A 72,089-nucleotide genomic window follows, 5' to 3' on the forward strand; every position below is an offset into this window, starting at 1 on the left:
AATATCACCTATGCATGCAAGTTATATATACAGTGTAACACTGTAAATTTTCAAACAAAATTTTCATTTTTAAATTATAAAAATTCTCATAATTCATTTCACAAAAATCCCAATTATCAAATTAACAAAACACAATTCCATAGTTGCTTGATTAATAATCCAGGATCCTGAAAAGTACCTAAAGCACATAACACATAACAAGGTAAGCACGAAGCTTAGTGAGTTCCCCAGAATGTGACATCCCCTACTTTCTCAGCCAGAAAAGACCGATTTAATTTATGATTTTTAAAATAAAATCAGAGAAATTTTTTTAAAAGATGTTGAGGAATTTGTTCCCAAAACAAAAGATGATAAAACTTTAACAAAACCTTCTTTAAGAAATGTATAGTTTCATTTCATATCAAAACCTCGGGATATCATGTTCCGATACATATCAAAAGCATAAACAATACATTATAAGCCTTTCAACAGTTATTTACAACTACTAGCCTATAATCCAAAAATCTCTCATCGTCCTCCAACTATGCTCAGGGTCCACTACCCGTATTCATAAAACTGAGTGGGTCAGGCTTGGGAGCCTGGTGAGCATCTAAGGTTTTCAACCCACATTAATAATATACTTATTAAGTTCACAAATCAACAATAACCCTGATTACCCATTCCCGTTGTCCTCACTTTACGTCCCTAAACACCTATCGCAAGGGCCCTAGCCTAAGGAATATCATCGGGATGGACACTACTGCTAAGGGGGTTCCTCAGCCATACATGTCCTAAAGGCAACCATGAGGGGGATGGAGTACGCCAATGAACATTTAATTCATCAACACCTACAAGTTGCGAACCTGCTAGTGTTCCACTCGACTGTCTAGAAAGGTTCGTTTTCGTCATCTATACTCTGCTAGACAACTTCACCGATAACAACAACAACGACACCGAAACTGAGGCCTCTCATAATTTTTAACACCCACCAACTATTTTGTCAACCCTTGTTCTACCTAACATATTTGTAGATAAAATACATATAAAGTTTAAAACTTGTAAAAAACATCAATTCAATAGTCACCTCAAATAAAAAATTAACATATTTACACATAACACGTATGTCAAGGTAAATACTTCATATCTATGTGTAAATTGAAAGTAAGTACACACTCACATGTTTTGATGAAAATCGAGCAGCAATTCGTTTCCTAAAACGATCGTTTCTAAAAAAACCGGGAGTTTTATTGAGAAACCGGGCTCTACAAAAGTCAGGCTTCGAAACCAAAAAGATAAATTTTCCGAGCTTCACGGGCTCTTCGTGGCGTATTTCAGGGGTTAGAATCGATACCAGGGCTTCGGGGAAGGTTAAGGTGAAGAAAAGATGAAGAAAGGGGTGAAAAATGGCAAAAATCCAAATCTACCCGAGAAGGCCCGTAGGTCTCCTTCTATTTATAGGGTCCGAAGTCGGCTTGGTAGTGGGGTCCGCAGGCGAGGGTCCGCAGGTGGCTGCACGTGCGAAGGCCTCGATGGCAGTTGCTGATTGGACCGAGGTCTACTTGTCCATGTGCGAGGCTCGGAAGCTAGGGGTGAGAGGCTCGGAACACGCAACAACAGGGCGAAGCTTTGGTCGGAGAGCTGGCTGCTTCGGATTGGGCCTCCCTTCGGTCAAATCAACATCCGACGCGTGGCTTCGCATGACTCAACAGCTCGAATGACTCAGCAGGAGACGTGGCGCGTTGTGAGCGAGGGTGACATGGCAACTCGTGACTATGTGAATTTTCTCGATTTTCGCGCCAAAACTTCTAAAATCCATTACTTTCGCATACGAGCTCCATTTTTGACGTTCTTTATATCCACGCGTAGCTAAAATTACGCTCTACAACTTCCTTTTAGACTTCATCGGCTAATTTTGAATTTAATTTTTTTATTATTATTTTTAACAGACTGGGACAACAAATCCGTCAAAAATTCATAACTTTTTCATCCGACGTCCGTTTTCGTCAGAATTTTTACCGTTGTGCTACTAATGACGAGACCTTCAATTCTCATTTAGGTTGTGTCAGCTAAAAATCACTCAATCTAAAATTGGAGTTTTTAGTTGTCTACCGCTAAGCTGAAACTTCGAAAAATCATAACTTCTTCATACGAAGTCAGATTTGGGCGTTCTTTTTATCGAACTTCTCGGTTTAACGAATACTATGACTTTCATTTAGATTACTAAGGCTAAAAAGTAGTTTATCAAAAACTCACTTTTTACAACATTCAGTGTCGTGCCGGTTTTGTCGCGAAACATCGATAGGTCATAACCTCTTCGTTATAACTCGGATTTTGGTATTCTTTATATCCCCGAAATCCTTGTTTCAACCACTACAACTTTATGTAAAGATATCGGGCTTATCTCACACTTTAATTTTGACGCTTATTTTTATTCTTAATTAATTAAGCCCTAATAGTTAAGCATAAGACACATAGTTCACATAATATTCACATAATTACTTTTCATTTCTTCAAAATGAGTTACAAAGGTTAACCTACACTATCAACTCGATATAAATGCTTAGGCTAGAAACACGAGTGTTACACAGAATACCAGGCACAAGTCATTAGCCACTCTAGGCTATAACTCTGTAAGACCTCCTTCTGGTCAATATGTCTCAATGGGACCCTCCGGTCCCACAGCTTGTTGGACCCACTGGTCCGGTCTAGGTGAAACCCTCCGGTCTCACTGCTCGTTGGACCCTCCGTTTCGGTCTAAGTGAGGACCCTCCGGTCTCATAATTCGTTGGACCCATTGGTCCGGTCTAAATATCACATAATATAGCACATAGCACATATCACATAGAAAATGTACAACTCAAGCAAGCACATAAGACCCTCTGGTCACAGATAACTACCATTCTAGGTAAAGTATAGTGAGAAGACTCACCTCAGATGGCGAACAGATCCTATAAATGTTGTTGCTACACTCCGGCTCCTATCACTAAGCCAAACCCACAAATAATCTCATTCGGATCTAAGACCAACCTTCACATTATTAAGTCTAAATAGGGTCCACCAAGGCCCAATGCCAAATGAGCTCACAAAAGTCCTCTAATTACCCAACTATGTCCCAATTTTCGAAATTGGGCCCAAACCGTCACACGGCTATACCCTAAAGCCCATCTAAATATTCTAGTCCACATGACTACTCTTGGATGGCTCATCAATGGCCCAATCATCAAAGCCCAATAAAAGGCCCAACACACGACCTAAGTAAAAATTAGGGTTTCCACAAAGAAGGATGATTAGGGTTAAGTGTTTCTTACTTAACCCATTAAAATCGTCATGGGTTATAACTTCAGTCCATTGGTCTAAATGCGGGTCCCAATAGGCCCAAACCAACAAACCCAAAAATTAGGGTTTTCCAAACCCTAATTAGGGTTTCTAGCCCAATAGCCATCCAACAAGTCCAGATCAAACGTTTGGGCTAATTAGGGTTCACTATGTGAAGCACCACCCACTACCACCTCAGGTAGTGGTGGTCAATGGCGACTCACGGTGGTGATGGTGGTGGTTTTCCCCAATCCCTCCACTAAAGGTGCTAAAACAAGTCTCGTACCACAACACATACCCATAACATCACAACAAGTACACCCAGGAACCACCATATGGCGGTTGGTGGCGGTAACGCCACGGCAGCCACCACGAGAGGTGGTGGTAGTGGGTTTTCGGCCATAAAACATACATCCCACACCCCAAACGACAAAAGCAGCAAGTACACTATATCATACGCCTAACCAGCTACCCCATAGGCGGCGGTCATTGCTGGAAAACACAATAGCAGCCCCACATATGGTCACCGGCAACCATAGCCGCTGCTCACGACATAGTATACACAATGAGAACAAAAAAGATAAAGTAAGTAGGCTCACGATTGGACTTTCTGCGAAGTTTTGGTGACTCCTGACTCACGCACAACGTACTCACAGCCCTCGGCGGTTCTTTGCGGATTCACATATTGTTTCCGGCAGTATCATGATGCGGCACTTAACACGGGAACATGGTCTAGTCGGATTCGCGAGGGAATGGGACGCCTAGGGTTAGGGTCACTTAATAAAATAGTTAATCGGAATGGAGGCACGATGTAACATCTCGAATTGCAGGTGTCTCTCCTAAACCCTTCACTTTTCCATGATTGTCAAGTTAAGCCCTTAAATGATGTATTAAGGCAAATGAGTACGTTGCGCGTACTCATGCGCTTAAGTTGGATGCGGACTCACCTAGGTACGCTGGGTGTACCCAAGGTTACACTAGGCGTAACGAGCCCAGATGCAAACCTTAATTTGTGGCTTGTGCACTATAAAAGGAATTCTAAGGCCTTATCCTCAGCTACCATTTCAGAGAGTGAAATCCTAAGAGAGAGTTTCCTTCGTCCTAAAGCTTGTGTGTGAGTGTTTTGAGCTAAAAATGCCTTTGTGTGTTAGTGAAGAAGAAGGAGGGGTGCTTGTGGAGGCTAAGGTTTAGAGTTCAAGCTTGGATCTGAGTTCTTCTGAGGGAGGAGCTTCACTTAGAGGTAACAAGCTTAGAAATTTCCTCTTTATTTTGGTTTGGTGTTTTATGGTCCATTTCTAGGGTTTAAGTCCCCAAAGGTGGAGACTTTATGAGCAAAAGGGGCTCCATGGACCTAGATCTATCCCATTTTAGTGTTATATGTGTTGTTGATCCATAAAAATCCCAGCTTGGACGTCATTATGAAGCCATGTTTGATTTATGGGCTTTAAAGTGTTAGGAGTGGAATGATTTGGGTGTTGGTGACTCTCACAGCCATGCAAAGGCTTAAAGTCACCAACTTTATGGATTTAGAGGCTTAGGGGTAGTCAGATCTGAGAGTTGGACGTGCGTCTTAACCGTTTAAGACCCCAAAAGCAAACGAGCATGAAATTGGAATTTATGCGGGGCGTAATCCCAATACGCGCAATGTAAGGGGTCGCGTTCCCCGATTCTGTGAGGTTGTCGAGTATGCCCAACGTACAGGTTTGGTACGTGCAGCGTATCCCGGAGAATTGACTTTTATTGACTTTTAGGGTTTGGTCAATGTTAGGGTCTTTGAGCCATGAGAGGGGTAAAATGGTATTTTACCCTTCCGAGAGTGCTAAGAGAGGGATTAGTCTAGCCTTGAGAGTTGTATTGATTAGATTACTTATTCCATTTTATTAGGCGGAGGCTACACCAGATTTTTACCAAGTTCGAGATCTACCAAGTTACCCGAGGTGAGTCTTCTCACTATACTTTACCTAGAGTGGTAATTAGAGTTATATGACAGAGTATCTTGTATGTTGTTTATGTGATTGTGATACACCACATTATTTTTATGTGATTCATGCCGTGTATGTTCCAAAGTTTACAGAGTTAGAACCTGAAGGTTCACAGAGTTAAGACCAGAGGGTCCACAGAGTTAGGACCTAAGGGTCCACAGTGTTATAGCCTAGAGTGGCTAATATGTGGTATATGTGGTATTTTGGGGAACTCACTAAGCCTTGTGCTTACAGTGTTTGTGTTATGCATTTCAGGTACCAGTGAGGATTGCGGGAAGGCACCAGCATGATCAGTACACACTATTGGAGTTTCATACATTTTGATCTTGGGATGTGATTTCATGGATCTGTTATGTGATACATTGAGAAATGAGAATCTTTATGAATGAAATTACATTTTTAAAAAGTGAAAAATTTATTTGAAATTTACGTTGTTACAAGTTGGTATCAGAGCCTTGGTTTGAGGGATTAGGGTGCACTTTCGGGCATATCTGAACTCAAACTGAGGATTTGAGATATTTTTAAAAAATAAAACCACAATTTTTTTTAAAGAGTAAAAGGTTTTGAAAAGAGCAGAGCATAGCAGTGTGTACTGTCACACCTCCAAACCAAGGATGGCAGAAACGTCCGGGGGTGGAGGACTTCATGTATAGTATCATAACAACAATTGCAGTAGCGATTTAAGCAAACACAACCAACATATATATAATTGAAGGAGTTACATCATTGTAGAAATTACATGTTTCAAAATGAATTACAATATGTTGACAAAATATGAAATGTTTGACGCCTTAACGTCCCATCCTCAAAATGCACTTGATTTCCTGTTTAGTGATTTCCTGAGAATACAAGTTGTTTGAAAAAGTGTCAACACAAAGGTTGGTGAGTTCATAAGTTTTTGAGATAAAGAGTTTGGAAACCGTTATTTGTAATGTGTTGTGTGTCACCAAGAAAAATCCAATATTTTCCATACTTCATCATATAACCGTGGTTTTAAATCGGCATAAAACCCTTTTTGATATGAAAGCGTACAAGTATTTTTCCATACTTAAAGTAATTTATGTGAGCTAAATCGACATAACTCACTAATTTGAAGTTAGAACCCCGTAAATCTTATGATTTGTTAATACCGCATGTGAGCTATCATAACCACACTTGACATAGACGGCCTCGTAATACGACGTTCTTTAGGCGTCGTTGTTAAATGACACTTGTCACCACAGACCTGCCGGTCTAGCTGTTGCAAGCAGCTCAGGTGTGGGTTTGTCAAACCCAATATAGATCTATACACAACTATCACGTTCTCCCTAAAAGAGACTCTGGTTACAATTTACAGGACTTTTTGACTTTGTTACTTTGGAAGTAACCCGAAGTGAATGACTCACAAATTTATTCATTAACAGATTTACGTGAACTAAACAGAAGACCTTTGAATAATAAGTTTGAGAAGTAAGTGATACATAAACTATACCTATTATAGTTTATCCGAAATGTTTGTAATGTATAAGTACTCTTTTATGAAAACACATTAGTGTTATAAACCCATAAATTATGCTTTATTATAACTTAATATATGTGTTCTAAATGAATGAATAATCTTATCAAGAATGACTAAGTTTCAGTTTATGATGATAAACTAACAAGGAAACACATTCAATATTTAGAACTCATGGTTATACACTTTGCTCAGTATAATACAAAGTGTCATGAAGGTTATAAGTTGTTAATAAGTTTTTAACCTTTCTGCATCGTTTTAGAAAAGTCATAGAAAAATCATACGAAGTCGAAAACTAAATCCGTAAATTCTGAGAGTTCCTAAAATGTGTCTAGTTTACTCATAATTTTAATCATGATTTTTAATGACTTCCAATTTGAGTGAAAAAGTCCATAATCACAGACTGGTCAGGATGGGTGTTTGAATTGATAGGCAGTTTTGTAAAAATCACCATAAATTGTAGAAAAATCGTATGGAGATGTGCATGTAGTCATTTTAAATCTAAGAGCTAGAACTACTTGCGCCTAAAACAGTTATGAAAACTAAAATTTTAAAGTTGTCCAAAACAGTCCGTGAATGGAGTCCAACTTTTCTGATGAAAGCTGTAAAAATTTCAGTAGATGAGTGTTGAAGAATGGAAGTGATCAACTCAAGAACACTTGAAGATGCCCTGAAGATTTTCGAGAATCTAACATCAAAGTGATGGAGTTTGTGTAAGCAATCAATGATTTGAGTAGAATGAAGTGCAATTATTACTAGGAGGATGAATTATACTTACCAAGAGAGGAATAAAGCTTGAAGATCAGCCTTGGAGTCTTGAAATAGAGAGAAAAAGTTTGAGAGAAAAGTTGTGTTTGATTTTTGGTGAAATGAAAGCAAGTGAAAGAAAATGAGGAGAGAGGTTGAGTGACCAGCTCTAAAAACGTGGGGATGACTTGTGAGGGAGGTAAAAAGTACAAGGAAGTGACAAGGTATGGTGGGGAGGAGTGTGGGTTAGGCATGGAGTGGGTATGGGGGTTGTTTGTGTCATAATACAAAGATAAGTCAACACTCCACCTCTTGTACTTCACCCACTCTTCTTGGATATGGTTTATCCCCAAAAACGTGGATAATTAGTAAATATGGGGCCTTATATGTTAAAATAATGTTTTGGGTGAAAACCCCGTGTTAAAATAATTAAAAACGGGCCTAAAACGCAAAACTAGTCGAAAACCGGGTGAAAATGAGCTCCCTACAAAGCCTCTCGGTCCTAGGCCGAAGTTCGGTCCCTTCTGATCAAGGGCCGAAGGCGAAATGGGGCGAAAGGAGTAAGACGCGAAATGGAGCGAAATAGACCAAAATGGACCGAAGGTTCGATCCGAAGGGAAGGGTTATGCGAGGTTCGGTCCGAAGGGGGGGGGGGTTCGCTTCTGATGCCTTCGCTTCTGACAGGTTCGCTGCTAAAAAGTTCGGTTCCTCAGAGGGTTTTCGGGTCCTTAAGAGGGTTCGGCTACTTAAGAGGGGTGTCGGGTCCTTAAGCTCTTTTTGTCCGTTTTTGCCCCGTTTTAAGCGGTTTTTGACCTGGTTAAGGGTCAGGATGGCCCGAAAGACTACAAAAAGTTTAAGGAACTTTTGAGAGAGATTTGGGAGAGATTTGATACTCTTGGAGAGATTTCACATACAAAGAGAGATTTGGGAGAGATTTGACATTCTTGGAGAGATTTCACATACAAAGAGAGATTTGGGAGAGATTTGACATTCTTGGAGAGATTTCACATACAAAGAGAGATTTGGGAGAGATTTGACATTCTTGGAGAGATTTCACATACAAAGAGAGATTTGGGAGAGATTTGACATTCTTGGAGAGATTTCACATACAAAGAGAGATTTGGGAGAGATTTGACATTCTTGGAGAGATTTCTCATACAAAGAGAGATTTGGGAGAGATTTGACATTCTTGGAGAGATTTCTCATATAAAGAGAGATTTGGAAGAGATTTCAGATAAAAAGAGATAGAGTGAAAACGATTGAGGGAGGTTTCGCGTGCGACATATGTGAGTGTTTGGATCTGCAACGTAAGGTTTGTGAACCCCGTTAAGCCAGGTTTAGGATTTTACACACTCCTGATGAGTGTGCAACATTTTTTTATTGTTTTTGTTCATTGTTTAGCACTAAGGCTAAGGAAAATTAAACACACGAATTTTTTTCCAAGTGATGTTTTCTAATTAAAATAGTGAGTTATACAGTAATTACATAACACAAACCCTAATATACAAGGTTTAATTGAGTTGACCGGCTTGACTCGATGACTTCGTTCGTCTTTGACTTGACCCGAAATTGACTATCGTCACATGTACGATCAGCCAGCGCCCGAACAGTGATTTTCTAAAATACCCTTATATTATGTATTATGAGATATGATATGATATGTTGTGCATGTTAGAGTAGGCTAGGTATTCTTATTAGGACTAAAGTGGCCTGATTTGTGATGCCTTAGCCTGGGGATTTTGCTGCTAGGAGATGCTTGAGAGTGAGTAGGTAGCAGCGAGGAGCTTATAGGAGGTCTGTTAGAGAGTAACTTATGCATAGTGAGAGTAGATTACTCGGGATTTGGGATCCTAGGAGGAGGAATTGGGGTGAATATTGATGCGGTGTGGACGGTAGTATTGGGCCCGTACTACTGAAGACACCGGATCAGTGCGCAACCCAAGTAAGAATCCTTAGGGTACCAGGGATCTGGGATTTCGAGTGTGTGCATACTCAAGCGAGTCTGATGGGATTAAAAAAACAACTTTTAATCTATGAAGATCGATTAGATCTAGAACAAGTATATGAATATGAAACAGCAAGAACACAATATTAAAAACAAAGAAGAACGCAATATTAAGAACAAAACAGCTTGAATCAATCGTGTTGAATGATTAAATAAAATCCTTAGAAGAGCTCGATTAAGAACATCAACTGTAAAGGATTGGAAGATTACAAGAACGATTACTGGAAAATATTGTACTCTTGATTAATCGCTATATCGATAATCTCTAGAATCTTAACCTAATATGCATGCAAGCATTAACTTAAATACTATACATAAAAGGCTCTCGGTTGGACAGGCCCAAACCGGAGAATAAAAGGCTAATCTAACGAGCCCAAAAGACGCAACATCTAATAGAACTTCAGCCCAACAATCTCCCCCTTTGCGTCAATTTGGAGCGAGACCTTCACTTCTTACTTGGGCCGGCGGCTGAAGCTGGTACCTTCTTCTTCACGGTACTAAACAGACACTTGGTTATCGAAAGGATGGTCTGTCTAAACCGGATGTACCAATTGATCATATCATTGAAGTACTTGATGTCATCAGCCGAATTGTCCTTACACCGCTTGACGATTGATAGGACGTGCTCCAAGCAAGTTGTGGTGTAGAGGTGCTTGTCAGCTAACGCAAACAGACATTTCTGTCCTTCGGCTCTGGTGAACATCACAGAGTTTCGCCTCGAATCTATCTTGCCCATTTGCATTTGATTCAGATCACTGGCCGATCCCACAGGCTTGACTTTCGGTTTCTTCTTAAAAACTGTGGCAACCTCCTGATCCATTAGGGCCACCTCCATGATATAGCATGCCAGCATCCTTTTGACATGGTCTAAGATGGGACCATAATCGGCTTCGTTTGTCAGCAGGATATTGTACAAGACTATCCAATCATGAGGGTTCAGATTGGGCAGATCCGCCAGAGAGATCATGTGAGCAGTTCTTGTAGATCTTCGGATAAGCTTGAACTTGACGTTTGTGAATCTCCCCACGGCAAAAGGCTTCATCACCCGAACATTGACAATCTTCTGGGCGCTCCATATAAGGTATTGAGGGCGAGTGGCCTCCAGGTAGAAGTCAATGAGCTCCCTGTCAAGCTCATCGTTCGGATGCGGGACTTCAAAGATGTTGGAGAAGGCGTGGAAGATGAACGCCTTTCGAGTCAGTGGCATATCGAACTGCGAATCGATGGTGTTGTTCAGTCGAACGATATCACCGGCTTGAGCCATAGTATGCTTGGAGTCTCTATGGCCTCTTTTATCAAACGATCCCTGGTCCAGGCAGGGAAGAGCAGCTTTCGGCTCTCAAGGAGATCGTGGGCTTCTTTTTGCTTTCGTTCGGCTTCTTCAGCCTCACGCGCCACACGACTGGCATCACCTTCAGCATTGCGACTGTTTTTCCGTTTCAACAAGTCGGCAATGGTGTCCTTGTCTTCATCTTCATCTTCATCTTCATCTCCTCCCTCTGCTATGTTTTTGCCTTTGTTCTTCACACCCGAACCCGAGGCATGACCAGTTGGGGGTGGTTCGGTTGTGTGAGTAGGTTTGGAGGAAGGAGGTGGTTTCGATCCTTTCTTCTCATCTCCCCCTTGTTTCGGAATGGACACGAAACTCGGCAGACCTTCAATTTTGCTTAAGAGGTCCATGGCCGGGGAGAGCTTTTCAGCGAGGGTGCGCCTCACCGAATGATTAAGGATGGGGTCGTGTGCTTCCAGGATGTTGGATAGAGTGGCGTGGACATCCGAAACACACGTCTTTATGACTTCCCTCTCGGATCGAAGAGCTTCCAATTGTTGTTCGGAGTTGGAAAGCTGCGTGCTCTTGACCTTTAGGGCAGTTGTTTTACTCGCCAGAACGTCCATCAGAGAGTTCTTTGCCGCAAGATCCACTTGAAGTTTTGCCAGACGGGCATCGATGGAGGCACGGAGTGCCGAGTTGTCGTCGCTGAGAGTTTGTCGGAGGGTAGCGAACGAAGTCAACTCCGTCGAGACTAACTTGGCCAATTGCTGAACAATCGGTTCCAGAGTTGTCTTTATGACATTGGCGCTTTCCTGCAGAGACTTCAGCAGGTCAGAAGCGTCGGAGAATAGTTTATCGACTTTTTCGGTCGCAGCCACACAGGCTTGGGTGGAGGCGTCTATCGCAGCAGTTGCTGAGGCCACTGAGTCATGTTGAGCCCTGAAGAAGGCATCAACTATCTTCTGAAGGGCAACTTCAGATAAGGATGACTGCTAGTTGGAAGAGGAGGCGAGAAGTTGATCAACCTTCTCGTTAAGCTCGCGGAGATGCTTCTTTGTCACTGGAGCATCATCCTCCTCATCACTCTGAACTTGAAACGGACTATAGTAGACCGAATCAAAGTTCATATGTTCACCACCAAGGTATTGATCATCGCCATCGGAGGCGTCTTCTGGAGATTGAGGTGGTGGTGAAGGTGGGGGTGTTGTGGGTTTGGTTGGTTCAGGTTGAGTGGGTGGGGGTTAGTTTCGGGTGGTGGTGGTGTATGGGTTTCGGTTTGTGGAGGTTCGGTTACGGGAGGGGTTTCAGTTACAGGTGGTGTTTCGGTTGATGTGGTGAATATGGGTGGGGGTATAGGGAATGAGGTTGGTGGTATAGTAGGGTTTATGGTGGGAATGGAAATAGGTATTGTGGGTGGAGGGGAAGGAACTGGGGATTGGTGAAGTTCCATCTCCGGGGTTGGTGAGCGAGGGGGTGTGTTACCTCGCTGAGGAGATTCGTCTCCTTGGGATCCCTCAGAGTCCGAACTCCCACCTTCGGATTCACTTGAAGAGGAGGGTATTAGGAGCTTTCGCTTCGGTTGAGTCTTCCTCCTTTTCGGTTGTGGGGATGAAGCAGGTTTCTGTTGTTTACGCTTCTTTGGAGAAGGTCCCATTGGAGCTTTGGACACTTGCTTTCCCTTGTCACCCTTTTTGCCCCTGGCCACCGGTTTGTCGGCATCATGAATTGATCGCAGCATGTCCGGTGTCAGTTCCCTCGGACCAGTTTGGCGAAACTCCTTGATCGTTCTGATCAATCTGCTATCTGCTGGCACATCGGCATACATCGACTCCGGGATAGAGCCAATGAAGGAGAATTTCGATGCATCGGATACGATGATCTTCTTGGTATGAAAGGTACCAATAGAAGACATCGGTGCACCGTCGACTGTGGGAACGTTAAACTTGTCCATAGCCCATCTGGTGATCAAGATCCAGAACCGGGCCAGTGACACCTCGGAGTGTCGGGAAGAGGAAGAGAGGCACTGAATCAGTTGTTGCCAAAGGACAAATCCATAGTCCAGATTGATCCCGTTGTACACCCCATACATAATTGACAGGAAAAGACGACTGGCCCCGTCCGATCCTGAGCTCCTTTCTGACAGTCCCTTGAAGAGAACTGTAAATAACCCATTCCACTGGGGCGGTAGGCAGGACTTCTTGAACCTTGCGACGGAGGTAAGAACTTCGGTGTAGCCCATGTTGTAGAACATGTTGTAGAGCATACCAACCGGAATTGTCTCCGGGTGAACACGCGATGGGTCAGCAGCAAACCCAAGCATGGTGCAGAAGCGGGGACGAGAAATCGACGTCTTGTGTTCCGCCACTTCGAAAAAGACCCTGTCGAGGGCCTTGTCATAGTAAGCCGTTGCGTAGACCTGAGATAAGGCTACCATTGGCACCGTTTCAATCCGTGACAGTGCAGGAGCAAGCTGGGAGTATTTGAGACACTCGATGACCGGCGACATATAGGAATCATAGGCCAGTGGGTTGAGATCAATCACCAGGCATTGCTGAGGTCGGATGGGAAGAATCTGAGAAGTAGCATGGACGGAAGAGGATTCAGCTATTGTTGCAGGTTTGGAGAAGGAGATAACCGGGAGAGAGTTTGGAAGTATTTTTGCTTTGGAAATTATGGGGCAGTAAAGAGGTAAAAGGTGGTGTTGATGGGTTTTTATAGTAGGTGATAGGAGAGAGAAAAATCGTTTCAAATCTCTTATGGAAATACGAAACGGGTTTTTTGGAGTGACTGATTGGTGACAGTTGGGACGTGCGATGATCACGTAGGAGAGAGAGTGTCAGATTCCTAGGATCACGCCGCCCAATAAGCGCCGGTTCAGAGAAAGAAATCGTTTCCATTTCCACACGCGCCTGTAACTTCAGAGATATGACGCTTCGATATTGCACACGCGTCCTCAAGTGTCAGAAAAAGCGCGGCCGTTTCAAATTCACGCGCCCTCCTTTGTACCGTCGTTTGAATTTCTATCCTTTTAACTCCCGCCGAGTCAGCAACTTTTTGTCTTATCCCCTTTTAAACGGTTGTTTCCAATTAATGATCCACGTGGCTAATTTTTTACCACAACTTCATTTGTAACCATCCAGTAAATATCCAGCCTGTAAAATAATTAGTAACGGAATTTTTGAAAATCTTGGATTTTCGTGCAAAGAGTGTAGAAAATAAATAAAGAAGTAAAGCAACTCTTTTTAGGATAATCTGTGATGTCAATAATGACACGAAACTGATGATCCCGGGCACGAATCTCTTCCTTCAAGGTCAAGAAAGACCTCAAAGTGTTAGTGTGGAATCCCGTTGAATTACGATCAAACATTCATTAATAAATGTTGAAAGGCTGCTTTTAATAAGGCAAATTAAGGGTGGTTTCGTTGTGACTCAACAGTTCAATTCTTGATATAAGAACGAATGTGAACAAAGTACTTGTGAGACCATTGTAGTCTGTTGAACAAGTAGGTTTGAGTTGATTTTGTAGTGGCTTGGATTAATATGAAATCTCAGATAAAAATTTAAAACTGGATCCCTTGGGAAGAAATGTCATGGTGTGTAACAATTTCATTGGAACCACGCAAAAAGAAAAGAGATTGAGATTTCATGAAGGTACATTCGTCAATTCATTGGTGAAAACTTGATCAAGTTAATTGATCATCGTCAATTCGTTGGTGTTGAATTTTGGGTTTCACTCAGCTCGTAGTGGCACGAAGCTAAGATCATAAACACAGGTGTTGTGTAACCATAAACCTCAGTGGTAGTTTCTGAGAGTCTCAAGGATTACAGTGATGAAACGAATGTTATGGAGAAGTGTAATGGGGATGGTGAAAGAAGACATAGTACCTCTGTTGCGAACAAAAGGACCAAGCAGGAGACTCTGAACTCGTGTGAGAAAAGAGTGAGGTAGCTCACGATTAGAACAAATGAGTTAGCCTTATTGGGAAGACAAGGTTTGTCTATACCAGGTCATGAAGGCTACTATTCAAAATCTTATGAGGCTTGGGACACATACAGCAGCATGCTTCTAGGGACACTTAAGTAATTTATCAAATATATCCTCATGAACAAACGAGCACAAAAAGAAAAATGAAAGAAAATATTTTTGGAGTTTTTGAAATTTATATAAAAAAAAATAATAAAAATAAATAATAATAAAAAAAATTAAAAATAAGACCTAAAAAAAATTATAAAAGAGTAAAAAAAAAAAAAAAAAAAACTTGGAAAAAGATTGAAAAACCGAACCCAAGCGTTCGGTTGGTTTCGGTTGGAAAAAGTTGAAAAACCGAACCCGAACCTTCGGTTGGTTTCGGTTCAGGAAAATTTTGAAAAACCGAACCCGAACCTTCGGTTGGTTTCGGTTCTTGAAAAATTTGAAAAACCGAACCCGAACCTTCTGGAGGTTTCGGTTCTTGAAAATTTTGAAAAACCGAACCCGAACCTTCTGGAGGTTTCGGTTTTGGAAAATTTTAAGAAACCAAGGAGTTTAGATATGCAATAAAAAAAAACTTTTTACATAAAGAAAAACAAATTTTGCACAAGAAATATACAACACAGAAAAACTACCTTTGAAGTAATGAGCGAGTGAAATGGTTGAACCGAACCCGAACGTTCGGTTGGTTTCGCTTCTTACGTTTGAGATTGAGAGGTAGTGTGAGGTGCTGACTCTGATTCCATCATTCCTAGCCCTTGCAATATTTTATTGAACGATGCTTCTGGAAGAGCTTTGGTAAAGACGTCAGCCAGTTGATCAGTGGTTCTTACGAAGTGAACTTCGACATTTCCATCTTCCACATGATCTTTGATGAAGTGATACCTCAGTGCTATGTGTTTGGTTTTAGAGTGTTGCACCGGGTTATGACAGATCCTAATTGCACTTTCAGAGTCACAATATAGAGGGATCTTCTTCATATTGAGTCCATAGTCTCGAAGTTGACTCTGGATCCAAATCACTTGTGATGTGCAGGATGCAGCGGCAATGTATTCCGCTTCAGCAGTAGACAACGACACACATGTTTGTTTCTTGGATTGCCAGCTGACCAATTTCCCATCAAGAAATTGACAGCCACCTGTTGTGCTTTTGCGGTCGAGTCCACATCCTCCAAGGTCAGCATCAGAATACGCTTGAACGAAGAAGCCTGAATTGGATGGATACCATAGACCTAAGGAGGCGGTTCGCTTGAGATAGCGTAGGATGTTCTTCACTGCCAGCATGTGAGGTTCGCGTGGGTTAGCCTGAAATCGAGCATAATAACATACATAAAACATGATATCAGGCCTGCTAGCAGTTAGATACATTAGTGAGCCAATCATTTGACGATAGAGCGTGATGTCGACAGCCGGTTTATCGAGTGAAGGGGTAAGTTTGGTGCCGAATGCCATTGGGACTTTGACTTTTGAGTCTCCCATCATGCCAAACTTTGCTAGGAGAGTCTTCGTGTAAGCTTCCTGATTGATAAAGATGCCTTCGGGTCCCTGTCTTATATTTAAACCAAGGAAAAAGTTAATAGGACCCATTGAGCTCATTTCAAACTTAGTCTCCATCAACTTTCTGAATTCAGCTGTTAAGCTGGGATTTGTAGAGCCAAAGATGATGTCATCGACATAAATTTGAACTATCATAAGGTGGTTACCTTCCTTTTTGCGAAAGAAGGTTGGGTCAACCGAACCTTGTTTGAATTTGGACATCTTTAAAAATTTTGTAAGCGTTTCATACCAGGCCCTCGGAGCTTGTTTGAGGCCGTACACAGCTTTATCCAGAATATAGCAATGATTTGGATACTTTTCGTTCACGAACCTAGGAGGTTGCTCCACATACACAGTTTCTTCAAGTTCTCCATTGAGAAATGCACACTTGACGTCCATTTGGAAGACCTCAAAGTTTTTGTGAGCAGCATAGGCCAAAAATATTCTAACCGATTCTAGCCTAGCTACTGGAGCGAACGTCTCTTCGTAATCTATCCCTTCCTCCTGACAGTATCCCTTGACAACCAGACGAGCCTTGTTCCTTATGACATTACCTTCCTTGTCCATTTTGTTTCTAAAAACCCATTTGAGACCAACAACTGAAGCATCCGGAGGAGTTGGAATGAGCCGCCAGACTTTGTTCCTTTCGAACTCGTTCAGTTCGTCTTGCATTGCTTGAACCCAATCAGAGTGATCGAGGGCAGTGTTCACTGTCTTCGGTTCAACTTTTGATACAAATGAGTTAAACATACAAAACTCAACCTTTGAGAATAAGGATGTCTGTTTTGCCTTCAGTTGAGATCGGGTCAGAACCTTTTCAGATACATTACCAACTACTTGAGAGATAGGATGATCTCTGGTCCATTTTGTAAGAGGAGGGTAATTCGGATCGAAGGTTGGATCTAGTTCAGCGTTGATCATCTCTTCTGGCTCAGATTGACTATCAAAATCAAGCATCATATCATCATGCTCCCCCTCAATTGATGAGTCTTGAGAAACATGAGGTTCAGGGGTTTCTTGCGGTGCTGGACTTTCAGGCATTGAAGCACCTTCGTTTGGAGGAGCACCTTCGGTTGGAGAGGTACCTTCGGTTGGTGAAGGACCTTCGGGTGAAGTGGTAGAGCTTTGCTCCCCCTCGACATGAGAACTTGGCTCCCCCTCGACTGAAGCATTGTTGGTTGGAGAGTCATCAGTGGGCGATTCTCCTTCATGCATTCTTCTTGCAGCATCTTCGACAATCTGCTTCATATGATCTATTTTGTTGTCAGCTGCACCTACTTCGGAGAGAGAAGCTTTTTCCGGTTCATCAAAGAGTTCCAGAAATTTCTCGTACAAATTGGCGATTGAGACTGTGACTTGGCCAGTTTGAGGAAATATTTCCCCGGCAGTGTCATCTATTGCCTGTAGCTTCTTGACGTAGTTATCGTCGAAGGTCACATAGTATGTCTCTTCAATCCTTCTTGATCGTTCGTTTAGGACCCTGTACGCCTTGGATGTGAGTGAGTACCCCAGAAAAATTCCCTCGTCGGCTTTGACATCAAACTTTTTGTGGTGTTCTTTAGAGTTAAAGATGAAACACCTTGAGCCAAAAACGTGGAAAACTTTCACATTGGGCTTTCTGTTGTTTAATATCTCATATGGTGTGAGCGTGAATCGCTTGTTGAGATAGGACCTGTTTTGTGTATAACAAGCAGCAGAAATAGCGTCAGCCCAAAAATAAAGAGGTAAGGAAGCAAAACTTAACATAGTTCGGGCAGCTTCACACAGTGATCGGTTTCGTCTTTCGACTATCCCGTTCTGCTGTGGTGTGTAGGGAGCCGAGAAATTATGGCTAATTCCCTTTTCTGCAAGAAACTCTTCAAACTCCCTGTTCTTGAATTTGAGACCATTGTCGCTCCTGATGTTGCGAACGACCTTCTTGAGCTGGACTTCAATTTGCTTGATAAACACTTTCAGCTTTTGAGTCGCTTCAGATTTGAGTTTTAGACAGAACACCCATCTAAATCGAGAGAAGTCATCAACAATAACAAGAATGTACTTGCTACCACCGATGCTTTCAATAGATGAAGGACCACACAAATCGATATGAAGCAATTCGAGTGGTTCAACAACTTTTGTGTTAATTACGGATGGGTGACTTTGACGACTTTGCTTTCCCATTTCGCATGCAGCACATAAATGTTCTCTGTCAAACTTGAGCAATGGAAGACCCCTAACGTGACCTCCAGTGACAAGTCGGTTGATATCTTTGAAATTGAGATGAGAGAGTCTTCTGTGCCACAACCAGCTTTCGTCGGATTGAGCTTTTGATAGCAAACATATGGTTGGGTTTCCTTTGATGGGTTTCATGTTCAGAGGAAACATTTCACCCTTTCGCTCTGACTTCAGAATCACTTTCTTTGTCTTTTTCTCTATGATTTCAGAACCTTCATCATCGAATGAAACTTTGAGACCTGTACCTCCGACAAGTTGAGATACACTGATGAGGTTGTGTTGAAGTCCTTCCACATAGGCCACCTTCCTTATGGTAAAATCACCATTCGTTATCATCCCATATCCCTTTATAGTGCCGAAAGAGTTATTTCCAAACTTAACGTTACCACCATTTGCAAGAGATCTGTATTCCCTGAGCTCCTCTTTCCTCCCTGTCATGTGATGCGAGCAGCCACTGTCGATGTACCATTCTTCGTCAAACTACTCGTCACTTATAACCTGCAAAAATTAAGCAGATTTAGGAACCCAAAGTTTCTTGGGTCCATGTGAGATTTTCATGGGAACGGGAATAGTAAGAGAGATGTCAACTAGATATGTTCTTTTAATTAGAGTTGTTTCATCTTTCTTTTTAATGGTGTAGACTTTTATTTTGTTAGGATTGGGTTTGTTCGCTTTGAACTCAGGTTTGGATTCATTGACCTTTTGCTTTCCCTTCTGTTCAGCTGAAGAATGAGGTTTTTGAGGGCAAGCGGGATTAGTTTTGGAACTAGATGGAGATGAATGAGTGGAAGTCGAAGAACGAGAAGAATTAGAATGAGAGGAGTTGGATGGGGAGGACTTCCTGGCTGATGACTTTAGGTGACCCTTTTGCTTTTGATCATTAGAGGGGCGGACCTTCGAGTCTTGTTCTCTTTTGACTTCAGAGCCGAACCTCTGCATTCGGTTGGAGTTGTTCTTGGAACCGAACCTTCGGTTTCGGTTGAAATCCTTTTCAGAATCGAACCTTGGCTTTCGGTTAGTGGAACTTTCAGGCTTTCGTACAGGATTGTTTTCATACTTCAGATTCTTGTCCTTGTGTGTATAGTATGCGTTCTGGGAGTGCCAGAATTGTTTCCTTTCAGAAAGATTTTTCCTGTATCTTTGGTTCCTCTCTATCTTCTTATCCCTCATCTGCTTAGGTTGATGATGAACGTTCGCTCTTGTTTTTGCTGTCACTTTGACTGATTCCTTTTGAACATCAGGAGTTTTTCTTTGAGCAGAGGGAACAGATGAAATATCTGAAGAAGATTCAGTTTGCCCTGAGGAAGTGGAAGGAGTATCTGATGAAGTTTCGCTTCGAGCTGTAGGTGTTGAAGGAATGTCTTCATTTGCTAAACGATCCTCCTCTTGAGGAATTTCTTTCGTACCACTTGTACTTGGTTGACTGAAATTATCAGGCTTGTTCAAGGGTTCAGGTATGTATCTCCCTTTTCTCATCCAAGAGTTTCTTTCAGATAGGCCGACGGTTTCGTTTCCATTATCAATAGGAGCTTCCCAGAAATACTCATCACAGCCATCAGCATTGTCTTCGTCAACAATAGCTGTGAGTTCAGCTGTTTGATGTTCGGTTACTCCAGTCACCTTGTATACTTGATTTGGAGTGGTCCTGACCTTTTGATACACAACAGCCTTTTCTACTAATTTCGGGGACTTTTGTTGGGACAATCTAGCGAATTCCATAGAGTTTTCAGAAATAAGATTTTTGTGGTTTTCAGTTTCGCTTTTAACAAATTCTGAGCAGTCAACCGTATCCTCCACAGAAATTTCACTCATGTTTTCGTCCTCGTTAAGCTCAGATGCATTTTCAACATCGATTTTGTTTTCTAAGCTAACGTTGGCGTTTAGAGAGTCAAATTTTTGCATGGTTTCGGTTCTCAGTTTAAGTCTGTCATTTTCGTCCAAAAGATTTTTGAGCATGTCCTTGTGGTCTTTGGACTTAATGAAGGACTCAATTTTGTCCAGTCCATACATATAGGTCGGATTGACATCATCAGACGATATTACACTCTCACAATTGTAGGCTTCGGCATCGATTTCATCCTCCTTAAATTCTAGAAAGGGCAAAATCATGCGATGGATCTTTTGGCCTATCTCACAATCCAAGTGAAGTTGAGTAATATTGGAATATAAACGTTTAGCTATTAAACAAAAAACATTTGGTTGTTTTAACAATTTCAAATTGTCTCTCTGCAAATAAATGTTTTCGTCTTTAACTTTAATTAATTCCGACTCTTTTAACTCAATCCACATTCGCCGCTCCTCACTCTTCGACGCCGCCCTGCTTAATTGATCAGTCAGGTTAGAATTGGTGACTCGAGTTTGAGTTAGGCTACTATCTAAATGAGAAATTCTTGTATTAATATTTTTTAGTTCTTTCTCGTAAGAGGATGGTGGTACTTTGGATGAAATAAAGGCAGATTGTACCTTCTTTATCAGTTCATCGAGTTCATTGAACTGCTGGCTGAGTGGTTTGGCCGTAAAGCACATATCCTCCTGCACCTTCGGTCCATTGCTTCCTCCATCGGTGTTGTATCCCCTCATTTGAGACACTTCAGTTACCATGAAGCATTTTCCCCCACTGCTTTCCTCCTTAGCCACATATGCCTTTCCATGAGTAGGCTTCCTCACTTCTTCGTCTTCTGAGTCTGTAGACCAAACTTCAGTGCTACCGAACTCATCATCATTGACCGAACCCTGCACAATAATAGCATTAATAGAAGGGTTAGCGGTAGACTTCTTCTTTCTCAACTCATCCAATCTCTTCTGCAGCACAACTTCCTCATCATTTCCATTGTCCTTTTCAGCCATCTTCTTAAGAACACAGTCCTTAGCGTAGTGGTTCTTGCCACCACAATAGAAACAGCTTACTCCGGAATCGCCATCTGCTTTCGGTTCCTTTTTGGGCTCCTCAGCTTTCGGTTCATTGTTTGCTTTTTTTGAGCTGTAACTCCCCTGCCAGTTTCGGTTTTTGTTGATGGGGAATCTCTTCTTTATGAACCTCTTAGGATTGGATACCATCATGGCATAATCCTCAGTTGAGAGGTCATATTCTTCCAAGTTGAGCTCTTCATCCTCCACCACAGCTTTACTTTTAGATACGAGGGCCAACGAACCAAGACTGGAGACAACATTCTTCTCTTGAACCACAATCTTCTCTTGGGACTTTAGAATACCCACCAGTTTCGCCAAAGAATATGATTTAAACTGTTCATGGGCTTTGACTGTGGAAACAACTGTTCTCCATTCAAATCGCAGTCCATTCAAGAAAGTAACCTTTTGTTCGATGAGCTTCCTTTCAATGTCGTATTTGATCATCTTGCTGAGAAGATGATTGAAGCGATCAAACGTCTGGGTCACAGTTTCTTCGGCCCCTTGCCTGAATTCACCAAATTCTGATAGAAGCAAGGTTTGGATGGAATGTTCAAGATCTTCGTCTGTGGAATACAGTTCGCGAAGTCTATCCCACACTTCCTTCGCCGTAGTGCATGAACTGACCAGCCTGAATGTGTCGGACTGAAGGGCGAATCTGATCAACCTAAGTGCCTTAATATTGCACTGGAGTTTGTCTTTTTCATCTTGAGCGATATTCGTCACGTCCTTGAGCAGATCATTGTACTCTTTTTGCGTCTTAATGATTCTAGATGTCGTAGAATGAGAAAACGGTCCACTGATGATGGCTTCCCATATGAGATAACCATTGTCCTCCGATCCAATCACATAATCTTCGAAATGATGCGCCCATACTTCATAGTCATGGGTGTACAAGATTGGAATCTTTGTCGTCGAACCGATGCTGTTGGAAATATTAATAGGGTTTGATTGTGTTGCGTCCATAATGATCGTAAAAACCTGTTCAAAGATCAGACTCGTAATAAAGCTGATTAGGGCAAAATAATAAATACTAAGATACGTCAATTAAGATGACGGCTCAATAAATATCAAAGATTGCGGAAAAACCCTAATGGAAATCTTTTTCACAGAAAAGATGTGTATCGATTACACAGTCTCCCGCTCTGATACCAATTGATGGGATTAAAAAAACAACTTTTAATCTATGAAGATCGATTAGATCTTGAACAAGTATATGAATATGAAACAGCAAGAACACAATATTAAAAACAAAGCAGAACGCAATATTAAGAACAAAACAGCTTGAATCAATCGTGTTGAATGATTAAATAAAATCCTTAGAAGAGCTCGATTAAGAACATCAACTGTAAAGGATTGGAAGATTACAAGAACGATTACTGGAAAATATTGTACTCTTGATTAATCGCTATATCGATAATCTCTAGAATCTTAACCTAATATGCATGCAAGCATTAACTTAAATACTATACATAAAAGGCTCTCGGTTGGACAGGCCCAAACTGGAGAATAAAAGGCTAATCTAACGAGCCCAAAAGACGCAACATCTAATAGAACTTCAGCCCAACAGAGTCTCTGATATTTTGTGTTGTATTTCAGAGACATTATGGTTGGGACATGCCATAGACCTGAGACCAGTGGAGTGAGTGATGAGGAGCTCCGCCAGATGATCCACGAGGACGTGGATGCGGCGATCTACGTAGAGATACCAAAGATGTTTGGTTCTATTAAGACCACCCTGATGTTGGATTAATGTCTAAGTCCATAACTATAATTGGTGAGACTTGACCCGACCCGGCATGGTCCATTTGGGTTGCATACCATCATGCACTTGGATAGACTATAATGAGAGAAATAAGACACTTATGGTTATTAATATATTATAAGTTCTAGTATATTAATAATAAGAATAATAAGATTATTTAATTAGTATTGATCAAGAATTAATCTGGGATTAATTAAGTGATCAAAAGAAGACTAATTAAATATATGGGTTGATTGTGTAAATCATCCATACTTGTATAGTGGGCTAATGCTCCATGGATTATCTAGTTGGGCCAAAACCCATATGATGCTCCATGGATGCTCCATGGTGTATTTGAACCCATGGATCCAAGGAAATGGAAAGTCATGACAATTAGGGTTTGCCCTAATTGTAACACTATATAAAGATCTTATTCTTGACAAAATTGGCAACTAGTATTATTCTAGAGAGGGTTAGCCGATTTCATGAGTTGTAAAATTCTCTCAAGTTATTCTAAGTGTTTTGATGATTGTGATTCCATTTGAGGTGTCACACTTGGGGCACTAGGCACTCAAGCTTCATGAAGACTTTCTACATGAAAAAGGTATGTATTCTATCTTGTTATATTCCTTGTTTTATATGCTAGATTAGGATAATACCTTGGAAGTTCTTATTTGCATGTATAATAGAGAAAACATAGATCCAAGGTATTTAGGGTTGCATGTACACTTAGGAGTGTTAGAATGCTCAAAAGCCAACAGTGGTATCAGAGCCTAGGCTTGCTTTCTCTTATACTTGTAATTAAAAGTTGAAAAAAGTCGAAAACTTGCTGTCTGACGAATGGACTCGGCGAGTCCATGGGGGGGACTCGGCGAGTTCATGTGTATCTTCAACCTACTCGGCGAGTAGGTTCATGCAACTCGGCGAGTAGGGTCGACAGAGTGCAGATTTTCAACTTTAGTTGCTGGAAATGGATTGGAAACATTACCCTAAACTGTTTTGGTACTTGAAAACTTGTTTTAGCTGGTGTAATGTTTTTGCTAATTCATTTACAACAACTAGTTATCAAAATTACAAAGTTTAATGTGATTTTGATTCTTGAAAGTGTTCATATTCATGTTCTTGTTCTTATGAAGTTTAGATGATCATAGGAATTATTTGTAAGCTATATGGTAGTTTAATTCTTTATCATAATGTGTTTTAATGGAGTCCATAACTTGTCCTCAAGTTATGGAAAACCAAAAGTCTCTTGGATTAAAAAAACCATTAAAAGAACACAAGAGTTAGAAAAAATGAAAAGTCCTCATTTTATTACTCTATTAAACTCATAAGTTACAAGAAATGAAAACTTTTGAATAGTTTCAAAACTTGCCCTCAAGTTTTGGAATTTGTAAAGTTTTCACTTATGAATACTTTAATTCCAAGTTAGCCCTTAGAATTTTAAAAGTTAAAATTCAACCCTTATACTTTATAATATTATAAGTTAATAATATATATATATGTATAAGAGTAAAGTCAGTCTTACCGCTAGTACGCCTCATTCACGAAGCCGGTCTATAAGGTGGGTATAAGGTTGTTGCCTATAAAATGGCAACTTAATGGGTGTCCACTCTCACCCACCGCTTGCTTGACTGGTGGAGGGTCGTTAGCCGAACGGGTTTGACAGGACTAGAATTCTCCCTTCATTAAAAGTATTAATGATAATACTAAGTAACTAAACTCTTAATAATACCCAATCTTAGTTACTTAGGAAAAATGTGAATAAGGTGCTAATCCATGAAATTACACTTTACACTTTGTGTAAGTCGTTAGTGGAGTGTGTGTGGTTAACCGGCACACTAACTTGGACTTAACAAGGTAGGTAAAGGGTGACTTAATATTTATCATAGTATCGATGGAGCGTGTGTGGTTAACCGGCACATCGATTGAGGGGTAATTTATTAAGGGTACCAAGTGATTTGCATGGTTACTTCACACCTTGTTTTGTGATCCTCGGCATCCCAGTCACAAAACCTAAAGGGCACACTCGAGATTGAAACATGCCTTTGAAAAGTTCAATGAATCTCAAAGATCTAGGAGTTTCAAAACCAATTAAAACCTAATAATACATTTCGTTTATCTTGGTGGAAATTGGTGAATCGTCATTCACCTACCTTCAAATATTTTATAGCTTGGATTACGGCATACCTCTTCTAAGTTATAAAATAGTTTGTTGGGTCCTAGCCTTAATATTTCATATTGGGTGTCATATTAAGGACTTAAGATCAACTATCTTGAATATCTCCCAAAAGATGTCTGGTTTAGACACTTATGATCTTCCCAAATCTCTTGAAACAAGGTTTCCTAATGAAGATGATGTCCCATGGATATCATACTTCTTTCTCCTCCTCTAATTATTCTCCCTAACCCACAAGTTCTTGAAAAGTTTAAGGTCACTCAAGCCCTATTGGCAAGGCAAGGTCTAGGTGTGAGCACATCTTGGAGATGTAGTCACATATTGACAAGCCGGGAGAGTTGGGTGTCAAAGTCTTGAGAATGTTGCTGGTTCAATCACTTTCTAAGTCACATAGTGAGTTCCTTTGGGACACCTATGAAACAGACTATGACAAGACCCTTAATGATCTTATCTATTTGTTAAGATCAACTTCCTTAATACTTGATGGACATTGACAATAGTGACACAGGAAATCCAGTAAAGCATTCTCTTCCCAATGGAAAGGGATCGGCCATAGTCAATTCGGTTGACCAAATGGTAAAGAGAAAAGCTAAGTCTGTGATAGTCCTGTGTGTCTTTATCAAAGGGTCCATATGTTTATATTGCCAAAGAAAGGGGCATTGGTTGCGAAGCTGCCAAATTTACCTAAGGAGGTTAAAGTCAATAAGTTTGACTCTACTTCAGGTAAAGTCCACTATCTAACTCTGCTAAGTTTCTATTCTGAGATTCCTGATACATGATGTGACTGGGTCACATGGTGATGTTTTAAGAATCAAAGAAAAGTGAAGAAACTTAAAGAAAGAATATGCTGAATCTGATGGCGTAGATGGATTTCTATCGCATAGTTTGAAGATCGGATTCTTGAGCAACTTCTTAGGAGTTATGAGATATTGCTTAGGAATAGATAACAACAAGTTTTCATATGGATTGTAAGGATAAGTTTTTCCGCAAAGTTTTAAAATAAAAGAAATTTTTTTTGATTTTATTTATTTTAAAATATCCTTACAATGGCTTTTGAGGAAAAATTGTTGCTTATATGATTCCATTAAGAGCAAGAGTGGAAATATGAAATTGATTCTTTCATTTGTGGTAATGTCTAGATTTACCAAGTAAGGAAAGATTCTCATCACCCAAGTTTCAATTGGACCGGAACTTGGAATCATGCAAGTTGTATAGCATGATGAATGAGAACTTTCAAGTTTTGGAAAATTAAGACTAATTACTCGGCCACATGGATGTGTGAGTCAAGTAAAGGACTAAGGGATCGAGTACACATTCTTGTGCACTGATTAAGTCCACCACAAAAGATTGATAAGACTATTCGTCATAGTTTACTAAAGCTCAGTAAATATGATTATACTTACAAGCTTAAGTGTAACTCTGAGACATTGGAAAAGGTTCCAATGTATGGCAGGGCGAATAAGAAGAATCAAATTAGGCAGAAGGATAAAAGTTTCTCATATCTGAAAAGATGGGAGAGTACTTTAGTATCAGTTTTGTGATCATCTTAATGATTAAGAAACCATATCAAAATTAGTTATCTAAGGAAATCTTAGTGCATTCTTATGACTAAGAAGAGGAACTTGAATTGTTGAAATGGTTAAATCAAGAAGATGAGTCATACTTCGTTCCAATACAAGTCTTAGAGTCATACTCCAAGATTGTCATTTGAGTGACATGTCTTAAAGAAGGTTTAAAACACTTGTCAAATGTAAGAGTAAAAGTTTTCTACTCTTGTACATTTGAAATTGGTAAGTTGTGATGTTTTGGATAAAACAAAGACCAACTTAGGCCAATTGGGTAAAGTGTTTTTCTTGATTAGAATCCGCACTATCTCTTGGATGTTTGACAAGGGAGTCTTATATGTCAAGAGGACAGTGGGAGTCTTAAAGGTCTTGAAAGTCTCAAGAAATAATCAAGAATAAAACCTGAAGTTCTTCACTAGCACACGACTTGAGGTTTATAACCTATCGTGTTGACATATTCTGTGCCCATTCCAATTAAAGTTGGCTTTGCATATGAGTTCTTAGAGTTCTCAATTGGTTGCATAACAACTTGGAAGCAATGGCAGGCCCTTGAGCTGCCAGGTGGCAAGAAATTAAGATTGAGTTCAGTCCATATGAGTTTGGATTTGTCATTATCTTTGTCTTGTGATTATGGTTTTGACAAATTCATATGGGTAGGAGCTCATACACCATATAAATCTAAGTGTCATAAGGTTTCTCTCCGATTCATGAAAATGATGGTGAGGGAACACTTTCACTAAGTAGATTTTATCTAGATAGCAATTGTAATATTTGCATTCTCAAAGTCGTTAGTGGAGCGTGTGTGGTTTACCGGCACACTAACCTGGACTTGTGAGAAGTAGCAAAAAGGTCTAACCATTATGATTACGGCATACCTCTTCATAATTGTCTAGACACCCAAGTGTGCTATCTACGGAAAGGGTGTATGAATCTAAATTTCAGACAGTCCAGCTGATTTCTGAGTACATGTCAAAGCTAGTGGGAGCATAAGTGTTATGCTAATAATCATCATGTTAGTGGGAGCATGATAATTATGATAAGTATTGCAAGTTAGCAATGTTAATTATAGAAAACAAAAGTTTCAATTGGGAAAAAGTTGTTTTGCTATAATTAAGGGAGAGGAAATTATGCTTCATCTCAAATCTATAAGCTTAGATCGTGAGGTTTTAATCATTTAGTCAAGGATATATATGAATTTCATGTTGGAATGGCTCAACATAAGGAAATTCTGTATATGGGTCCATTATTTGCGTTCTAAAATTCGATTATGATTACGGCATCCCTTTTCATAATCTGAATTATGAGAACTTGGCAAACAGAAATGGAAATGTTATAGCAAAAGACTGGTTTAGTCTTTATGTGAGACATCATGAATCGTGTCCCATATGCTTCGGATATAGGATCGATTACATGTGCTATATTCATCCATTCTAAAATTTTCCAGATGCCTGGGGCATTAAGAAGGGAAAAGGTTTAGAACTGGATATGACTAAAAGGATTAAACAATTGTCGAGGACAATCTAAGGTTTACCAAAGATTGGTTGCTCAAGGACAGTTGAAAGTATAGTGATAATTCTGGAAGGACCATATTGACATAATCTGTAAGGAGGCAACTCTTGTTCAGAAGTGATAGTCAAAATGGAATCTGGAAATGTTTCAAAGTTAGAATTTTCAATCTGTGTAAGATTAAGGAAACTTAATGCAAGAAGGATATTTCCAAGGAGTTGATCTCCTTTGGAATACTCTGTAATGATTGTTGCCAAGTCTTTGTGACTTTGTGCATAATCGTTACAAGAGGATCAATGCATATAAGTTTAGAATCTAACAGATTTCTGTAAATGGCATGAATTTGGAATTCTTGCATTTGCAGTAAGGATTTGGGAGTGTGAAAAGAGAATCATTGAAGTTATGTTCAATTGATCTAGTTCACAAAGTAAAGATCATAGACAAACATAGTATGCATACTTGGTGTGTGGCATGACTAGTGTTTAAGAAAACATAGTGTACATGCTTGGAGCATGGGACAACTATTGTTTTAAAATCAAGATTAAAGTTGATAGCTGAAACAGTATACAATGAATAATGTGTAATCATATGGTGATAAATAAAAGGTGTTTTATTTATATTCATAAGTTCTGAGACCATATTGGATTCAATTATTATTGTGTTTCACTTTGCATGTTTTGACTTCCCGAATAAACTGGGTTATTCTTCCGGAATGACTAAGTTATTCAAACCATCCACAGTCGGTCATATGTTGGAAGTAGATATGAATTAAGACTGTCATGATGGGTTGTAGAGGTCTAAGGTGTTGGACAAGGCTACAACAATCATGAGTGCTCATAAGTTCTGAGTATTGGATTCAACCCGCGCTCATTGGAATCACTTCATGGATTTTATCACGAGTGATCATGAGACGATAATATCTTATATTCTTCAAACCTAGAGATATGAGTTGTTACTATGAGTTGGTAGTACATTGATTGCACGAAACCGCATTTGGTAACTCGGTGCTATAAAACGTGCTTTTGTGTATGATTCAACAAGTAGTAGAACAAGCCATATGAGTCTAAGTTTATCCATTCCTTTTACCTTCGGGATAAAAGCGATATCTGTGGGCCCCTCGATGATTTGATGATGACAAATGGAAGTGCTCGGCCGGGCCAGGACTGATTTGATTTGTTCAATTAGTCAGTCGTCATAAATCGCAAATCGGGAAACAACAAATGGACAGAGAGAATGATTATAATCCATGTCTCAGTCCATATGATATCTAGAATGGAGGAATATATGATCCCTTATCTAATGGACAAGTCACTGACAAAGGTCAGAGTTTATCTACAAGGTCAGAGTTCGACAGAAGCTTTTGAGAGCTACGATTGCCGGTTGGTTCCTGAAGTCATACGCAATAATAGTTTTAGACTTATCCAAGTGGGAGACTGTTGGATTAATGTCTAAGTCCATAACTATAATTAGTGAGACTTGACCCGACCCGGCATGGTCCATTTGGGTTGCATACCATCATGCACTTGGATAGACTATAATGAGAGAAATAAGACACTTATGGTTATTAATATATTATAAGTTCTAGTATATTAATAATAAGAATAATAAGATTATTTAATTAGTATTGATCAAGAATTAATCTGGGATTAATTAAGTGATCAAAAGAAGACTAATTAAATATATGGGTTGATTGTGTAAATCATCCATACTTGTATAGTGGGCTAATGCTCCATGGATTATCTAGTTGGGCCAAAACCCATATGATGCTCCATGGATGCTCCATGGTGTATTTGAACCCATGGATCCAAGGAAATGGAAAGTCATGACAATTAGGGTTTGCCCTAATTGTAACACTATATAAAGATCTTATTCTTGACAAAATTGGCAACTAGTATTATTCTAGAGAGGGCTAGCCGATTTCATGAGTTGTAGAATTCTCTCAAGTTATTCTAAGTGTTTTGATGATTGTGATTCCATTTGAGGTGTCACACTTGGGGCACTAGGCACTCAAGCTTCATGAAGACTTTCTACATGAAAAAGGTATGTATTCTATCTTGTTATATTCCTTGTTTTATATGCTAGATTAGGATAATACCTTGGAAGTTCTTATTTGCATGTATAATAGAGAAAACATAGATCCAAGGTATTTAGGGTTGCATGTACACTTAGGAGTGTTAGAATGCTCAAAAGCCAACACCTGATTGAGACTTTCGACGAGAGATACGCAGTGGTTACTGAGGCTGCGGCTGTTGCAGCCACTGCGGCTGTTGCTGTTGATAGACCTCAGGGTGGCGATTCGTTGCTGTTCTGGGAGGTCAGCAACACGAAGCCACCATAGTTTGATAGGACGCAGGATCTGATTGCTGCAATGAGATGCGTTTCTGACATCGAGGGATGCTTTTATACGTGTTCTTGCCTGGAGCATCTGAGAGTTCGGTTTGCGATGAACCAGCTTCGCTTGGGAGCGAAGGACTGGTGGAAGTTTGTGACAGCAGACTTGTCACACCCCCGAACCAGACGGCGGAAACGTCCGAGGGCTGTCGTGACTTAATTGAATACCATAACATTGAATATATATGAAACATAACATCATTCATCACCATGCATTAATATAGTACAACTGATAAAGTTTACACTAAGTACATTGTTTTAGCATTACATTCCCAAAAATAAATTGTTCGGTTCATAGATAAACAAACTGCAAGCCATCACTGAGTACATTTTCCTTCGGTTTACTTGTTACCTGAGAATACAAGTATTTTGAAAAACGTCAACATATGAAATGTCGGTGATTTCATAAGCGGTATTTGAAAAGCAACGTTTTGTATTGTTTTTTTTAAAAAAAGAAAAACTACCAGAAAATCCGATATTTTCTGAAAAGAGTTTATGAAAAAGTTTATGAAGATCCATAAGTATGCTTGTTTGTTTCTATAGTTGTAAAAATTGTTCATTAAACTTGTGTACATTTCGAAACCGTATGTATTGAAAAACCCTAGGAAAAACCCGATGTTTTCCTAACACTTTTAATTCCATGTAGTTGTTGTACCATCGCGGCGTGTGAAGTCATTGATTCCAGGCGACGTCGGATTATTGCGCATGGTGAATTGCTATAAACACGTGTTACACAAACGACCAGTTTACAACTATACTAACGATCCCGTAGGCGTCGTCCGTACTATTCACGCAATCCAAACCGCCCTGACTTCTTGTAGTCCCACATCCGAAGAGAAAGAGGGCACGAAGACCTCGATAAGTCCGTTAGTCGATTGGGGATAAAAAGAGTGCGAAGGGCCCTTGACCCGACTCGCATTTGAATAACCGACTTTACTAGCAGTACCAAAGCACCCTTGGGGACCAATAGTATAAATGCCATTGAAAGTCCTTTTACGTTGTGTTGGATCATGTAAGACTCAACAACTCGTAAGGTTGAAGTCTTCGGGCCTAAAGATCAAGCCATTGGGCTAGCTAGGCCCAACAAACAAGATTTTACACTTTTGGGCCCAAAGGTGGTGCGTCAACGTCTGTGCACTCTCACGTGTGTAATGATTTCCCAAATTTTCCGTGTATGAGTCGAGTTATCGTCGTGTTAGTAGTTTCGACTTTGTTATTGATTCGAGACCGAATCAATTCGTTTGATAACGATTTTTGGTGTTGTTGTGTAATATAATTCGTCGGTAGTCGTAGTGCCAGTGTTGGATCACAACGGATGTATTGAATTAACAATTCAACCTTTCTGTTACAGCCCCTCTTTTTGTTGTAAATTTACTTTTTCAACCCATTAAATAAACAAATTTCCTGTTTAGTCCCTAAACCATTTTTCTTGACATTTTAACACCAAAACATACTGAAATTGATATTTTTCAGCCTATTTTTAGTTGAAAACAGTTTTAGTCCCTGAAAATACAGTTTTCTCGGTTATAACCCCTCTTTTCGCAAGTTTTACACTTTTGGCCCAAATTGGAAAATTTTTGCAACTTTGGTCCTTTTTAATAATGAAAAGCATTTTTAACCTTTGAAAAGGATTTATAACATTAATAGTCCACTGTTTTACTGAAAAACACAGTTTCAGCCCTCCAAAGTAGAAAATTTCGCATATTGGGCCCTATTGGGCCGAAAATGTCAATTTTAGCCCATTAAGCTTGAAATTTATATTTTTAATCCTCCAAATGAGTATATTTCCAGAAAATATTTTATTAAAACTGTTTTGACTCCACTCATCCATCAGAATTCGTAATATGACAATTTGGGCCCTTTAACTTTGTATTTTTAACATTTTGTGTCCAAAAATTGAGTTTTTAGCCCAAAGAAGATGTTATCAAGTCACTTAGCCATTTTTCTTGGAATACTTTGTATGTAATAATATAAGTTTTGCTAGTATCATTTAACATAAAATATATCTCGATTTTTAGGAGTTTATGGCTAGATCCATCATCATAATCACACAAAAACACACATTTAAGCATAGAAATTATACAAGACATACAAAACACATATAGATCTACACTTTCACTTGTATTCCCCCCCCCCCCCCCCCCACAAAACTTATAAAATAGAAAATAGGGAGTATGAAGCTCACCTTAGGGTGTGGTTTCGGTTTTTGAAGAAAAGATGGAAGAAAGTTTGGTGATTTTTGGCCTTAGCACCCTTTGATGAAGATTTCGACCTTGAGGTGATTCTAGGATGCAAGATCATGATTTTTGCATGGATTTGGAAGAGATTTTTGATTAAACAAAGAATCTAAGTCATAGATCCAAGCATAACCTTACCTTAGATGAAGAGTTTGTGGAAACATCCTCTTGAAAACCTCCTAATTTTCGAGATCTTGATGAAAGATAGAGGGAGTTTTCTTGAGAGAGAGTTGTGAGAGAATTGTGTGTGTGTGTGTGATTCGGCTGAGAGTGAGGGACGGAGAGAAGAAATGGACCTTGAGTTGATGTATTCATAGAAGTATGAGATGTTGCATGGAGATATGTGGGATATTAGTGAGGTGGCATGCATTAAGTCAACCCCTTCTCTTTTCTTCTTGGATTTGGGCCTTGGGCCGAGAATGTGAAAGGAAAAAGGGTTTTTGGGCTTTGTTGCCCTCAAGCCCATATTCATAATGTCCGTAGCGGGTTCGAAAAGCATTAACCGCCACTGTCTGCTGCTTTTTAGAGGTCTCGGGGCCCTGGCGCCCCTTCCTCTTATTATTCTTTCCCTTCTTGCCATCACCTTCCTTCTTTTTCTCAGCCTCCACTGGCTTCTCGCCCTTCTTGTTGTTATGGTCATACAGCTTCTTTGCCAATCTTTTTGCACTGTCAAATGTTTCAGGGTTCGCAGCTATCACATTCCCTTGAATTGGTGATGTTAGTCCCCAGATGAATCGCTCAATCTTCTTTCCATCCGAGGTGATCATACCCGGGCACAACAGAGATAGTTCACTAAATCTCGATATGTAGGCATCGATATTCGCATTCTGCAGAGTGAGATTCCATAACTCTTGCTCCATCTTCTGTATCTCACCTCGTGGGCAGTACTCAGCCATTAACATTTCTTTCATCTCTGCCCACGGCATAGAGTTGGCTACAGGGAGCGTCATGGCTTCCACGTGTCCGTTCCACCAAGTGAGTGCTTGGTCCACAAAAGTGCAGGCCGCGAACTTCACTTTCATCTGCTCAGGACAGTCGCATATCTCGAATACCGACTCCACCTTCTCGATCCATCGCTTCAGGGTGATCACCCCTCCAGTGCCGTTAAAAGTTCGTGGTTTGGCCTTTGTGAACTCCTTGTAGGTACATGTTTTGGTGGGTCCATGATTCATTCCGTTGTTCGAACTTCCGGCTCCTTCCCATTGACTCCTCCATTGTTCCCTTGATGAATTTGCGCAATCGCTGCAGTGACCGCAGCAGATATCGCTGCCTGGAACGCGGCTGAGTCAACTTCGGGTGGAGTGGGTCCTGGGTTTCCGCGAGTGGGTCGGAGAGGCATCTTTCTGTCATGAAACGGAAAGATGTTGAGTGTATGTGGTTTCTGTGAGGTTGTGATCCTACTGACTAGGTGCATGGTACGAACTTAAACACTACTACCATTGAACATACAATCATAACTTCTCAACACATAGCAATTTGTAATATCATAACAAAGCACATAAAAGTTTATTAATATTATCCGCATTTGATACAAGAAAATTTTGCTCGTAAGAGCATACATGAGTGACACTAATTCGACAGCATAACGGCTCTAGGAGTAGTGTAGTCACTTAAACATAGAGTCGGGGTACATAGCATAGTTCCTAACGACCTACTAAGATAAGTCTATCCCTAACCGCGATGAGCTGCGTCCTACGTAGTGACGAGGTCATATGCCGAAATGTTGCGCCAGTAACTGAGCCATCTCCACCATGTCTCCAATAACCTCATCCTTCTCATGCTCAGCTCGCACTGCCCGAGCTTCCATAGCATACGGCTGTTGTCGCAGTGTGGCGATCTCAGCTTCGGGGGAACGGTTCTCCCTTGGGGGGTTCACTAGTGGAGCGGGGTGGTCTGGTTGCGCCTCGTTCTCACATGGAGGGATATGGTCCTTGTCCCCGTCTTGGCCTTCCTCGACGTCGTCGTCGGTCTCACCAAATTCGTAGTCGGTGTCTATGTATTCGTCAGGTCCGACGTCGTGTGCTTCCTCTGGATTCCCTTCTGGTTCATCTTCAAGCATCCCGAGAGCCACTAGGACTTGATGGAACTGAATACCCAGCTGATCTCCCTCCATGACGACTGGGGGAAAGTATAAACTATCGTCACTCCCACGACTATGATATATACTAAATAGATGTCCTCTTTTTGGTGCTAAAAGGGTATAGTTTTAGGTTCCCTAGCTATTCCGATCTCATCAAAACGTGTGTTAGTTGTAGTTTGGAGAGAATGTAGTTGATCAGGCTACATCCACTCCTTGGTACCACTAAGAACAGTCCTGAATTAACCGAGATACTAGCATTATTTTGTTTGGTTCGGCGTTATCTTCTTATTCCTAACGCAAGCAAGGGTGTTTTATTTACTCGTTTTGTTCAGAGTTATGTTAGTCTCTCTTTTTGGTTTATAGTTGCATATCAATGTGTGGCTAGATATGCTAGTTCATTATAAACAAAGACCCGATACCAACCTGTCACACCCCCGAACCAGACGGCGGAAACGTCCGAGGGCTGTCGTGACTTAATTGAATACCATAACATTGAATATATATGAAACATAACATCATTCATCACCATGCATTAATATAGTACAACTGATAAAGTTTACACTGAGTACATTGTTTTAGCATTACATTCCCAAAAATAAATTGTTCGGTTCATAGATAAACAAACTGCAAGCCATCACTGAGTACATTTTCCATCGGTTTACTTGTTAACTGAGAATACAAGTATTTTGAAAAACGTCAACATATGAAATGTTGGTGAGTTCATAAGCGGTATTTGAAAAGCATCGTTTTGTATTGTTTTAAAAAAAAAACTACCAGAAAATCCGATATTTTCTGAAAAGAGTTTATGAAAAAGTTTGTGAAGATCCATAAGTATGCTTGTTTGTTTCTATAGTTGTAAAAATTGTTCATTAAACTTGTGTACATTTCGAAACCGTATGTATTGAAAAACCCTAGGAAAAACCCAATGTTTTCCAAACACTTTGAATTCCATGTAGTTGTTGTACCATCGCGGCGTGTGAAGTCATTGATTCCATGCGGCGTCGGATTATTGGGCATGGTGAATTGCTATAAACACGCATTACACAAACGACCGGTTTACAACTATACTAACGATCCCGTAGGCGTCGTCCGTACTATTCATGCAATCCAAACCGCCTTGACTTCTTGTAGTCCCACAACCGAAGAGAAAGAGGGCACGAAGACCTCCATAACTCCGTTAGTCGATTGGGGATAAAAAGAGTGCGAAGGGCCCTTGACCCGACTCGCATTTGAATAACCGATTTTACTAGCAGTACCAAAGGACCCTTCGGGACAAATAGTATAAATGCCATTGAAAGTCCTTTTACGTTGTGTTGGATCATGTAAGACTCAACAACTCGTAAGGTTGAAGTCTTCGGGCCTAAAGATCAAGCCATTGGGCTAGCTAGGCCCAACAAACAAGATTTTACACTTTTGGGCCCAAAGGTGGTGCGTCGACGTCTGTGCACTCTCACGTGTGTAATGATTTCCCAAATTTTCCGTGTGTGAGTCGAGTTATCGTCGTGTTAGTAGTTTCGGGTTTGTTATTGATTCGAGACCGAATCAATTCGTTTGATAACAATTTTTGGTGTTGTTGTGTAATATAATTCGTCGGTAGTCATAGTGCTAGTGTTTGATCACAACGGATGTATTGAATTAACATTTCAACTTTTCTGTTACAGCCCCTCTTTTTGTTGTAAATTTACTTTTTCAACCCTTTAAATAAACAAATTTCCGGTTTAGTCCCTAAACCATTTTTCTTGACATTTTAACACCAAAACTTACTGAAATTGATATTTTTCAGCCTATTTTTAGTTGAAAACAGTTTTAGTCCCTGAAAATACAGTTTTCTCGGTTATAACCCCTCTTTTCGCAATTTTTACACTTTTGGCCCAAATTGGAAAATTTTTGCAACTTTGGTCCTTTTTAATTATGAAAAGCATTTTTAACCTTTGAAAAGGATTTATAACATTAATAGTCGACTGTTTTACCGAAAACCACAGTTTCAGCCCTCCAAAGTAGAAAATTTCGCATATTGGGCCCTATTGGGCCGAAAATGTCATTTTTAGCCTATTAAGCTTGAAATTTATATTTTTAATCCTCCAAATGAGTATGTTTCCAGACAATATTTTATTAAAACTGTTTTGACGCCTCTCATCCATCAAAATTCGTAATATGACAATTTGGGCCCTTTAACTTTATATTTTTAACATTTTGTGTCCAAAAACTGAGTTTTTAGCCCAAAGAAGATGTTATCAAGTCACTTACCCATTTTTCTTGGAATACTTTGTATGTAATAATATAAGTTATGCTAATATCATTTAACATAAAATATATCTCAATTTTTAGGAGTTTATGGCTAGATCCATCATCATAATCACATAAAAACACACATTTAAGCATAGAAATCATACAAGACATACAAAACACATATAGATCTACACTTTCACTTGTATTCCCCCCCCCCCCCCCACAAAACTTATAAAACAGAAAATAGGGAGTATGAAGCTCACCTTAGGGTGTGGTTTCGGTTTTTGAAGAAAAGATGGAAGAAAGTTTGGTGATTTTTGGCCTTAGCACCCTTTGATGAAGATTTCGACCTTGAGGTGATTCTAGGATGCAAGATCATGATTTTTGCATGGATTTGGAAGAGATTTTTGATAAAAAAAAAAGAATGTAAGTCATAGATCCAAGCATAACGTTACCTTAGATGAAGAGTTTGTGGAAATATCCTCTTCAAAACCTCCTAATTTTCGAGATCTTGATGAAAGATAGAGGGAGTTTTCTTGAGAGAGAGTTGTGAGAGAATTGTGTGTGTGTGTGTGTGATTCGGCTGAGAGTGAGGGAGGGAGAGAAGAAATGGACCTTGAGTTGATGTATTCATAGAAGTATGAGATGTTGCATGGAGATATGTGGGATATTAGTGAGGTGGCATGCATTAAGTCAACCCCTCCTCTTTTCTTCTTGGATTTGGGCCTTGGGCCGAGAATGTGAAAGGAAAAAGGGTTTTTGGGCTTTATTTCCCTCAAGCCCATATTGAAGTTAAGTTGGATGAGTCTTGACCTAAAAGAAATATAATATGATTTTCACACTTTGTTGGGCTAGTTTAGGTTAATCATGGTTCAAAACTTTGAATTTATTTCATTCTAGGACAATATGGCCCAAAATGTTGAAATAAATTAATGTGGGTCTAATTAGAGCCCATTTAAGGGTTCTAAGCCCATGATAGTCAAATTGGAAGCTTATTGGTCCATTGAGTCCAATAAGGAAGTCCTAGTCCAAAATGGACCTAACAAGAACTTCTAGGATTTCCAATTGCTTGATGACTATTTGTAGTATTTGTATGATGTATTTGATTGAAGTTTTTGATGTCATAATAATAGGTATCACACATGCTCTTATGTTTTTTATTCAACATTTTACTTAAGTATAGTGATTACAAGACACAAAATTTCTAGTTGTGACAGCACTATTCTTCTGCAGAGCTTGTTGCGGTATCCTAGGGGAGAGGTTAACTGCTATGTTTCGTGACGAGTACGTTCCCCCGGTGAAAAAGGAACATTTAGGCCAGGAGTTCTTGACCCTCAAGCAGGGTACCGAGTCTGTTAAAGTGATCACCAGGATGTTCCATGAGAGGGCGATGTTCTGCCCTGAGCACGTGTCTTCCGAGTAGGCACGCATGAGTCTGTATTTGAGCATTTTGACGAGAGACATCCGCGAGTTCGTGGCGAACTCGTCGTACCGGACATTTTTCGATCTTCAGGAAAATGCCCTGAAGAGGGAGATTGAGCTCGAGACTCAAGCCAGGGGGAAGTAGACTCTCAGGGGAGGGATAGGTGACCGGCATAGTCCCAACCGGTAGCCAAGCGGGCCAAGCCCGCCGATTCAAGATCAGGGAACCAGAAGGGTCGTACTTGTGGCAAGTGTGGCAAGGGTCATGAGGGGGTTTGTAGAGCAGGGTCTTGCTACAAGTGTGGCAAGGAGGGGAACATGGCCAAGGATTGCCCCAAGGGGTTTGCAGTCTGTTTTCACTTCAACCAGACCGAACACCGTAAGGCGGGTGTCCGTAGTTGGGGGGTCATCCCAAGGGGCATCACAAAGGATCTGCCCTTGTTTTCGTTCGTGCTGCAAAGAGTTGGCCAGTGAAGGCCGAGGCACCAAAGGCTCGAGGGAGAGCCTTCCATTTGAGAACGGAGGAGGTCCACGCAACACCAGATGTTGTGGCTGGTATGTATTCTTTCATATATCTATTTTGAGTTTGTGGTGTTATGATTATATTATGATATGCGAAGGTACATTTCTTGTGAGCTTTGTACCTGCTTTGGTGTTATTTGACTCGGGTGCGAGTCGGTCTTTTGTGTCGTTAGCCTATAGTCAGCACATTAGTATCTGTCGAGAGGCATTGAGTCGACCTCTACAAGTTTCCATAGCTGAAGAGTGAGCGGTGTATGCCACTGATGTGATTTGAGGATGTGTACTTGAGATCTTTGGTGTTGAGTTTTCGATTGATTTGGTCCCGATTGTGATGGGTGATGTCCGTGTCATCGTGGGCATGGACTGGTTGAGCAGATTTGGAGCGGTTATCGACTACAAGCATCAGCTGGTGACCATACGAGACCCTAGTGGGTGAGTTCTTACGATTTATGGCGAGGGTAGCCATTCCGGGTCAACATTTTGTTTGGCCGCTAGAGCGAGGCAGAGCCTACAGCAAGGCTGTAGTGGGTTTGTGGCGTATGTGGTGTATACGAGAGTAGATGCTGAGAGACCGAGGTTTGTCGATAAGGTCCCGATAGTGCGTGAGTTCCTGGATGTTTTCCCCGAGGAGTTGTCGGGTGTGCCTCCCGAGAGTCAGGTAGAGTTCCATATCGATTTGGTTCCGGGGGCAGCGCCGATCGCCTTGCGCCTCCAAAGATGCAAGATTTATCCTCGCAGCTTCAGGAGCTGCCGGGGAAGGGGTTTATATGGCCGAGTAGCTCGCCGTGGGGAGCACTGATCCTTTTTGTCAAGAAAAAGGATGGTTCACACCGGATGTGCATTAATTACCAGGAGTTGAACAAGTTGACGGTCAAGAAACGTTACCCCTTACAGAGGATCGACGATTTATTCGATCAGTTAAAGGGAGCGTCTTAGTTCTCCAAGATTGATCTGAGGTCTGGATATCATAAGATGAGGGTGCGTGAGGAGGATATCCAGAATACAGCGTTCATGACTCGTTATGGGCATTACGAGTTCGTGGTGATGCCTTTTGGGCTCATCAATGCACCGGCGGCATTCATGGATCTCATGAACAGAGTGTGCAGGCCGATGTTGTATCGTTCAGTGATCGTGTTCATTGATGACATATTGGTGTATTCGAGATCCAGAGAGCAGCATGAGGAGCATTTGAGGGGGATCCTCGGAGTTCTGAGATCGGAGAGGCTTTACGCCAAATTCTCCAAGTGTGATTTCTGGTTACGAGAGGTCCAGTTCTTAGGACACCTCGTCAACAAGAATGGGAAATTGGTTGATCCGGCCAAGATTGAAGCGGTGATGAGTTGGGAGGTGCCGAGATCCCCCTAAGAGATTAGGAGTTTTTTGGGGTTGGCCGGCTATTATCGGAGATTTATTAGAGATTTCTCCAAGATTGTTGTTCCTCTCACTAGGTTTACCCAGAAGGGTGTGGCATTCAGATGGGGTCCAGAGCAATAGGCCTCATTCGAGACACTTCGCCAGAGATTATGCGAAGCCACAGTATTAGCCCTTCTAGAGGGGATGGAGGATTTTGTGGTGTATTGTGACGCGTCGATATCAGGATTGGGTGCGGTGCTGATGTAGAGAGGTCATGTGATAGCATACGCATCGAGGCAGTTGAAGCCTCATGAGACGAGATATCCCACTCATGATCTGGAGTTGGGGGCTGTGGTGTTCTCCCTCAAGATCTGGCGTCACTATTTGTATGGGGTCCAGTGTACCATATGCACGGATCATACGAGCTTGAAGTATCTGATGGATCAACCCAACCTGAATATGTGCTAGAGGAGATAGTTGGATGTGGTAAAGGATTATGAGTGTGAGATCCTGTACCACCCGGGCAAGGCTAATGTGGTAGCCGATGCCCTAAGTCGCAGGGCGGAGAGTGCCCCATTACGGGATATTTGTTTGAGATTGACAGTGATGACTCTGGGGTTGGACACCATTCGGGAGGCCCAGGTACAGGCCATGAGACCGGAGAACCGCAAAAGAGAGCGCGTGATCGGACAGATATTTGAGTTCGTTGCCAATAGCTTTGGGCTTATGACCTTTCAGGTTCGGATTTGGATGTCGTATGAAGGCGGGGCACATACCATTCTAATGGAGGAGGCACATAAATCGAGGTTCTCGATCCATCCCCAGGCCAATAAGATGTATTTGGACCTGAAGAGGCAGTATTGGTGGCCCTGTCTGAAGAGGGATGTCGCGTGGTTCATAGATAGATGCTTGACCTGTCGCAGAGTGAAGGCTGAGCACCAACGTCAGCATGGCAAGTTGCAGCCACTTGAGGTTCCCGAGTGGAAGTGGGAACAGATTTACATGGATTTTATCACCAAATTGCCGAGGACTACGAAGGGAGTCGATGCAATTTGGGTGATTATGGATCGGCTGATGAAGGGCGCTCACTTCCTTGCTATCAGCGAGATATTTTCTGTTGAGTGGTTGGCAAAGTTATATGTGAAAAAGGTGGTATTGTGGCAGAGTTATATGTTTGTCTAAATACATGCAAAATAATAATTTTCCAAGGTTCATAACCTATCTAACATGGCATGGGGTACTTTTAAACATAAAAGAATTAGATGAGATTACATACCTTTTGATGAGTTTGATTCTGTTGGAGTTTGAGAGCCAAGCACCAATAGTGTGAATGCCTCAAATGGAAATCACAAATCACCACAAACACTTGGGAAACTTTAGAGAGTGTACACACACTTGTAATTTTCGGCCACACACAAGCACACACACTAGTGGCTATTTCATGCAACATAAGCATGCTTATATAGTGTACATGATTAGGGTGAAACCCTAATAACCCATGACCTTTCCTTTTCCAAGGATCCATGGGTTAAAAGCTCCATGGATCATCCATGGACTTCCATACAAGCCTAGCCCATTAACAAATGAGTGTTAGCCCACACTATATAAAAACCAATAGCCCACAATCTAATCAGTCTTCCTTTTAATCTCTAAATTAATTCATAATTAATTTAAGACTAAGACTAATTAAATAACATGACTTCATATTAATATATTATAACTTATAATATATTAATAAACATATGTGTATAACTCTCATAAAATTATCCATAAATAGTTCGGGTGAAGTGCAACCCAAATGGACCATGCTGGGTCGGGTCAAGTATATACCAAATAAGTTATGGACTTAGACACCTTATCCAACAGACTCCCACTTGGATAAGTCTAATAACTATATTTGTGTATGTTACTTCAGGAACCAACCAGCAATCGTAGCTCTCGAAAACTCTATTGAACTATGAAGCGCCATTTTAGATAAGTGATCAGATAATCCTCTGTTCTCATGATATCAGCCGGACAAATACATGGAACAACGTCGTACTTATTGTCCAACAGTTTGTTTCCCGATTTCCGATTTGTTTGACAAAGAACTTAATCAAACACATCAATTTAGTTCTGACCGGCCGGTACATAGGTCACAACAAAATCATCGACTCATATGCTTGTTCTACTACTTGTTGAATTGTACACAAAGGCACGTTTTATAACATCAAGTTACTGATGCGTTTACGTGCAATCAATGCACAACCAACTCATAGGTAACAACACATATCTCTAGGTTTGAAGATTTATATGATATTACCGTCTCACGATCACTCGAGATAAATTCCATGAAGTGATACAAGTTAGCGTGGGTTTATTCCAATACTCATAACTTATGAGCACTCATGAATGTTGTAGCAACCATTGCTATGACTAAACCCATTTAGCCATCTACAAACTCGATTCAGGACAGTCTTGATTCATACCTACTTCCAACATATGAACGACTGTGGACTGTTTAAATAACTTAGTCATTCGGAAAGAATAACCTAGCTATTTTGGAAGTCAAAACATGCAAAGTGAAACAGAATAATAATCGAATCCAATATGGTCACCCTTTTGAATATAAATAGAACCACCTTTCATGTATCACCATATTGATTACACATTATTCATTGTATAATGTTTCAAACAATCAACTTAAGACTTGAATAAAAACAACAGTCGTCCCATGCTCCTAGCATGTACACTTTGTTTTTCTAAACAATAGTTATGCCATACTCCAAGTATGCACACTATGTTTGTCTATGATCCTTACATTGTGTTGTAGATCAATAGAACATGATTCCATTGATACTCATTTCACAATCCCAAATCCTTATTGTAAATGTGAGAATCCCCGATTCCTATCATTTACCAAAAAACCGTTAGATTTTAAACTTTTATACAATGTTCCTCTTGTAATGATTATTCACAAAGTCACCAAAACCTTGTCACCAGTCATTACAGAGTATTCCAAAGAAGGTCAACTTCTATGGAACGGAAGTCTCATATTCAAAGTACATTGCTTTGAACATCCTTCTTGCATTAAGGTTTTCTAATCTTACATAGATTGAATAACTTCCACCTATGGAGACATTTCCATAGTCCCATTTTGACTATCACTTCCGTACAAGAGTTACTTCTTTTCAGAATATGTCAATATGGTCCTTTCCGACAACTTACATCATACTTCCAACTTTCCCTGAGCAACCAATCTTTGGCAAACCTCAGATTGTCCTCGACAATTGCTAAATCACTTTAGTCATATCTAGTTCTAGACTTTTCCCTTCTCAATGCCTTAATCATTTGGAAAATTTTGAAAAGATGAATATTATAGCACATGCAATCGATCCTATATCCAAAGCATATGGGACATGATTCATGATGTTTGACATAAAGACATGATACTAGACAAGTCTTTTGCTACAATATTTTTTATTTGCCATGTTTTCAAAATTTAACTATGAAGAGGGATGTCGTAATCATAATCAAATTTTGAAAATGCAATATATATAGAATTTCTTCAAGTTGAACCATTCCAACATAAAACTCATATATATATATATATATATATATATATATATATATATATATATATATATATATTCTTGACTAAAGATGATTAAAATCTCAATCTAAGCTTTAGAATTGAAATGAAGTATAATTTCCTCTCCCGTAATTATAGCAAAACAACTTTTCAACCCCTGCAACCCCTGCAACTTCACAAACTGAAACTTTGTTTTCTATAATTAACATTGCTAGCTTGCATTAATAGTAATCACAATTATCATGCTCCCACTAACATGATGATTATTACCATAACACTTATGCTCCCACTAGCTTTGACATGTATTTATAAATTGGTTGCACTTCTAAAATTTAGATTCATACACCTTTCCATAGATAGCTCACTTGTGTGTCTAAACAATTTCCAGAACTATGAAAAGGGATGCCGTAATCATAGTCTCAATTTCTTAGACCTTTGCCATTTATCACAAGTCCATGTTAGTGTGCCGGTTAACCACACATGCTCCACTAACAACTTTTGAAAATGCAAATATCACAATTATTATCTACTTAAAATCTACTTAGTGAAAGCGTTTCCTCACCATCATTTTCATGAATCGGAGAGAAACCTTATGACACTTAGATTTTATAGTGTATGAGTTCCTATCCATGTGAATTTGTCAAAACCATAATCACAAGATAAGGTTACTGACAAATCCAGCCTTACATGGATTAAACTTGTTCAATCTTAGTTTCTTGTCACCTTGGTAGCACAAGGCCCACCAATGCTTCCAAGTTGAACTCTAATAACTTACATGCAAATTCAACTTATTTGAAGTAGGTACAGAAATAAGAATTATGTTAATACGATAGGTTGCAAACCTTAAGTCGTGTGCTAGTTATAAATTATAGGTTTTACTCTTGATTAAATGTTGAAACTCTTTCAGGATCTTTAAAGCTCCCACTGTCCCCTTGACATATAAGTTTCCCCAGTCAAGAACCATTCCTTGACAAAACAAATATTCAAGGGACAGTGCGGATTCTTATCAAGAGTAACACTTCACATAATTGGTCTTAGTTGGTCTTTGTCTCATCCAAGACATCACAACTTACCAATCTCAAATGTACAAGAGCAGAAAACATTTTACTCTTACATTTGACTAGTGTTAATAAATCTTCCTTTATGTCACTCAAAGTTACAATCTTGGAGTATGACTGTCACACCCCAAAACCGATAACGGCGGAATACGTTTCGGGGTGGAGGACGTGATGTACAGTATCATCACAATTGTATAATAGTAAACAAGAAACATACAACCATTGCATTTACATAGTGAATTTAATTACAAGCGTGTTTTGTATTGTTCAACAAACACCAAAAGTAAATAAAAAATAAGAGATGGGTCTCGTATACTCCACCTTCTCCAAAATGTTGCACCTGTACCTGTCTATCTTTGACCTGAGGATACAAGTTATTTTGAAAACGAATATCAGCATAAAGCTAGTGAGCTCATAAGAGTTTAGTGTGAGTTTTTGTATAAAAAGAATTAGAACCGATAGTATAAAAAGTTGCAATTAACATTCATAAGTAAGAGAAAAACCTAGAAAATCCTATATTTTCCATAAATACATTGTAAGTGAAAATCTTTAAGAAATATGTAATTTTCATCTTCGAAAACCATTTATTGTAAAAGTATAATAGTGAATCTCAAATTAGTAATGCAATATGGAAGGTTTTGCCTGTAGTCAATAATAGTGGTACAGACTTCCTTTAGTGTTAGATACTTGATTACTTCGGGATATTAATTTAGCCTTTAGTTTAGTATTTTAGTGTGGTTATAGTGTATTTCTTGTATGTTTCCAATAGTGTGAATAATAGCGGACCCCATGACCTTCCCGATCATGCACAGTGTAGTGAGGTAGTGGCATCCCTAGGCCTATACGGTGCAGACTGAAGCTAACAGTCGGGATCATATAGCGTCTGCCCCGTATAGATTTATACCTGTAGTGTCGTCTTCCTGTCGGAAAACTCTGGGCGTAGGGGGCAGCGAATAGAGTATCTCGTAGTGGGTTAGTGTGTTACCGTCTGTTTAGTGATTTCTCTTTTGTTATAGTGTAGTAGTCTTTTGGTATGGATTATAGTGCATTCTCTTAATAGTGTATTGCCTGGTAATAGTGGATAGTGTAGTGTAGAGAGTAGTGTCTAGAGTGAATAGTAGCAGTAGTAGCAGTAACTATACCTATTATAGTTAACTTAGTGTGTATGATTCTTGTCATGTTAGTGATTTTGGCATCTAGTGAAATGAGAAATATTCGCGTCCCATACTAATATACAAATTATATAACTAAGAAATCAACGACAGTCGAACGGATAACCACTACCCTAAGCCCACAATCAAACAAGAACAGGAAATAAGGCGAGCTATTGGTCCTAAGTCCACTAAGTCTTACTTATCTAAATATATTAGTGTGGTTATATTTTATAAGAAGATTTATTTAATAAAAGTATTGTCCAAAAGAAACATTTAAAAACTTGCTTGTTTGACCGAAATAGTTTTGAAAACGTAAAATCTGTTTATAAGGCATAGTGGTAAATCATATGTGATTTGAAGTACGGATAGTGAATCACATGTGATTAATTTTCGTAACGTGGAAAATCGTTTTGTATAACTTTCCATAAACATGTATAATCGACTTGTATCCCCCCTAAAACATATAAAACATTTGAAAGGTTCATTAAAGGGGTATGAACTCACCTGAAATCGCGTAAATCGGGTAAATCGGGTAAAAGTGTCGGTTGAGCGTTTGGTACCAAATAACGACTTGAGCACTTTTTTAGGACCCTAATGTCATATGAAATATTTAGGCATTCTAGCATCAATTCGGGGTTTTAGGGCCTAGAAGGGGTTCCCGGGAGTGGTACAAGGCCAAGAAAGGTTTACGGGGGAACCCATGAGCTCACTCCCTTGGACTTTACGGCCCAAAGGCCACTCCGTGGGAGTTTACGGCCGTAAGCCCCCTAGGCTTGGCCGTAAACTCATGTGGTCCTCCTAAATTGCAAGTTAAGGCCTTATTTCACATCCCTAAATTCGTAACAAGTGTCTTGGACTAATTTGGAGGGTTTAAACCCTCATTTAGTGGCATTTTGGGGAGTTTACGGTCCAGGCTTGTGCTTGGGCCGTAAACTCCATTTTGTTCTTCAAAATGATGTGTTAAATGATCCAAAACACTCTCCTACATCTTAGATAAATTTATGAAGGCCTTATGTGGAGTTTTAGGGGCATTTTGGAATATTTCTTAGGTGTTTACGGCCCAAGACTAGTCTTGGCCGTAAACTCCTCTTTTATCCCCAATTTTTGTTGTTTAATGGCCTTAATTATTTCCAAAGGTCATAGCAAATTTACCCCATGCCCTAGATAAGTTTTTGGGACTTAAATCCAAGGTTTTTGGGTGTTTACGGCCTAAGCATAAGCTTGGGCTGTAAACTCCTTTTTAGGCCTCAAACTCTTATGTTTTAAAGTCCAAACTCCCCTAGGTAAATCCCTTAATTGGTATATAAGCTTAAAGGAAGGAAAAGTGAGGCTTTTGGCAAGTTTTTAGGTGTTTACGGCCTAAGGGGCTTCCTAGGCCGTAAACTCCTCTTAATCCCCTAATTCTTATGATTTTTGGCCTCTAAATGCTATGGACTATGATTAGAACAAGATAGGGAAGAAACCCTTACGTTTGGAAGCCGGAATTTGCGGTTTCGGAGTCGGGTTCGGGTCTAGTGAGAGAGAGTGAATGAGTGGTAAAAGAGCTTAAATGTAGTGTCCACTTGTTTATATATGTCTCGGGTATTGCACCCGATACACGGCTACCCGATGCTAAAGTTTAACGGGGTTAAAACTTTTTACCCGGGTGAAGTGGTTGAAAAGTAATATAACTCTATTTGATTAAACGGGGTTAACACATATAAGTTATATTTACTTATGATAATATCAAGACATATAAATAACTAGATATTTGTTTATTGACGACTCCAAATATTACAGAAATGACATATAGCGACGCATTCCGTTAGTGAAGATGGGATTTGTAACGACAATAGATTTGGGGTTGTCACATCATCCCCCCGTTAGGGAAATTTTGTCCCGAAATTTAGAATTCATACATATAAGAATTACCATACTACTAAGCGAAGAGATGGGGGTATTTGAGTTTCATTTGGTCCTCGCGCTCCCAAGTGAATTTCGGTCCTCGCTTGGCGTTCCACCGAACTTTCATAATTGGGATGCGGCTTTGTTTCGTTCGTTTTACTTCCCGATCCATGATCTCCGCATGCTCTTCCACGAAGTTAAGGCTCTCATTGACCTCGATCTCATCGAGGGGGATCACGAGTGTCTCGTCAGACAGACATTTCTTCAAGTTTGAGACGTGGAAGGTAGGATGTATGTTACTTAGCTCGTGGGGTAAGTTGAGTTTATAAGCTACGGGGCCGATTCTGGCAAGAATCTCGAAAGACCCTATGTACCTTGGGTTCAGCTTTCCACGCTTTCCAAAGCGTATCGTGCCCTTCCAGGGCGAGACTTTTAACAAGACTCGGTCTCCCACCTGGAATTCCAAGGGTTTTCTTCGTTTGTCGGCGTAGCTTTTCTGTCGATCCCTAGCGGATTTTAGTCGTTCACGTATCTGTACAATCTTCTCGGTCATCTCTCGAATGATCTCCGGACCAGTGAGAGCGCTGTCAAGAACTCGTCCTTTAGCTAGCTGAGTGTCACCCACCTCAGCCCAGCACAGAGGGGATCTGTACTTTCGGCCGTAGAGGGCTTCGAATGGAGCTGCTTTGATGCTCGTATGATAACTATTATTGTAGGAAAACTCCACAAGAGGCAATTGTGTATCCCACGATTTCCCGAAGTCGATCACACAAGCTCGCAGCATGTCTTCTAAGGTTTGGATCGTCCTCTCACTTTGTCCGTCGGTCTGCAGATGGTAGGCTGTACTCATGTCCAGCCTTGTCCCTAGTGCCTTTTGCAATGATTGCCAAAACCTAGAGCTGAATCTACTATCTCTGTCCGAGATAATAGAGATAGGGAGGCCATGCAGTCGTACTATTTCTTTTATGTATGTTCTCGTGAGTTTCTCCATCTTGCCCGTTTCTTTGATGGGTAGGAAGTGTGCGGACTTGGTCAACCTGTCAACGATGACCCAAATGGTATCTAATCCACCCGCTGTCTTGGGCAGTTTGGTGATAAAGTCCATTGTGATCCGCTCCCACTTCCATTCCGGTATCTCAGGTTGTTGGAGGAGTCCTGATGGCTTTTGATATTCAACTTTGACCTTCTCACAAGTAAGGCACTTACTCACAAAGGTATCAATCTCCACTTTCATGTTCGGCCACCAGTATAGCTTTTTGAGATCCAGATACATTTTATCTGAACCCCGGTGGACGAAGTAACGAGTGTTGTGTGCTTCCCTCATAACCAAGTCTCTGAAACCTCCATGGCGTGGAGTCTAGATTCGGTCCATGAAGTAGTAGGCTCTGTCACCCTTAACCTCCAGATTTTTATCCATTCCGCGCAGGGATCCTCCTGTCACGTTCTCGGGCTTTAAGGCTTCCAGGTGAGCCTCTTTGATTTGTGTGGATAGATGCGAATGGATAGTCATTGTCAACGACTTGGTCCTTCGACCAGAATATTCCTTTCTACTCAGGGCATCTGCTACTACGTTGGCTTTCCCCGGATGATATCTAATTTCACAGTCGTAATCGTTAAGTAGCTCGACCCATCGACGCTGTCTCATGTTGAGTTCTTTTTGGTTCAGTATATGTTGGAGGCTTTTATGATCAGTGTACACCACGCTCTTCGTCCCATACAAGTAGTGTCTCCAGATTTTTAGTGCGAAGACGACCGCTCCTAACCCGAGGTCGTGAGTAGTGTAGTTCACTTCATGGGTCTTTAGCTGCCTCGAGGCATAGGCGATAACCTTGCCTCGTTGCATCAAGACACAACCGAGCCCCTGATTGGATGCATCACAGTATACAACGAAATCTTCTGTCCCTTCGGGAAGGGATAATACTGGTGCGGTGCATAGGGCTCGCTTCAGAGTCTGAAATGCCTTCTCCTGTTTCTCTTCCCAGTCGAATGATACACCCTTTTGTGTTAACATAGTGAGAGGCTTTGCAATTCGAGAGAAATTTTGGATGAATCTGCGGTAGTAGCCAGCGAGGCCTAGAAATTGACGAATTTCTGTAGGCGTCTTCGGTGCTGACCAGTTCTCAATAGCTTTAATTTTGGAGGGATCCACGTGGATTCCGTCTTCACTGACCACGTGCCCTAAGAATTCAACCCTTCAGATCCAAAACTCGCACTTAGAGAACTTCGCATATAACTTCTCGGATCGCAGTGTTTCCAGGACTCGTCGTAAATGATCCCCGTGTTCTTCCTCGCTCCGAGAGTAGACGAGTATATCATCAATAATGACGATGACGAACTGATCTAGATATGGACGACACACCCTATTCATCAAGTTCATGAATACTGCGGGGGCGTTAGTCAGTCCAAAGGGCATCACTACGAACTCAAAATGCCCGTAGCGGGTTCGGAAGGCTGTCTTCGAAACATCTTCCTCAATCACCCGTAACTGATGATACCCGGATCTAAGATCAATCTTAGAGAAGTAACTTGCTCCTTGTAGTTGGTCGAATAGATCGTCGATACGAGGGAGAGGATAGCGATTTTTGACCATGAGTTTATTGAGTTCCCTATAATCGATGCAGATCCGAAACGATCCATCCTTTTTCTTCACGAACAAGACCAGAGCTCCCCAAGGTGAGAAGCTCGGTCTTATAAAGCCCTTGCTGAGCAGTTTGTTGAGTTGGCCGGATAGTTCTAGCATTTCGGCGGGCGCTAGACGGTAGGGCGACTTAGCTACGGGGGTAGCTCTTGGGACTAGGTCGATTCTGAATTCAACCTGTCGTTTGGGAAGTAGGCCTGGAAGATCCTCCGGGAAGACATCAGGGAAATCGCATACTACGGGAATGTCTTTTGGATCTTTCAATTTCTGGTTAGTTTCGACAACGTGATCAAGAAAGGCGCGATATTCCTTGCGCAAGTATTTCTGAACCTGGATACTGGAGATGATACGAAGGCTCGTACTTGGCTTATCTCCGTATATCAATAGGGTTTAAATATTCGGAAGGTTCAGGCGAATGGCTTTGTCGGAGCATAGGATATCGGCGTGATGAAGACTTAACCAATCCATACCAGCAATGACATCGAAATTTTTGATTGAGACTGGTATAAGATCGATTGAAAATGGGTGATCATCTAATGTGAGAGTACAACCTATATAGATTTCGTTAGAGCTTTCTGACTTCCCGTTAGCCATTTCTACGATGAATGTTTCATTTAGTGGTTGAGGGGTTTGTTTGAGTAAGTGTTTAAAGTTTTGATTTATGAAGCTTTTTTCTGCACCACTATCGAATAAGACACAGGCATAAAATTTGTTGAGAAGAAACGTACCCGTGACCACCGTGGGATCAGCTACCGCTTCATTGTGACCGATAGCGAGTAGCCTTCCAGTTCCCCCAGCATTTGTAGCCTTCGGACAGTTCTTCTTAAAATGACCCGCTTCACCGCAGCCATAACAAGTTGGGGTCACTCCCGTACCAGGAACCTGTGTGATAGGTTTGGGAGGGGCCTTGCAAAATCGGACAGTATGGCCCTTTTGGCCGCAGTTGGAACACTACAATTCACGGCAGGGGCCGTTGTGGTGGAAAGGGAACTTGAGACACTTGGGCAAGTTTCCACTGTAAGCTTTTGGCGGGGCTGGTGCAGCTGGAGTGGTAGCAGCATGGACCGCCACGATCTGTTGGTCCTTAGAGGCGGTTTGAGTTTTCTTGCCTTTCTTTTTATCCCATTGTTTCCTTTTTCTGTCAGATGAATCGGGTGGTGCAGTGGTTGTTGTTGCTGGAGTGGAGGAGATTTCGTGGTTGATCAGACTCTGGGCCAATTCCTTGGCGCTGTCAAAAGTGGTAGGGTGTGAGGCCAGAACATTTCCTCGATACGGGGGCACTAAACCCCAGATGTATCGTTCAATCTTCTTGCTTTCAGAGGGGATCATGTTGGGACACATAGCCGCTAAGTCGCAAAACCTGGCCGTGTAAGCTGTTATGTCAGTCCCTTTCATCTTGAGGTTCCAAAGTTCTTCCTCAAGTTTCTGAACTTTGCCCCTAGGGCAGTACTCCCCTCTCATGAGGTCTTTTAGAATGTCCCAGCCCATGGCATTGGCTGTGACCAAGGAAAGTGCACTGACATGGTCGTTCCACCATGTCAAGGCCCTGTTAGTGAGGGTAGCAGTAGGGAACTTGATTTTGCTCTCTTCGGGGCAAGAGCACATCTCAAATATAGCTTCGGTTCTTTCGAACCATTGGGATAATGCCAGAATTCCTCCATTACCGTCGAAGAAGGTAGCTTTATAGTTCATGAAATCCTTATAAGTGCATCCCTGCACTCTTTGATGGACTTCACCGAACCTGGAGTTACCATCGCTCGCATCACCCGAGTTCATTTGGGCCATGACTGCTGTTACAGCCGCAGTCACAGCCGTTTGGAACAGCACCGGATCGAACTGCGGAGGAGGAGGTGGTGGAGGAGGGGTTTGAGTTGCGGGTCTTCCTCTGCTTGGATGCTTTCGTGGAGGCATCCTTCACTGGAAGATCAAAGAAATGATAGCAATAGTAAGAGCCTATTGCTGATATGAATAGAGTGTTTCGTGGATTATATCAACATAATCCAAGATCAGAATGAGAGTCACAGCAATAGAGTAATCAACAGCCAATATACAGGTATTAATGATGCAACACAAGTTCATTAAAATTGACCTAACAGTAGGTCTTACATCAAACCATAGGGAAAATGTTGGCAGTTTAGAGGTTCAACTAGAGTACTTTTAAACTAGGAATGTTTATAGACAAAAGATCTACGGAACATAAAGATAAAAAGGCTAGTCCTTTAAGCAAAAGAGTGAGGTAACTAGACGTCTTCTACTGGCGACGGTTACTTGCTGGGCGAATCCTCAGATCCGCTAGTTGACGCATAACTTCTTGAAGGTGTCGATCATGAGTCCTTTGGCGTGCATGGAGTTCCCTAACTTCGGCTCGGGATGCAGCCAGTTGATGCTGCAGAGCCTCGTTGGTCCTCATTGTCCTGTCCATGGCTTCTTCGAGTTGGCGGATGCGAACAGTGTTTAGATTCGAGTTGGCATCCACTTTTACAACTCGACCAACAGCAGCTTGACCCTGCTCAACATTCCTGGCAATCCTTCGGATCATGAAGGGCAGAACCCGATCCGCTGATCCTCCTTCGCTTATGTTGTAAAAGCTTCGGTCTCCATTGTAAGGTAAGGGCTGCCCATGTTCCTCGCTCCATCGGTGCAAGGATATGGCCCACATAGGAGTAGGACCCTGAAATGTCGGACGGGGGTTAGGGTTCGGGGATTCAGGAGGTTGGTTGTTGACTCCTGGTTCGGAGTTGGAGCTATCCGAGAAGCCTTCAGCATGATGATCATCCAAAGGGATCGGGTGATCATCGTCTGACTCCCCTTCGATCCATCCTCCATTGCCCTGGTTCGGAAAGTACGGATCACCGGGATGTTGGAAGCCAGCCATGCTATCTACGTGAGAAAGGGGAAAGGAAAGGTTAATAGACGTACTATTCTAAGATACTTATAGGATGAATCGTTATCAGTTGACCCAATACTTTCATAGTGCATACCGATTACATGTAACCGAAGCAAGATAGTCCTTCGAATAAGCCACCCTAACTTCAGATCCCAAATCAAACAAGAACAGGGAATGAAGCAAAGGCTTCAGATTCTGAGTCTATAGCGCCCTAGTCACATGTAATCGTGGTGTATCCACTTTGCAACTATTGTCCTACTAGTAACGACCCTTTTTGTTATCACATACGTATGTTCTAGAGATATAGAATACTCCTATAGTGTGGTAACGTTATTATGGTAACGTTATTGTGGTAACGTTATTGTGGTAGTGTTGGTAAGTTTTAGACTTGTTAACACCACAGCCAAACTTAGGCACATGCTAGTCACTCTCAGCAAAACGTAGTTGATCAGGCTACATCACCCTGAATGTGACTATATGTCTCTAAGCCCGATTGTGCTGTCCAACAATCTTAATACTTTTGTTCTGTTCTAGAGTGATACTGATTTCTGTTTTTTATAGTGATGTGTGTATATATATATACTTAGTTAGATCTTTTAGATACTTAACAATATATCTTCTTGGTCAGAGTGTTTTAGTCCCGAAGTGTTTATAGTTCGTATATCTTTTATAGGTTGATATACTTGATTCACTATAAACAATGCTCTGATACCAATCTGTCACACCCCAAAACCGATAACGGCAGAATACGTTTCGGGGTAGAGGACGTCATGTACAGTATCATCACAATTGTATAATAGTAATCAAGAAACATACAACCATTGCATTTACAGAGTGAATTTAATTACAAGCGTGTTTTGTATTGTTCAACAAACACCAAAAGTAAATAAAAAATAAGAGATGGGTCTCGTATGCTCCACCTTCTCCAAAATGATGCACCTGTACCTGTCTATCTTTGACCTGAGGATACAAGTTATTTTGAAAACGAATATCAGCATAAAGCTGGTGAGTTCATAAGAGTTTAGTGTGAGTTTTTCTATAAAAAGCATTAGAACCGATAGTATAAAAAGTTGCAATTAACATTCATAAGTAAGAGAAAAACCTAGAAAATCCTATATTTTCCATAAATACATTCTAAGTGAAAATCTTTAAGAAATATGTAATTTTCATCTTCGAAAACCATTTATTGTAAAAGTATAATAGTGAATCTCAAATAAGTAATGCAATATGGAAGGTTTTGCCTGTAGTCAATAATAGTGGTACAGACTTCCTTTAGTGTTAGATACTTGATTACTTCGGGATATTAATTTAGCCTTTAGTTTAGTATTTTAGTGTGGTTATAGTGTATTTCCTGTATGTTTCCAATAGTGTGAATAATAGCGGACCCCATGACCTTCCCGATCATGCACAGTGTAGTGAGGTAGTGGCATCCCCTAGGCCTATATGGCGCAGACTGAAGCTAACAGTCGGGATCATATAGCGTCTGCCCCGTATAGATCTATACCTGTAGTGTTGTCTTCCTGTCGGAAAACTCTGGGCGTAGTGGGCAGCGAATAGAGTATCTCGTAGTGGGTTAGTGTGTTACCGTCTGTTTAGTGATTTCTCTTTTGTTATATTGTAGTAGTCTTTTGGTATGGATTATAGTGCATTCTCTTAATAGTGTATTGCCTGGTAATAGCGGATATTGTAGTGTAGAGAGTAGTGTCTAGAGTGAATAGTAGCAGTCGTAGCATTAACTATACCTATTATAGTTAACTTAGTGTGTATGATTCTTGTCATGTTAGTGATTTTGGCATCTAGTGAAATGAGAAATATTCGCGTCCCATGCTAATATACAAATTATATAACTAAGAAATCAATGACAGTCGAACGGATAACCACTACCCTAAGCCCACAATCAAACAAGAATAGGAAATAAGGCGAGTTATTGGTCCTAAGTCCACAAAGTTTTACTTATATAAATATATTAGTGTGGTTATATTTTATAAGAAGATTTATTTAATAAAAGTATTGTCCAAAAGAAACATTTAAAAACTTGCTTGTTTGACCGAAATAGTTTTGAAAACGTAAAATCTGTTTATAAGGCATAGTGGTAAATCATATGTGATTTGAAGTACGGATAGTGAATCACATGTGATTAATTTTCATAACGTGGAAAATCGTTTTGTATAACTTTCCATAAACATGTATAATCGACTTGTATCCCCCCTAAAACATATAAAACATTTGAAAGGTTCATTAAAGGGGTATGAACTCACCTGAAATCGTGTAAATCGGGTAAATCGGGTAAAAGTGTCGGTTGAGCGTTTGGTACCAAATAACGACTTGAGCACTTTTTTAGGACCCTAATGTCATATGAAATATGTATTTTACAAGAAATTAATCATTTTATGCTTTTCATTAAAGTATTTAGGCATTCTAGCATCAATTCGGGGTTTTAGGGCCTAGAAGGGGTTCCCGGGAGTGGTACAAGGCCAAGAAAGGTTTACGGGGGAACCCATGAGCTCACTCCCTTGGACTTTACGGCCCAAAGGCCACTCCGTGGGAGTTTACGGCCGTAAGCCCCCTAGGCTTGGCCGTAAACTCATGTGGTCCTCCTAAATTGCAAGTTAAGGCCTTATTTCACATCCCTAAATTCCTAACAAGTGTCTTGGACTAATTTGGATGGTTTAAACCCTCATTTAGTGGCATTTTGGGGAGTTTACGGTCCAGGCTTGTGCTTGGGCCGTAAACTCCATTTTGTTCTTCAAAATGATGTGTTAAATGATCCAAAACACTCTCCTACATCTTAGATAAATTTATGAAGGCCTTATGTGGAGTTTTAGGGGCATTTTGGAATATTCTTAGGTGTTTATGGCCCAAGACTAGTCTTGGCCATAAACTCCTCTTTTGTCCCCAATTTTTGTTGTTTAATGGCCTTAATTATTTCCAAAGGTCATAGCAAATTTACCCCATGCCCTAGATAAGTTTTTGGGACTTAAATCCAAGGTTTTTGGGTGTTTACGGCCTAAGCATAAGCTTGGGCCGTAAACTCCTTTTTAGGCCTCAAACTCTTATGCTTTAAAGTCCAAACTCCCCTAGGTAAATCCCTTAATTGGTATATAAGCTTAAAGGAAGGAAAAATGAGGCTTTTGGCAAGTTTTTAGGTGTTTACGGCCTAAGGGGCTTCCTAGGCCGTAAACTCCTCTTAATCCCCTAATTCTTATGATTTTTGGCCTCTAAATGCTATGGACTATGATTAGAACAAGATAGGGAAGAAACCCTTACGTTTGGAAGCCGGAATTTGCGGTTTCGGAGTCGGGTTCGGGTCTAGAGAGAGAAAGTAGTGAGAGGGAGAGTGAATGAGTGGTAAAAGAGCTTAAAAGTAGTGTCCACTTGTTTATATATGTCTCGGGTATTGCACCCGATACACGGCTACCCGATGCTAAAGTTTAACGGGGTTAAAACTTTTTACCCGGGTGAAGTGGTTGAAAAGTAATATAACTCTATTTGATTAAACGGGGTTAACACATATAAGTTATATTTACTTATGATAATATCAAGACATATAAATAACTAGATATTTGTTTATTGACGACTCCAAATATTACAGAAATGACATATAGCGACGCATTCCGTTAGTGAAGATGGGATTTGTAACGACAATAGATTTGGGGTTGTCACAATGACTCTAAGAATTGTTTTGGAACGAAGTATGACTCGTCTTCTTGATTTTAACCAATCCAACAATTCATGACCTCTCTTCTTAGTCATAACAATTCACTAAGACGTCCTTAGAGTATGAATTTGTGATATGGTTTCATAATCATTAAGATGATCATGAAATACGATACTAAAGTACTCTCCCATCCTTTCAGATTTGAGAAACTTTTATCTTTCTACCTAATTTGATTCTTCTCATTTGTTTTGTCATACATTGTAACCTTTCCAATGTTACAGAATTATACTTAACTTCATAGGTATAATCATATTTACTAATCTTTAGTAAATCATGACAAATCAATCTTTGTGGTGGACCTTGACCAGCGCACACCCAGTGTACCTAATTCCTTAGTCCTTCAATTGACTCACATATACATGTGATCAAAGAATTAGTCTTAATTTTCAAAGATGAAAATTCTCATTCATCATACAATGCAACTTGTATGATTTCAAGTTTCTGTCCAATTGAAACTTGGGTGATGAAAAACTTTCTCTATTTGGTAAATTCAGACACTACCACAAATGAAGGAATCAAATCCACTTTCCAATATTGCTATTACTGGAAACATATAAGCAACAATTTTCCACAGATGCCATTGTAAGGATATTTTTAAAATAAATAAAATTAAAACCCTTTTTTTCTTTTATTTTAAAACTTTGCGGAAAAACATATCCTAACAATCCACATGAAAACCTTGTTGTTATCTATTCATAAGCAATATATTATAACTCTTAAGCAACAGCTCAAAATTCTGATTACCGAACCATGCGATCGAAACCCACCGTCGCAATCAGAATCAACATGTGACCCATTCACTTACTTTAAGCTTCCAATCTTTTCTTTGATTCTTAAAAACATCAACATGTGACCCATTCACATTATGTAATAAGAATCTCCAAATAGAAACTTAATAGAGTTAGTCAGTGGACTTTAACTGAAGTGGAGTCAAACTTTTTGACTTGATCAATCTTATGATCTTTCAGGTAAATATGGCAGCTTCGCAATCAGTGTCCCTCCCTTTGGCAATAAAACATATAGACCCTTTGGTAATGGCACAGGAGACTATCTCAGACTTAGCCTTTCTCTTTACCATTTGGTCAACCGAGTTGACTATGGCCGATCCCTTTCCATTGGGAAGAGAAATGCTTTTCTAGATATCCAATGCTACTGTTAGGGTATAAATGTTGTAATATGTCGAAGTGTTAGTTATGTTGTTATGAAGGATCTTTTGTCTTCGTAAGAAGTGTCTTCAGATGTAATGTTATATTTACTAAGGCATTATAATGAATAGTCTTAATGTCTAGTCCTTAGTATTTTTATTATGCTTTTGTTCTCCTATAAATAGGGGTCTGTACTAAGTGAGTAGAAGAACTTTCACTCAGTCTTTACAGAGAATTCCTTTTTACTCTGTAAATTAAAAGCATAATATGAGCTGAACAAATATTATATTTACTCTCGTGTTCATCGTTTTTCTTCTTTCTTAATTCTTACGTGAATTGATCTTAAACTCGATTACAAATCACATCAATTGGTATCAGAGCAGGAATCATTTCTGTGATCTGATTTTCATACGATCAAAAAGGTTTTTGAATCTACTGTTTGATTCAAAAAGTTTCCGTCCTTTTTGAAATTGAAAATTTCTTCTTGATCTCAATCTAGGATTTGAATTATACAATTTGATTTCAAAATTCTCAAAAGTTTAGTATCATCTTGATGTTTTTGTCCGTACAACAATGGCGTCATTCAATCTGAATTCGATGACATCATTTTCTCATTTGCTTGGATCATCCACAAAAATTCCAATGCTTATTCCAGAATATTATGATCAGTGGGAAGATCGTATGGAAGATTACTTAAATGGATTGGATGAAGAATTATGGAAATGCATCTCAGGAGAAATCAATCAACCTGCACAAGTTCAGCCAATCGGTATGTCTTCAAACAGTTTGGAAGTTGATAATCAAACCGAACGTTTAAAACGACTGGAGAAGAAATGCATGAGGGAATTAAGAGGTGTGTTGCCTCCTGTTGTGTACAATTATGTCAGAACATGCAAAACAGCTAAAGAAATCTGGAACAATCTCAAAGACAAAATTCAAGGAAGTGAAAAGACGAAGATCACATCTGTGAAACAATGCCTGGTGGAACTCAAAGATTTCAGACAAAAAGAAAATGAGTCTATTGAAGCATACTATGATAGGTTCAACGAGTTAATCTATTGTTGTAATCGTTATAGTATAATAAGGTCACCAATGGAGTACAATTTGATATTTGTAATGGGACTTCGAAAGGAGTGCAGAAGTGTGAGTATGATGGTGAAAAATCAACAGAGTTTTGATACTTCGACTTTGAATGACTTGTACAATCAATTAAAATCTCATGAAAATGAAGTTAATGAAATAGCTGAGGAAGCGATAGCAAGTCTTGGTGGTCCATTGGCTCTAGTTTCGAAGGTTTCAGAAAGAGAGAATGAAAAATCGAAGTCTGATGAAGAAGAAGGTTTTTTGATGAATTCTGATGATGAGGCTGTTGCATTTTACTCAAACAATAGAGTAAATAAATTTTTTAAGAAACCTTTTAATCCAAAGAAGTCATCAGATTCGAAGGGTAGTTTTGAGAACAAAAACAAACTGGATGAAAAGAAGAAAGAAATGAAGACAGATTCGAAGAATGAGATGGAGAAAATGAAGATGTTATTGAAAGGTGATACAGGAATTAATTGCCATTATTGCTATGGAGCAAATCATTTGGCAGTAGATTGTTTCTTGAGGAAGAATGAGGAAAAGAAAAATAAAACAAAGGATGAAGCATACTACACTGAGAAACCGGAGGAAGTAAAGAAGAAAGCAAAGAATTTGTCATTGGTGGCTCATGGAGAAACTGAATCAGATGGAACATATCAAATATGGTCTTCGGGTTCAGATGATGAAGAGATGAAAAATCCAACACATTGAGCGATGTATGCAAAGATGGTAAAGGATTCAGATGATGAACAGACTGACGAAGTGTGTAGGCAATGCTTCGTTTCGAAGTCTACTGACAGGTCGCCCATGACTACCAAGGTACGTAACATTCTTGAATCTTTTAACATTCCAGTTTCTGCATATAATTATGAGTTAGTATCTTTTGATGAAACTGTTACTTACTTTGATTCAATCGTTGTGTCTGCTAGCAATGAAGCGAAAAAGTTAAGTGATCAATTACTAGAGACAAGAAAAATGTTGGATTCAAAAGTCACTAGGATTGATTACTTAGAATTGCAAGTTTCAAGTATCATGGAGGATAGAGAAAAATTAGCAAAAGAAATAAACTTGTTGTTAGCACAAAGATATATTTTCTGTAATTCTGCAAAAAGATTGTATGGAAAATTAACTGAGTTACATCATTCGTGTGAAATAAGTAAGGAACAACATAGAAAATTACTACCATTTTTAGCTTATGATAGAGCTAAGGTTGATAGTATTTCATATGATTGTGAAAAAGAAATTTCTGATTTCAACAAAGTTCCAGATGATAGGTTTAGATATGGAATTGCTAAAGTCGAAGATTATCTTGATGCTAATGATTTAGTAAAAATTGCAAATGAGACCTTATCTAAATCAGAACAACTTCGAATTTTGAAAAAGACTGAGAATTCTACATCTAATTGTGAAACTAATATTGCTGATATTGAAGATAATTCTGATAATATTAGTGAAATTAGTGATTTAGAAGATGTAGATTGTTCTCAATTATATGTCATAAATGTAGCAAATTCATTTAAAGGGAAAGAAAATGTGAAGATTTATTAATAAAAATTGAAACTGATACACCCTCAACTTCGAAAGTTTGTGATATGGAATTTGTGGAAATACATGAGAGTCAAACTGATGATAGTGACAATGAGGAAGAAAATACAAATTCAAAGCCAATTCAAAGGTCAAAAGAAATTGAAATTCCTCGAGTGGTTGTTGATCAAGTCTATTTGGATACACAAGAATTTGAGAAAATTCTTAGTGAAAAAGGTGCTCATTATCTTGAATCGAATACTGTTGTTTATCCAATCTTCAAATGCACTAATGATATTGTATTCCCAAATCAAGTCTTCGTAACAACAGGTAAGGTTGAAAATATAAAGCCTGAATTCAAAAAGATGATTGAGGAAGACAATATGCAAACTTCAAGTGAAGGATTCTTTTCAAATCAAAGTACAGTTGAGAACAATCTTACAAAGAATACATATAAATTTCAACATCAAAAACCAAAAAGAGTATGGGTTGAAAAGTCAAAATTTTAAAAGAAGGTAGTTAACCCAACTGAAAATGTGTTTACAAAACATGAAGGTGTTAAAACAGATGTTAAAACAATCAACAAAGCAATAAAATTAAATTCAAAAGAATTTAAAGTTCAAGTTGAAAATTTTTCAAAGGAAAACAATATTTCGAAACGTCAAGCGAGAAAAACAATTTTTTGGCAAACTGTTGAGTCATCAAAAATGAGATCAACAAATTTTTCAAAACGAAGAAAAGCTTTTAAAGAAAAATCAAAGTCTCAAATTTTTGAAAAGAAAAATGCTTCGTTTTCAAATAATGAATCAAAAGTTTCAAATGGAATACAAACAACAATACCAAGAAAAATTTTTCAAAAAAAATTGGAATACAGAATTCAAAGTTTCAAATCAAGACATCTTATCATGAATCATATCTTTCAAAACCAAAAGTTGATTATGTTCCAAATTCAGCAAAATGTTATAATCCTTTGAAGAAACAAGATGACAAAGTCTCATATGCAAAGGGAATAACAACAAAAAGAAATATTGATCATTAGTTGGAAGGAAAAGGAAAAATATACCAATCAAGTAAGTTTTCGAAAGAACAGATACAAGAAGCATATGACAAATATGCTAATCCTTCAACGAATGGTAGTTCATCATCCAAAGAGTCAAATATACCAGTTAAAGTTTGGCAGCCGGTCATAAAAGCAAAAAGTGAAAAATTACAAACTCAAGATGCGAAGGGTGTAATTAGTGAAAATTTGAAAATAATAAAAACTCATATATCTGACCCTTCAAATGAAAAAGTTAGATTTATTGACAGTTTCAAAACCAAAGTTTGTGATTGGGTTAATGGTTGTACTTTACAATTGAATCACAAACCTAATATGAATGGACCCAACAAAGCTTGGGTACCTAAATTTTTCCAATGATCGCATGTACTTTGTGACGAGCAATATGATAACAAGTGGTATATTGATAGCGGTTGCTCACGTCACATGATTGGGAAGAAGGAAAACTTGCGTGATTTTTGAAGCCTGGAAAATGGAGGAGTGGTTAAGTTTGGCAATAATCACAAATGCAAAGTCAAGGGTTATGGAAAGATAACGAATGGAAATTTCACTATCAACAGAGTTGCATTTGTTGAAGGTTTACAACACAATTTGATAAGTGTTTCACAACTTGTTGTGGGCACTGGAAATCAAGTTCATTTTAATGAAGAAGGAAGTGTCATTTCGAATGTTAAGACAAATTACTTAAGTCAAAAAGAAAAGGTGATATGTTTACATTGGATATTGTTCCTATTGTAGGCAAACCTGCTGTGTGTCTATTTTCGAAGGCTGTTGTCGATGTTAGCTGGTTATGGCACAGGAGATTATCGCATCTCAATTTTCGAAACATCAACAAACTTGTCATACAAGATCTGGTAAGAGGTTTACCCATTCTTAAATATGATAATGACAGTTTGTGTGCAGCTTGTGAAGTAGGAAAACAACACAAACAAGGTCATCCTATCACAATAGATTCGAAGATTGTTGAACCCCTCGAACTCTTGCATATTGATTTATGTGGTCCTTCAACAGTTGCTACTCTCAACAAGAAAACGTACATTTTGGAAATTGCAGATGATTTTTCAAGATTCACGTGGGTTTATTTTCTCAAGTTAAAATCTGAAGTTCCACAAATGATGATTGATTTTATCAAGAAGATGGAAGTTTCATTGAAGAAGTCAGTTCGAAAAATTAAAAGTTATCATGGAACTGAATTCAAAAATCGTGTCTTTGATTCATTTTTGGTGGAAAAACGAATTTCGCATAATTTTTCATCTCCTTATACACCACAACAAAATGGTGTAGTTGAGAGAAGAAATCGATCATTATGTGAAGCTGCAAGAACAATTTTGGCTTATTCGAATTTACCTCAATATCTTTGGGCTGAAGCTGTTTCAACTGCTTGTTTTACTCAAAATCAATCATGCATTCATAGACGGTTTAATGTTACACCTTATGAAATCATCAATAATCGAAAACCTAATGTCAAATTTTTCCATGTTTTTGGATGCAGGTGTTTCATAATGAATCTTAAGGATAATCTTTCGAAGATTCAAACAAAAGCAGATGAAGGAATTTTCTTGGGATATTCACACAATTCAGTTGCTTATTGAGTGTTAAATAAGCGAACTCGCAAAGTGGAAGAAACTTTTAATTTGACATTTGATCATCATTACATTAAAAAGTCTAATCATAAATTTGCGAATTATCCTATTTTGCAAAATTCTTCAAATATAGATGATTCAATTGAAATGGATGATGTTAATTATGATTCGATTTTTGGTATTTCAGATCAAGTAATTGATGCTGAAAGAAATGCAACTGATAATCAAACATCAGAAAATTCGAAGCATAACAATGATTCAATTTCGAATTTAAATCTAAACCCAAATGAACAAGCTGATAATCCAGTGGAGGGAGAGCACTTGGATTCAAATAGTTTTGTTGAGGGGGAGCGTTATAGTGAAAGAGATAACATGTCAACAAATGTTAATGTCGAAGAGGAGCCAATTCTTGAAGAAGAGCCGATTAGTGAACCAGAGCAAAATATCGAAACGGAGTCAATCATCGAGGGGGAGCCCATATTTGAGAATGATCCAATTCTTGAAGAAGAACATTTTGATGATGCTGATGATTTAATTTCCATAAATGGATCAGAAACAGATGTTATGTTCTAAGATGCACTTTTGGATTTTGATCCTAATTATCCACCATTGGATAAATGGACAAGAAATCATCCAAAAGATCAAATTCTTGGTGATCCACAAGCCGGTATAATGACAAGGGCACAACTTCATGCACGAAATGAGGTACTAAATAATCATCAAGAGTTATGCATGTTTAATGTTTTTATTTCGAAAATCGAACCAAAGACAGTTAAGGTTGCAATGGAACACTCTGATTGGGTTGTCGCTATGCAAGCTGAGTTGTCTGAATTCGAAAGAAACAAGGTTTGGAGATTAATTCCAAAACCTGATGATGTGTCAATTGTTGGACTCAAATGGATTTATAAAAACAAATCTGACAAAGATGGAAACATTATTCGAAATAAGGTTAGACTTGTTGTTAAGGGATATTCTCAACAAGAAGGAATTGATTACGAAGAAACATTTGCCCCTGTCGCAAGACTCGAGGCTGTTCGTATTTTTCTGGCTTTTGCAGCTCATAAAGATTGTGATGTCTATCAAATGGATGTATAATGTGCATTCTTAAATGGAGAACTCGAAGAAACTGTTTATGTTGAACAACCTCCTGGTTTTATAAACACAGAACATCCTGATCATGTTTATATTTTCGATAAAGCTGTATATGGGTTAAAACAAGCACCAAGAGCATGGTATGCAACTCTAACATCATTTTTGAAACAATCTAAATTTAAACAAGGCTCAGTTGATCCTACTTTATTTCGAAAGAAAATTGGAAATCATCTGATGCTTGTTCAAATTTATGTTGATGATATAATTTTTGGCTCAACTGACCCTACTTTATCTAAAGAATTTGAAGATCTGATGAAAAGCAAATTTGAAATGAGTATGATGGGCAAAATTAATAACTTTTTGGGTTTGAATATTCGTCAAAACAGGGAAGGCATCTTCATTAATCAGGAGAAATATACGAAGAATTTGTTGGAAAAGTTTGGAATGACGAATAGCAGAAGGTTACGAATACCAATGGCAACGGGCATAAAGCTAACTCCTTCGTTAGATAAATCTGTTGTTGATATTACTTTGTATCGAAGCATGATCAGGTCTTTATTGTATTTAACTGCAAGTAGAACTAATATTATGTATTCTGTTTGTAATTGTGCAAGGTATCAATCAAATCCACGTGAACCACATCTCACTGCAGTAAAGAATATTTTCCGATATTTGAAAGGCACTACTTCGTTAGGATTGTGGTATCCTTCGAAAATAGGGTTCTTTGTACAAGCTTATTTGGTTACGGATCTTGGAGGATGCAGTCTTGATCGTAAAAGCACAACTGGTGGGTGTCAATTACTAGCTGGAAAGTTGGTCAGTTGGCAATCGAAGAAGCAAACATGTGTTTCAATATGAACCGCTGAAGCTGAATATGTTGCTGCAGCTACGTGTACATCACAAATAATTTGGATTCAAAGTCAATTAAGAGATTATGCAATTGATATGAAAAAGATTCCTTTATATTGTGATTCACAAAGTGCAATAAGAATTTGTCATAATCCTGTGCAGCATTCGAAGACCAAGCACATTGCTCTTCGATATCATTTCATCAAAGATCATGTTGAAGAAGGAAATATTGAAGTTCATTTTGTAAAAACAACGGAACAATTGGCAGATATTTTTACAAAGGCATTGGATGAAAAATCGTTTCTTCGGATCTTAGATGGATTGGGAATGATTGATGGAAATTTACTTCAATCTGATAAAAGCGAGGAGTGATGGGTCTGAATCATTTGGTGTATGGACGGATAGGGTGATTCAGTGTTCAGAGGTTACTGTTCATGGTCAACGCTTCGAACGCTTCGCATTAGGAAGTTTTACTTCTTGTTGAAATACATAATCAGAGGTTACTGTTTAGGTCAACGCTTCGAACACTTCGCATTCGGAAGATTTATTTCTTAATTGAAATACAAAATCAGATATTACTGTTCAAGTCAATGGTTCGAATGCTTCGTATTTGTGCACATTTCAACTAAGGTTAGATTTGTAGTTTGTTTAATTTTTTTTTTGAAAAACCTGAAAAATCAAAAATATTTTCTTTAATTGAAAAATTAAAAATCCAAAAAGATTTTGTTTCAGTTTGTCCTTAATTTTAGTTTTTTGAAAAATTTCAGAAATAACAAAAATATTTTTTTATTTTTGGTTTTAACATGTGTGTTGTGAGTTTTGTCAAGTTTCACATACGAAGGATTCATGCGTCCGGTTTTGAAGGAAAGGTATGATCTCGATATACTTTGGATTAGTTAGGATGTCCCTAGAAGCATGCTGTTGCATGTTGTCTCAAGCCTCGTATGATTCTATGTATGGGAAATGAAAGCCTTGATGAAATTATCTCATGAAAATTTCTTCCCAACAAGGCTTGTATTTGCATAAATCAACAAGAGCTACCTTACTCTTCTCAAATGAGTTAAGAGTTTTCTGTTTTGTCCAATATAACAGAGGTACCCTTCGATTCTTATCCAATCTTTTGAAACCAAACAATTCTTACATTCCAAATATTCGAAAAAATTTGTCCTTGAGGTTTTTGATCAAACCAATCAAAACCTAGACAAATTACAAATATGTGTTTATGATATAATATCATGAGTCCGTGATAGAAGTGAAACCCAAAATATCATAAACCTTAAGGAATTGACGGGGAACCATGTTCCAGATCTTACGAAGCATTTGTTTCAGTACCCTTTATACTCCAAATCATATTCATTTCTTTTGAGTGATCTTAATCAAACATTCGAAAACTACGATGTTTGTTCCCAACAAGATCCAGCATAAATGTTTTTATGAATATGATTTCCGTGTGAGTATATTTTCAAAATCCTAGTTACTTTGAATATCATTCGCAACCAAGTTGTCACTGACTAAATTGATATGTAACGAAATTTTCGAAGCCACCCATTTGACCTATAAAAGAAACCCTTCGAAACTTCTCTACAAGTTATCGATTGTAATTCACGGCAAACCAAACAAGCTGTTAATTATCTCTCTTCATAATTTTCGAAGATATCTTTGCCTGGGATAAAATTGTTTTTGTGTCAAAAGAAATTGTTGACATCACAAGTTTTCAAAAAAAATTTCTTTGTTTCTCATCTAATTTCTTTTAGAACACAGCACACACGAAATCCTTGAGGTTTGAGTAACACCAACTTAAACTGACGATTTCGAAATTCTGGAAAATGACTTTGCTTTTTAAACCTCAAAGTGAAAGAGCTTGACCTCTATTCCGAAGGCATCCGACGGTTACAATTCTTTTGGGGAAGACCAAACAGTCCTATCTCTTGATGACGCATGATGTATGATAAGCGTGTAAGGCGTGTTGACAGTTACGATTGTTACTTTTTGATGAGTACATTCCGTTTTTCAAGGTGCCATGTCAGCAAGCATTTATTGTATCCCGCTTCAAATTCAAAATTCTAGGGTTACATATAAAAGGGCAAATCAAAACTCAATAACCCTTTATGCGATCAAACTCTCTGAAACACAAAATTCTATGTGCAATTCATCTTCTTCATACGTTCTTTACTCAAATCATCGTCAATGGCTACTACTTCATCACCAGCTACAGATGAAATCATCAGTGTTTCGATTCTGAAGATCCAGGGTTCCAACTACCAAGTCGAATCGGATTTGTCAAAGTATCCGGAAGAACTTCACATGCTTGTGGTTGCTTTACAGAATTCAGTTCTGTCTAAAGCAATGTTTGACTCATTTGCTGCTTTGATGTCCTGGTTATCAAAGGCAGGTTCTACTGCATCATACAACAAGGAGACTGGGTGTGTGGAATTCACAATGGTTACTGATACGAGAATTAGGGTCTCCAAGCGGTTGTTTTGCAAGATTTTGGGAATTCCGAATTCTGGCCCGTATGATGAACTTACTTCTTCACAAGTGGTGTTTATGTTCAATGAGATGGGTCATCAACCTCCATTGACACGTATCAGTGATTTCAAGAAGTCGGGGTTACCAACAATCTGGAATTTTTTGTTTGGCATCTTTCTTCGATGTCTTACTGGAAGAACTGTGGGGCTGGATAAAGGAAGGATGGAGGTGTATGCCATGGTAGCTGGGTTGTACTATGATTTGCAGGTTGATTACTCTGAACAATTATGGACAGAGTTCTTAACAAGCATTTCGAAGACGAGTGCTAAGCAGGGAATTTCTTGTGCAAGATATTGGAGTCTGATAGTCCAATATGTTTATCAGAAGGAGAAAATAGAAGTTCCTGAATACGAAGAGAAAGTAGTTTTCCACATGTATGGTAGTCCGAAGGAAGTGCATGATGATCCGACTATCTTTACCACAATTGCTCGCATTCCGGATGCAATGCTCAAGAAGGTGGATCCAACTAATGATGTGTTAGTGTCATATTTGCAAACTATTGACACAACCATTATTACTGGCATGTTACAACAAGAAGAGAAGAAGAAGTCGAAAAAATCAAAGAAGACAGAGGCTGAGTCTTCGGAAAAAGGGGTGAAAGCAGAACCAAAGATTCAAGAACCGATAGCTACATCTGGTACTGTCGAAAAGGTGTCTCCCATTTTAACATCAGTGGCTGATACACCAGTAATCAAAGCGTCTCCATCAAAAGAGACAATTCCTTCGAAGACGGGTGTTTTTCGAAGAATAAAAATCAAGAGAAAATCTTAGTTGGTGAAGAAAACACAGGTTACTCATCAAGGGGTCACAGTTCGAGAAATTCCAGCTCCGGTGTCTCCATCTTCTAAGAAACGAAGGGCTGAAGATATGGCAAAAATTTTAAAGAAATCCCAACGAATCGAAGAAGTGGATCATGTTCCTGAGACTCCCGAAGATGAAATTCCTAAAGAAGTAGAGATCCTTCAGACTATTGATATTTCGAAGCCTGCTGATGTAAAGCTCATTGAACCAACTTCGTTACCTCAGGTTACATCCACAACTGATTCTCCGTCATTTCAATCAATTATGGATCAACCTTTCACCACTATTTTCTCCACACAATCAACTGATCCACCTAATCCATCCTCACCTGTTGCTGAAACCATGGCTGTTGATGAGGAAACAGATAACGAAGGATTTGGAGGAACATTCGAAGCCCTTTGTTTTGATAAAACTGAAGAAGAATTCCCTGATCACATGCTGATGAAGATGAAGCAGTTCAAGATTTTGAATTCAAAATTGAATTCTATCTTGCAATCTCAAGCGGATGTGGGAAGTGCTGGAATTACTATGACAACCGTCAATTTTCGGTCAAGTCAAAGTCAACTAAAGTCAACAAGTCAAACCGGTCAACTCAATTTGCCATGAGTACTAGAGTTTACGTTATGTAATTTCTAAACAACTCTCTATTCTATTGAGAAATCATAAATTGAAAAGTGCGTACATCTAGATCTCCTTAACCTAAAACTGTGGTACGTGGGTAGCCAAACCGATAAAACAATGTTGCATACTCATCGGGAGTATGCAAGATCCTTAAACAAGGCTTAACGGGGCTTACGGACCCTGCATTGCAAAGCCGAACACTCAAAAAGGTCACCAATGAAACCTCTCTCAATCGTTTTCACTTTATCTCTCTCTATGAGAAATCTCTCCAAGAATGTCAAATCTCTCCCAAATCTCTCTAAGTATGTGAAATCTCTCCCAAATCTCTCTCTAAATGAGAAATCTCTCCAAGAATGTCAAATCTCTCCCAAATCTCTATAAATATGTGAAATCTATCCCAAATCTCTCTCTGAATGAGAAATCTCTCCAAGAATGTCAAATCTCTCCCAAATCTCTCTAAGTATGTGAAATCTCTCCCAAATCTCTCTCTGAATGAGAAATCTCTCCAAGAATGTCAAATCTCTCCCAAATCTCTCTAAGTATGTGAAATCTCTCCCAAATATCTCTCTGAATGAGAAATCCCTCCAAGAATGTCAAATCTCTCCCAAATCTCTCTAAGTATGTGAAATCTCTCCCAAATCTCTCTTTGTATGAGAAATCTCTCCAAGAATGTCAAATCTCTCCCAAATCTCTCTAAGTATGTGAAATCTCTCCCAAATCTCTCTTTGTATGAGAAATCTCTCCAAGTATGCCAAATCTCTCCCAAATCTCTCTGAGTATGTGGAATCTCTCTCAAATCTCTCTCGAAATCTCTCCCAACTTTCTATAATCACTCGGGGCATCCCGACCCTCGAATTTGGCGAAAACAGCCCAAAAACGGAAGTCTACGCGAAAAACGGACCTTAAGAACCGAAACCCCTCTTAGGAACCGAAACCCCTCTTAGGAACCGAACCCTCCTGATGAAGAAGGCTGCTGAACCGAACCGAAGTTACTGTTCACTAACCGAACCGAAGGTACTGTTCACTACTGTTCACTACAGTTCATTCGGTTCTGACTTCTTGCCTCTTATCACCGAGGATCGAACCCTCGCTTCTGACCTCTCTTCGGACCGAACCCTCGCCCTTCGGTTCTCGCTTCTGGCTCGTGCTTCTCGCTTCCGACTCAGCACCAGCAAGGACCGAACCTCGGCCTAGGGACCGAACCTCGGCCGAGGACCGAGAGGTCTCGCTGGGAAGCCCTTTTTCTCCCAGTTTTCAATAAAATTCGCGTTTTAAGCCCGTTTTTAATTGTTTTGACACGGGATTTTCACCCAAAACTTTATTTTAAAATATAAGACCCTTAAATTAATGATTTAATCACATTTTAAGGATAAAACCTTGTCCAAAAGAGAGTAGGTAAAGTACAAAGGTAGAGTGTTGACTTTACCTTATTTTATGACACAAGCAACCCCATACCCACTCCATGATTAATTCACACTCCTCCCCACCATACCTTGTCACTTCCTTGTACTTTTTACCCCTCTCACAAGCCATCCCCACGTTCTAAGGCTGGTCACTCAACCTCTCTCCTCATTTTCTTTCAATCACTCTCATTCCACTAAAGATTCAACTCCAACTTTTTCTCTCCAACTTTTCTCTCTAATTCAAGATCTCAAGGCTGATCATCAAGTGTTCTTCCACTCTTGGTAAGTGTAATTCATCCTCCTTGTGATTTTTACACTTCATTCTACTCAAATCATTGATAGCTTATACAAACTCCATAACTATGATGCTAGATTCTCAAAAATCTTCAAGGCATCTCCAAGTGTTCTTGAGTTAAACACCTCCATTCTTCAACAATCATCTACTGAAAACACTTAAGGTGAGTACATACCCCTACATTTTCATGTTTTCTCAAGTTTTTAGGGGGGGGGGAATACAAGTTAAAACACCAAGAACATAACTAAATTTTTCTAACAGCCTTCATCAGAAAAGTTAAACCCCATTCACGGACTGTTTTGGACAACTTAAACATTTTAGTGTTCAAAACTGTTTTAGGTGCATGTAGTTCCACTTCTTAGCTTTAAAATGACTACTTGTACATCTCCATACGATTTTTCTACAATTTATGGTGATTTTTACAAAACTGCCTATCATTTCAAACATCAATCCGGACCAGTCTGTGATTATGGACTTTTTCACATAAGTAAGAAGTCATTAAAAATTATAATAAAAATTATGAACAAACTAGACTCATTTTCCAAACTCT

Source organism: Lactuca sativa, chromosome 3 (assembly GCF_002870075.4).
Source record: "Lactuca sativa cultivar Salinas chromosome 3, Lsat_Salinas_v11, whole genome shotgun sequence".
NCBI classification, from domain to species: Eukaryota; Viridiplantae; Streptophyta; class Magnoliopsida; order Asterales; family Asteraceae; genus Lactuca; species Lactuca sativa.